General features: G+C 37.2%; 1 protein-coding gene across 1 annotated transcript; it reads right to left on the bottom strand.

The window, feature by feature from the left end:
- Positions 1-42153: 42153 nt before the first annotated feature.
- On the bottom strand, positions 42154-49495 carry LOC149219528 (bifunctional UDP-glucose 4-epimerase and UDP-xylose 4-epimerase 1-like). The gene is made up of 9 exons (XM_089384391.1): positions 48739-49495; positions 46526-46575; positions 45951-46086; positions 44982-45083; positions 44548-44775; positions 44013-44094; positions 43073-43155; positions 42786-42877; positions 42154-42530 (listed from the first exon to the last, which is right to left on the bottom strand). The coding sequence occupies exons 1-9, from the start codon at positions 48952-48954 to the stop codon at positions 42437-42439; spliced, it is 1083 nt and encodes a 360-aa protein (XP_089240517.1). The 5' UTR covers positions 48955-49495; the 3' UTR covers positions 42154-42436.
- Positions 49496-72089: the final 22594 nt, after the last annotated feature.

The following is a 72089-nucleotide window of genomic DNA, read 5'->3' as shown; positions in this document are numbered from 1 at the left end:
AGGCAGAGGAAGGTGGATGAAGATAAAAGGAGGTGAATGAAGGGCATGGGGGGCCCTTAACTAAGCCTAGTAACCCTCAGAGGTCTATCTTGCACCAAATTTGATGCCCACAATGTCCTTCATTTCCTGAACATAGTGAATTTGGAGACTGAATTTGGAAGCAAGGTGAGGTGCCTAGAGGGAAGATGGAGAGGTCCAGGTGGGATGTGAAAAGGTGTTCCCCCCTATAGATCAACATAGTTCTTACATCTAGCCAACTACATACACACAATGATCATTACTACAGTAAAGTAAATAATCATGGAAAAGATGAATTGAATTTTATTGAAGTCTACTCTAACCTACAAAACAACTTCAATTATCAAACCAACGTTGCTAAATCCTAAGTTTCAGAGATTAAATATACATAATAATTTCAATTTAGTACTTAACACTTTCCAATAAATCATAAACACATATTTTTGAGTTGTTATTGTGGATCTTTCCAATCACTCCTCCCATAAGAGAGGGGATAGGCAAGTGTGCAATCACAAGTTTTTATGATATACATCTACTGAAACAAAGAAAGAATTGCAATGCCTTGAAACAAGAACAAGAAATAAATACAAAAGAGGGACTAAATCCTATGGGTTGGGCCCAAACGCAAGGGTTTCAACCCTCCAAAACTAACTCAGAAGTAGATCAATGGTAAACTTCTCATTAACAGAAAATGATAGTCACATGCATCATATGCAAAATAAGAGTAACAATGTCAAGCACTAGGCTCTTAGTGGCTACCCCTAGTTGCAACAAAAATTTGAATCCTAATGAGCCTCTTGGCTGTTTTATTTATACAAAAGGGTAGTTGATGGAAACTCCCTTGAAAATAGGAGTGGTTCCAGTCCTCCTTGATCTTCACATGTACTTGGAGTTCCTCAGCTGCTTGTGAGTTTGAGCTATGAGTGAGGATCTTGTGATCTCAAGCCGAGTTAGAGAGTTAATGAGGTGGACAAGAAACCCTATATTCTCTCTTGGTTGTCTCCATCAAGCCCCTACATAGTAAATGCCTCTTTTCCTCCAAATTAATCACATTAGGCCATATAATATGATAAACACCCTTTAGTCTTCCTACTAAGAATATTATGGGTAAAAATGCGAATTAATGTAAGAAAAGGAGAGTTTCAAGGGCTATAGGATAGCACAATGAACTTCAAAATATACCTACTGATGGTAACCATCAATAAGAAGGAGTTATATATCAAACAAGCATAGGGCTTCAAGACACATGAGAGAAGCACACACGTGCAGGCTAAAGAGAGCATTATATAGGATCACACAAGTTCCCAGAACATGGTATGGTTAGATTGACAACTACATGCAGTAGATGGGCTTTGTGAAGAGTGAAGCAAGCTCTGATATCTATTATCTGATGGTTGGAGGTGAGCCACTCATCCTAGTTTTGTATGTGGATGATATCTTCTTGATAGGGTCATCAAGGTTCATAGAGGAATGCAATAGAAACCTGGCAGCAAAATTTCAGAGGAAGGATTTGGGGCTGATGCATTACTTCCTAGGCCTGGAGGTATGGAAAATGAACATGGAGATCTTCCTTGGGAAAGGGAGATACACTATGGAGATCCTGAAGAGGTTTAGGATGTAGGAATGTAGACCCATGACCATGCCTATGATTACTAACTAGAGGAAGATAGATGCTTTAGAGGACAGAGATGTGGACCCAACCTTGTATAGATAGCTCATCGTTTCACTCATGTATCTAGTCAACACCAAGCCAAACATCTGTTTCGCGGTCAACACTCTTAGTCAGTTTATGGTGGAACCTAAGAGGGTGAATTGGACATTAACGAGACACATTTTGAGGTACTTGAGCGAAACAATTGAGTATGGTTTTAAATATACTCAAGGTGATGGTTTAAGTTTATGCGGATATACATATGCAGACTGGGCAAGTAGTTCAATGGATTAGAAAAGCACTTCAGGGTGCTTCTTTAGTGTTGGATCATGGGTTGTCTCTTGGTGCAGCAAGAAACAAAAGTATGTGGCACTGACTTCCGTAGAGGCATAATACATGGAAGCAAGCATGGCTACATGCAAAGATATTTGGATTTGGGAAGCTGCTAGTGAGTTTGTTTGGTAAATGATTGGATTCTACCAGTATCTACTATGATAATCATAGTCGTATAAGGCTCTCTGAGAATCCAGTGTTCCATGATAGGTCGAAGAATATCAACATAAGCTACCACTTCATCAAAGATTGTGTGCAGCGTGGATCAGTTCGACTACAACATGCTCCCATAGATCAACAAGTTGCGGATATACTCACAAAGGCCTTGGGCAAGGAAAAGTTTGTATTGTTCAGGGATAAGATGGGAGTAGTGGAGAACACCTTCCTCGCTATGAGGGAGTGTTAGCTTTTAGTAGAAATGAACAAGTTTTCTAGTCTCGATGGTGCCTACTAGGTTAAGGGACACGAGATCTCCAAAACCCAGAAAAGGTTTCACAAGAAAATCTTTAGAAACACATCAATTAGATTAATTGACCAACAATTAATTATTTCCTAAGTTTAACTTAGGAAATTTGGTTAATTAAATCGTATTATTGAGGGAAATTGTTTTTTCTCTACACACTTCCAGAAAAGTCATTTGATAGAGTCAATATGATCTTAGCCATAAATTGAGATGTGATCATGGTTGTTGGTTGCTTAACAGATAATTATAAGAGCATGTTGATGGGGTTTGGAGAAGACGAGGAAAGTGAATCAAGCAGTTCAACTTACCCAGTTGTAGTGATTTAGTAAGGGCATAGTTGAAGTAGAGGGAGACATCGACAAAGGGGTTTCAATAGATATTTGGGAGGATAATTCCACAGAGTAATTTCCACAGCGATTTCTAGTTTCTAGACAGGAAGGAGGTCAATTTATTTGCAGAAGAGGAGGTCGTATTCAACTAGTGTGAGTAGCTAGCTTGACAGTGCAAGTGGCAAAGAGGAGCTTGTTTCAGAGTGCCAATGTTAGATATATCACCCAAATGCAGATTGAGTGGGCCAAGAGAAGTGATGGAGGAAAAACCACTTGCAGAGAAGGGTTCCTAGAGGCAATGTGAATTAGCCGAGAGCTGTAGTGCACATTTTTGATAGGCTGTGCTAGTGCTATGGAGAAGTGTGAGTTGATTAGGATAGGCCATATCGAGTTGCAGAGGAGGCTTTGAGTCTCTAGTTTTTTTTTTTTTTTTTTTTTTTGGACATCAATATTTGCCAGATATTTTCTAACGAGAGGTAAGAAAATCATTGTACTCTTAAATTGCTGAAGAAATTATAATAATAAAACCCTCATTTGTTGCATTGGTTTTCCCTTTGGGGCTTTGGACCAGGGACTATTGTCCAAAAATATTGGTGTCAAAATTATTGTGTGTATGTGCATTATTTTCTTAGTTATAGTATTTTATTTTCCGTAGCATATTTAATTCTGTAAAGAATTGTAGTTGTGAGTTATTCACTATTTTTCATGAAGTAATTTACAAAAGAGGAATAAACTGCATAAGTTAGGAGAATAATTTCCAATTGTTGCATTCATGCAAATTTCACATTTTATGCCTATATTTCATTTCCTATTTCAATTATTTCTTAAATTTAAGCTATAAGATTTAGATAACAAATTTGAGATGTAAGGAAATAAACCTGCATAATTTAGGGTTTCAAAATATTATAAGATATTTTGTGATGAATTTTTACAGTGGAATATCCATGATAATCTACAGATCATTTTGGTATCATAGTAGTTTTCTTTGGAATATTTATAAGAAATTTCAATATCTAGGAATCAACTTAAGACAAATATTATAGAACCCTAGCCATGGTAGATGAGTTTGTTCACAACAACCCTCAAGATCTAGTTGAAGAGATATTTGTGAAGCTAGAAGAGCAAGTCAATGACATCTCTCACAATATGGCCCTCCTCATGGCATCTTTAGCAAGTAAGCTTGGACCATTTGTGGAGTTTGTAGGATCTAATTCAAAGATTGAATATGAGGAGAAATTGATATAAAATGAAGATCCAAAAAGGGAGTCAAGGATAGAGCCACATACAGAGAAACTAAGTTCCAGTTCCATTACCCCTCCTTAGCCCTTATTTAAAATGGAAGAAAAAATTGATATCAAGACATAATAAGCTGAGATTGATGCAATGAAGTTAAAGCATTGGTTGAAATAGTTAAAGATCTATTTCAATGTCCACCATATCGAAGAAGAGAAAAATATTTCGTTTTCTAGATTGAAATTAGAGGGCCATGTATTGATATGGTGGGAAAGTAACTTAGAGACACTTAGGATGGAGGGTGATTTTCCAATATCTAAAGTGGGAGGATTTCAAAACCCTCAGCAAGTCCTAGTTTTACCCTATTGGGTATGTATATGAACACTATATTTGTTGGTATTACTTTAGGTAAAGGTAGGGGTAGAGTGTGCAAGAGTACACCATAAAATTTTGAAAGATGACTATTGTGTTAGGAACATCCCTTAAGAACTCAGATGTACTCTTCAAATATTAGGGGGGGATGTATTTTATTCACAAAATCAAGTGATGCTATTCAAGCACACAAGCACTGATGAGGCTTGCGTTCAAGCACAATAACTAGAAATTATAGGCCATAAAAAATGATAGTCAAGTGGTTCCAAATATAAAGGGTACCAAGATGTTTCCCAGGAGGGAAATAAGAATTGGAAAGGGAAAGATAAGAAGACAACAATGATTGAACATCAATTCAAGAATCCAAGTAACCACTATAGCCATTGCAATGTTGATGGTCACACTGAACAAAAATGTTGGAAACTACATTCGGTGTTGAACCCTAAGAAGGATGCCAAGAAGAAGAACCTTCTAGCCATAGATTTAAGCAATCAAGTAAAGAAAATTTCATATATGGATGAGAGTTTTCTTATAATGTAGAAGGAGGTGAATCTAATTAGCCTTCATTACAAAGAATAGAAGGACATGACAAAATTGTTCCATATCAAGATCCAAGTCAAGAAGACTAAGGTAGATGCTCTTGTAACAAACCCAACCCCTCTACCAACCTTAGGGAGGTAGGGTTTCCAAGTTTTTTTTATTCAATATGTTCTCAAAATAATTGCTTCTCAATATATTGGGGTGCTAGCAATATATCACTATCAAAGGAATGTTATTAGCTATATAAACAAAAAACAAAAAACAAAAACAAAAAACAAAAACAAAAAACAAAAACAAAAAACAAAAAACAAAAGCAAAAACAAAAACAAAAACAAAAACAAAAACAAAAAACAAAAACCAAAAAAAAAAAACCAAAAACCAAAAAACAAAAAAATTAGATGTTCTATAAAGATTATAACATACTTTGTCTTCTTATAAAATCTTACTATGGCACCAGTGAAGTCTACCATTGAAACTAGATTTTAACCTCTAAGTCAAAACCTAGTTCACTCAACTAGGCACAAAGTCATTAATATATAATTATACTCAAGATATATCGTAGCATGTAACATCAAAATAGACAAATATATTAGATACATTTACAGTTGAAAACCAACCAAATTAAAACAAATGAACAAACTTATTTGAAATAACTTGCATACAACTGAAGGAGGTTGTGCTCTTTTCCACCCTACCATAGGCTTAGTTGTGCTTGTTCTTTCCCAAAACCAGCCATCCCCTAGTCAAGTCGTGATACCATAAGTGGAGCAACTCAGGTTCTCAAGAATATTACTAGATATGAAAGCCACTCTCCTTCACAAGTAAATCATGGCAAAAATCATCTACCCACTAAGCCAAGGCTTTATTGAATTGTCCAGAAGCCTTCGTAATTGGCTGTAGTTTCACAAGGGAGTCCCTTCACTACATGTGCAGTCCCTCAACACCCTCCCCTCTTAATGCATGGTGAAACCAAACCAACATCAAATTTGTACTCACATTTTTCCTAGTTTGATTTTGGGTTTTCTTACCTAAAATCAACAACCAAATTCAAAATTTAATAGGTCCAATCACTCAAGAATGGACCTGTTGTGGCCGGCAACAACCCCCCCTTTGTTCATTTAAGTGTTGACCAAAATACTAAATGAATGGGGACCCTTAGTTAATTTTTAGGAAGAACAAGAGTTTCCTTTCCTCAAAATAAGGTTATCATCATAAGCTTAGGTAGGTCTTTTGAATATTTTAAACCTAAGTCTATGATAAGGAGAAAATCTTTAAAGTCGCGTTGCAAAAAAGATAGGAAATGCCTCCATTTCTCTTTAATATCAGTATGCGCAAGACCCTCGTGTTAAGTATAACATCGCGTTGCAACAAAGTAATACTCATAAGGAAAAACTTAAAGATTTACCGATCTGCGATAACACCGATCGCAAGATCGCATATCGCAGAAATGAGCCGGCAAGATTTGGCAAACATCAAACTTCTGCGATCTGCGATGTTGCGATCGCTGCGATATTGCTTTCTCGCAATCTGCGATGATGCGATTTGTGATGGCGCGATATGCGAAGTTACGTAAGCAAATCATAAATCACTTCATTATGAATCCTTCGGGCACGCCATTCAAAGAAAAGGCACTTACCATAATCTGACTCGAAATCATGCGCTTTTAATGATAGTAAATGAATTAGTTGTCAGTTATTAAATGAAGTAAAGACGCGTGCCTTTGTAGAGAATTACTTCACGTAAGGTGGCATATTTGATACATCTGTTGCATTTAAAACTCTCCCATCACCTTTCTGGATCAGTCATTTCCATTTCACTTGTAATCTGCAGGAACGAAGAGCTAAGACGATTCAAACCCAAACGCAGGAAGAAATGGGAAAGAAAAATAAAGCTCAAAGCTCTGAAGTGAAGGAAAAGACGAAGAAGATGGCGCCTTTGTATACAGACACAGCCTGTAACAGAGACGCAGGGATATCGACATGGGAAAGCATGTACAAGCTGCTTGAAGAGGAAAATCCTAGAATAATGAAGGTTGCTACTGTCGCGGGTGTTATCACTGAAAAGTCTGTTGTAAAAAATTTTAGCCTAGCTTAAAGACAGGGTGTTTTCGCAGCGCCATCTGTTTTAGTGATTTCGTAGCGAAATCACTAACCTTGCATTGGCTGCGCTGCGAAATTGGGAAATGACAAATATTTAAGGTGAATTGATGGAAACACTGCAGGAAACGAGGTTTATCAAACTGTTATATGTGGGCCTGTACTCCATTGAAGGAAGGGGATGATATGGTTCGTTTGCAATATGCATATTCTCATTGTTGTCACTTCATTGTTTCTGGCAAACGCTGGGGGCTATAGCTTATGAGATTTCTTATTATATTGTCACTTCATACTGAGGAGATCATGGGACCATGCTTTTCGGGAGCGCTTGCTAATTGACCCAAAGGAGCATCCTATATTGCTAGCTGAACCATCCTCCAATTCATGACAACAAAGGGAGAGAGCAGCAAAGCTTATGTTCGAAAGTCACAAGGTGCCAGCCCTATTTTAGCAAAGAATGCGGTATTAACTTCCTTTGTTTCAGGACATCCCACTTCTTCAGTTGTTGACTGTGGTGGTGGATCGACAACTGTTGCTGCAGTCCATGATGGTTATGTTGTTCAAAGGCTGTGGTGTCTTCTCCTATTGGCGGTGAGGTTATAACTGACTGCCTTATGAGGTTTTTGGAGAGTAAATGGATTTTGGTCAAGCCTCGATATTCATTCAAGAGAAAGGAGGCTCGACAGGGAGAATTTCAAAGTGTAGATATTGATTTTCCTAATACAACTATAAGCTACAAAAGATACGCACAGAGGTTTATTGTAAATGATTTCAAGGAAGCTGTCTGCCGTGTATCAGACACAGTCTTTGATGAATCTTCTTATTCTAACATTCCAACAACAATCTTATGAACTCCAAGATGGACAGGGCATTCACTTCGCGGGCTTCCCCAGATGGTTATCGAGAGTATAAACAAGTGTAATGTGGATAATTTAGTGCTTTGTTCAGATATGTGTCAATACGCGGGTTTATATGAGAGCACCGTTTTCATATCATGGCCGGTGGAGATTCCTTTCCGCTATGGGTGAAACCGATTATTGGCAGGTGGCAAATTCATGAAATAGTATTTATGTCTTGGGTGCAAGTGTTTGATGAAGTGCCAGAGAGAGAGATGTAATTCATTATCTTTGTAGCCTAGCTCCACAAGAGTTCTTTTTCCACGCAAACGGGTGGCAGAGAGGCAATGACTACGTCCCAAAGAATTCGAGATAAATCGGTGAATGAATGGTTGGAAGCTTTTTATGCTTCATGGCTGCGCTCAAAGAACTGGATTGACCTCTTCGATGCCATTTTTGTCAAGGTTCATTTCATTGGAAATGTTCGGTATCTTCCCATTTCTCGGATAAATTCAGTACATGTTTACCTGTTACAAGTGCCACGGTGTTAAGTTGCTAAAGAGTAAGCCCGAAGTCAGAGTGCAATCGGAGAAAAAGATTTTGTCAACTTGCAAACGGCGCAGAGGAAATTGGGAAGGTTTAGAAATCCCCAGAAGAAGTAGACAGTTTGCATGGCGAGCTTCTGTTGAAATGGCAAGGAACTGAAACAGAGAAGGCAGAGGGTTTTGAGATCGATTCACCTTACTTGCACTGCAAAAGTGATCAGGAAGACTATGAGGTTGTGCGAAAAGGGGGCAAGTACAGCGAGGTTTTGAAGGGTGTTAAAATATCATGAAACTTCACAAAACCAAAAAATGACGAGAAAAACCTCATGCTTTATGCATATTCATTCTCTCATTCTACCGTTCGCGCTACAAACTTTCGAAAGAGCCATCTAGCTCTATGATACTCCCGAGTCCCGACGGATTTGAACTTCGAAACTACTGCAGTGATGTAAGGCGAAAGCAAGCGGCAGGATGTGATTCTATAGACAGTATCTCAGGCTTTCGCTCATAGGCTTGTGCTCTATGCAACTTCTCCAACTCTGTTGGCTTTTCCTCGAGAGAATGGCTTCTGTGATAGTGCCGAGGAATTGGGCTCCGTGGAATCGGAATACAATGGGCCATGTTTGGTTCTGCTGCGGAATTGTAGAGTACCACCTCAAGAATTTGAACAACATATTTTATGTACTTTTCTTCGAGGGTATATTATGAGGATGTACTGGTGCCAATATGTTGTCTCTAGTAAAGTTCAGATGGTGTCACACATCAGGTCATTGATAGAACTTCTGAGTCCGAGTTCTAAACCTTGGCCATGCAATAAAAATGATGAAGAAATGCAGGAAAATGTCTTTTCTGGATCTGGTGGTGCATTTGATTCTCAGGATTCAACTTTATTGGATTGCAAAGCATTATGAAAACTAAAATTCAGATTACAGACCCATCCTAGAGCACTTGCAAAATCTTTATTGGACGAGCTGCCAGAACTTGAGTGCAGTCTTCATGGGTTTACACACACTATATATGTGGTTGAGATTGATGGAACCCTTCACTATGGATTAGGCATTGGCTCAAACATGTATCTACCAGGATCCAATAGGGAGGCTCTTTCAAAAGGCTGTGTATCCAGAGCTTCAACGAAAATAGAGGAGGCAATGCATGTTGCTGACTTGAAGTTACACCGAAGCATGCTTGTGCTTGATGTTGGGTTGCATCAGGGGTTTCACAGTCAATAAGATATGTATGCAGGGCCTCACGAAAGGGTAGGTGCAATTGGCATGAGTCAAGTACAGTGAGAAAATAGAAATAACAGCACTTTTGAGCCGAAAGAGTTCAAGGAATGATTCAGACTTGTGTGTATGGCAACAGAAGAAATTGATAAAGTCTTCTTGTTGATTGTATTGGATGGGCAGACCAGCATCATAACATACAACTTTTATGCCTTTGGATAAGACAGAAAATTACATTAACTGTAAGAAATAGCAGCAAAAGGAGATGTAGGGTCATGATGTTTCTGTGCATACATCGGTTTTGGGAAAACCACATATTCTATATGACTATAATGACAGATCTCAGAAGGTTGATTAAGACACTCAGGCTCTCAGAGCTATAGCCAAAGTTATATTGTACTGCCTTGTTTATATACCTTCAGAATTCCGCACCTTTACTGCAAATATATTTTGGTCAGGGTTGAATACTTTAACAGCAAATGCATCTCAAGTACTGTTACAGGAATGTGCTGGCTATCATGAATGTGTTATGCTGCATGAACTCGGTTTTTCCATGGGTACTATTAATTGGATAAAGGATTATCAACTTTGTTCACTTGATGCAGAACATTCTAGCATGTCTGAAGAATGTCGTGAACTAAACAGTACGCAAACAAAGGTGAAACTGAAGAATGGCAACACGAGGAGTTTAGAGGAAGACTGTGTTTTTTAAATCACACAGCAGTTTCGTAGCGCGCTACGAAACTGCTGTAGGTGATGTTTTCAATGCAGAATAAACAGTTTGACCGGGAATGTTAGAAGAGAGACACCTGTACATCAATACAGCCTACAGCTCATCTGGAGACATGGTATTTGGTAGCAGCGTTCAATACCTTGAGTTATTAAAGATTTGGGAACATGCTGCTACATTTTCGGAGAATGTTGGGAGACAGAGACCGTAAAAACAGAGCACATCTTTTGGTCAATTAATGAGCCATCAGCGCTTTCAAGCATCCAAGGTTAGCTGGTTTATTGCATCTTTAGCTCAGCCATCTCAGCCTAACTGAAGGAGGACAGCTATCAAGGATCCAAGAAGAATCATGTTACGAGGAGAATGGAATTAGTGTTTTAGTTTGATTAGGATTTTGTGTAATTAGAGCACAATACCTTGTGTATTTATTAAGTTTGTTTAGAAATAGATAAGGTTAATTAATGATAGACCATCGAGCTCTCCCCTCATGCTTGAGGAGGAGACTCGAAGTAGTGAAATATGTTTTCCTATATATAGTGAAAACTCTGATGTAATTGGGGTTGGGAGATTTATAAAAAAACAGAGCTTTCATATTGGCTTTTGGAAAAAAGACTTTGACAGTAATACAAGCAGTACTTTTTCTTCCCAAGATTCATCATGTGTTAAAATGCTCAGAGTATAGGTAGTTTGGTCTTTATTCTTCTTGTTTTACAGCTCACTAAATATGCAATCACTCTGAATTCACCTAGTGCTCAGACTTCCTGTGTATGTTTATGAGTTGAGTTCTTCTTGAGAAATGTTCTGAGGATTTAGACATAGTATGCCTTGGCTTCCATGAATGAGTAATTGATTATTTACTGCAGAAGTGTTTGACTCCATGAGCCCAATGGAAGAGGTCCTATTTTGTTGTTCCAACCAGCTTATTTTCAACATACTGTTTTGAGAGTTAGCCATCTTTTCTTGCCCTTAATGCATATCAAAAATCTGTGAGAGAGCCCTCTCTGACTAAGGAGGCTAAGCCTTAGTCTAAAGCCTGGTTTGAAATAGTTGCATGAGATCTTGCTAAGTAGCAGCCCTTAGTACACGATTTTGTGATAACATTTTGGTGCGTCTGCCGGGAGCCTGAAGTCTATTCATTCCCGAAATTTAGAGGCTAAACTTCTGAAGGTAGCAGGAGCTCAGACATCTTTTGAGGCTGCGAAACTACCTTGGCGACTCCACACAGCAAATAACAAATTAGAAGGTGACTCCACTGCTAGAAGATCAGTAGCTTGATGAAGTTACAAGATGAGTTCCACTGCAAGAATGAATGCCAGGTATGCTCCTATGAATCGGTCTCATATCCCTGGTTTTCCAAATCCTATGCCAAAGGTTGATTGGTTAGATGATCTTCCAATATTCAAAGATGAAAAGAAGGACAATGTTGCTCTTCATTTGGTTAGGTTTCATATGCATGTACGCAGTCTTAAGGTTCATTTCCCTGAGGATTGTCTCATGAGGATGTTTATGGCCACTTTAGAAGGAAAAGCATGGTCTTGGTATAAAAGTTTGGAGAATGGTTCATTATCTTCTCTTGTTGATTTCCATGATGTGTTCTGTGGAATGTATAAAGAAGGATATCCTTCCTTATTGCTGCTTAAAGATTGTTGTAGGCATTCTTTAAATCTTATTCAGTACTTGGAGGATTGTTATGGTGATGATGAGTTTATGGATGAAGAAATTTTAGAGGCTCTTCATAACAATGCATTCCAACACCAAGGAGAAGATATAACATCCCATGAAACACAGCATGAGGAGCAGCAGGAATTTACTTGTGAAAACCATGTTTTATCCTTAGATATTGATGTAGAGATGCAGCAGATTTGTCAGGTTTCAGATCATGATGGAGATGAAATTGATTGCACTCAGCAAGAAGAAATATTGGAGGAAATTTTCTATGACCCTCAGGCAGAGGAAAAGCTTGCTCAATTTTGTAATTCCTTGCAGCAGCTTACTTCAAATAATGATCATAGTAGTGAGGAAAATTACATTGTTTGTGAGCATCATTCAGAAAGGCAGTTGGATAGCATATCAAATAAATTTGGTGTGGCTGAAGATAAGTTGCCTAAAGATACAGAAAGTTTTGAGAATCAGCAAACTAACCATGTGTTTTTTGACCCTATAGCTGAATACATGGAAAGGATTTACTGTTCAGGCAGCTTCCAGTTATATTTTCATGTTGAAGAACAGTTACACCTCATGCTGCCTCGGTTACTTCAGTATCTGATTTATTTTTGTTTCAAGCACAGCCAAAGGACTCAAATGTCAGATAAGATAAATGATTGGCTACATTGGAAATATCATGTTGCTTGAGCTACAAGTGGAGCTTGCAGCTGATAGGGTAGGTAGGTATAGGTAAATGCAAATAAGCTCAAGGTCAACTGAGCATTTTTCAGTAGATGTAGCTTTCATTCTCCTACAGTCATGCTTGTCAAGCAAATTTCTGTTTGTTATAAATGGATAAGGCACTGGACCTGCGAGTTCTTAGTGTACCACAAGGGCACACTATCCCAAGTGGAGCCGCTGTTATCACTGAAAAGTCTGTTGTAAAAAATTTTAGCCTAGCTTAAAGACAGGGTGTTTTCGCAGCACCATCTGTTTTAGTGATTTCGTAGCGAAATCACTAACCTTGCATTGGCTGCGCTGCGAAATTGGGAAATGACAAATATTTAAGGTGAATTGATGGAAACACTGCAGGAAACGAGGTTTATCAAACTGTTATATGTGGGCCTGTACTCCATTGAAGGAAGGGGATGATATGGTTCGTTTGCAATATGCATATTCTCATTGTTGTCACTTCATTGTTTCTGGCAAACGCTGGGGCTATAGCTTATGAGATTTCTGATTATATTGTCACTTCATACTAAGGAGATCATGGGACCATGCTTTTCGGGAGCGCTTGCTAATTGACCCAAAGGAGCATCCTATATTGCTAGCTGAACCATCCTCCAATTCACGACAACAAAGGGAGAGAGCAGCAGAGCTTATGTTCGAAAGTCACAAGGTGCCAGCCCTATTTTAGCAAAGAATGCGGTATTAACTTCCTTTGTTTCAGGACATCCCACTTCTTTAGTTGTTGACTGTGGTGGTGGATCGACAACTGTTGCTGCAGTCCATGATGGTTATGTTGTTCAAAGGCTGTGGTGTCTTCTCCTATTGGCGGTGAGGTTTTAACTGACTGCCTTATGAGGTTTTTGGAGAGTAAAGGGATTTTGGTCAAGCCTCGATATTCATTCAAGAGAAAGGAGGCTCGACCGGGAGAATTTCAAAGTGTAGATATTGATTTTCCTAATACAACTGTAAGCTACAAAAGATACGCACAGAGGTTTATTGTAAATGATTTCAAGGAAGTTGTCTGCCGTGTATCAGACACAGTCTTTGATGAATCTTCTTATTCTAACATTCCAACAACAATCTTATGAACTCCAAGATGGACAGGGCATTCACTTCGCGGGCTTCCCCAGATGGTTATCGAGAGTATAAACAAGTGTAATGTGGATAATTTAGTGCTTTGTTCAGATATGTGTCAATACGCGGGTTTATATGAGAGCACCGTTTTCATATCATGGCCGGTGGAGATTCCTTTCCGCTATGGGTGAAACCGATTATTGGCAGGTGGCAAATTCATGAAATAGTATTTATGTCTTGGGCGCAAGTGTTTGATGAAGTGCCAGAGAGAGAGATGTAGTTCATTATCTTTGTAGCCTAGCTCCACAAGAGTTCTTTTTCCACGCAAACGGGTGGCAGAGAGGCAATGACTATGTCCCAAAGAATTCAAGATAAATCGGTGAATGAATGGTTGGAAGCTTTTTATGCTTCATGGCCGCGCTCAAAGAACTGGATTGACCTCTTCGATGCCATTTTTGTCAAGGTTCATTTCATTGGAAATGTTCAGTATCTTCCCATTTCTCGGATAAATTCAGTACATGTTTACCTGTTACAAGAGCCACGGTGTTAACTGCTAAAGAGTAAGCCCGAAGTCAGAGTGCAATCAAAGAAAACGATTTTGTCAACTTGCAAACGGCGCAGAGGAAATTGGGAAGGTTTAGAAATCCCCAGAAGAAGTAGATAGTTTGCATGACGAGCTTCTGTAGAAATGGCAAGGAACTGAAACAGAAAAGGCAGAGGGTTTTGAGATCGATTCACCTTACTTGCACTGCAAAAGTGATCAGGAAGACTATGAGGTTGTGCGAAAAGGGGGCAAGTACAGCGAGGTTTTGAAGGGTGTTAAAATATCATGAAACTTCACAAAACCAAAAAATGACGAGAAAAACCTCATGCTTTATGCATATTCATTCTCTCATTCTACCGTTCGCGCTACAAACTTTCGAAAGAGCCATCTAGCTCTATGATACTCCCGAGTCCCGACGGATTTGAACTTCGAAACTACTGCAGTGATGTAAGGCGAAAGCAAGCGGCATGATGTGATTCTATAGACAGTATCTCAGGCTTTCGCTCATAGGCTTGTGCTCTATGAAACTTCTCCAACTCTGTTGGCTTTTCCTCGAGAGAATGGCTTCTGTGATAGTGCCGAGGAATTGGGCTCCGTGGAATCGGAATACAATGGGCCATGTTTGGTTCTGCTGCGGAATTGTAGAGTACCACCTCAAGAATTTGAACAACATATTTTATGTACTTTTCTTCGAGGGTATATTATGAGGATGTACTGGTGCCAATATGTTGTCTCTAGTAAAGTTCAGATGGTGTCACACATCAGGTCATTGATAGAACTTCTGAGTCCGAGTTCTAAACCTTGGCCATGCAATAAAAATGATGAAGAAATGCAGGAAAATGTCTTTTCTGGATCTGGTGGTGCATTTGATTCTCAGGATTCAACTTTATTGGATTGCAAAGCATTATGAAAACTAAAATTCAGATTACAGACCCATCCTAGAGCACTTGCAGAATCTTTATTGGACGAGCTGCCAGAACTTGAGTGCAGTCTTCATGGGTTTACACACACTATATATGTGGTTGAGATTGATGGAACCCTTCACTATGGATTAGGCATTGGCTCAAACATGTATCTACCAGGATCCAATAGGGAGGCTCTTTCAAAAGGCTGTGTATCCAGAGCTTCAACGAAAATAGAGGAGGCAATGCATGTTGCTGACTTGAAGTTACACCAAAGCATGCTTGTGCTTGATGTCGGGTTGCATCAGGGGTTTCACAGTCAATAAGATATGTATGCAGGGCCTCACGAAAGGGTAGGTGCAATTGGCATGAGTCAAGTACAGGGAGAAAATAGAAATAACAGCACTTTTGAGCCGAAAGAGTTCAAGGAATGATTCAGACTTGTGTGTATGGCAACAGAAGAAATTGATAAAGTCTTCTTGTTGATTGTATTGGATGGGCAGACCAGCATCATAACATACAACTTTTATGCCTTTGGATAAGACAGAAAATTACATTAACTGTAAGAAATAGCAGCAAAAGGAGATGTAGGGTCATGATGTTTCTGTGCATACATCGGTTTTGGGAAAACCACATATTCTATATGACTATAATGACAGATCTCAGAAGGTTGATTAAGACACTCAGGCTCTCAGAGTTATAGCCAAAGTTATATTGGACTGCCTTGTTTATATACCTTCAGAATTCCGCACCTTTACTGCAAATATATTTTGGTCAGGGTTGAGTACTTTAACAGCAAATGCATCTCAAGTACTGTTACAGGAATGTGCTGGCTATCATGAATGTGTTATGCTGCATGAACTCGGTTTTTCCATGGGTACTATTAATTGGATAAAGGATTATCAACTTTGTTCACTTGATGCAGAACATTCTAGCATGTCTGAAGAATGCCGTGAACTAAACAGTACACAAACAAAGGTGAAACTGAAGAATGGCAACACGAGGAGTTTAGAGGAAGACTGTGTTTTTTAAATCACACAGCAGTTTCGTAGCGCGCTACGAAACTGCTGTAGGTGATGTTTTCAATGCAGAATAAACAGTTTGACCGGGAATGTTAGAAGAGAGACACCTGTACATCAATACAGCCTACAGCTCATCTGGAGACATGGTATTTGGTAGCAGCGTTCAATACCTTGAGTTATTAAAGATTTGGGAACATGCTGCTACATTTTCGGAGAATGTTGGGAGACAGAGACCGTAAAAACAGAGCACATCTTTTAGTCAATTAATGAGCCATCAGCGCTTTCAAGCATCCAAGGTTAGCTGGTTTATTGCATCTTTAGCTCAGCCATCTCAGCCTAACTGAAGGAGGACAGCTGTCAAGGATCCAAGAAGAATCATGTTACGAGGAGAATGGAATTAGTGTTTTAGTTTGATTAGGATTTTGTGTAATTACAGCACAATACCTTGTGTATTTATTAAGTTTGTTTAGAAATAGATAAGGTTAATTAATGATAGACCATCGAGCTCTCCCCTCATGCTTGAGGAGGAGACTCGAAGTAGTGAAATATGTTTTCCTATATATAGTGAAAACTCTGATGTAATTGGGGTTGGGAGATTTATAAAAAAACAGAGCTTTCATATTGGCTTTTGGAAAAAAGACTTTGACAGTAATACAAGCAGTACTTTTTCTTCCCAAGATTCATCATGTGTTAAAATGCTCAGAGTATAGGTAGTTTGGTCTTTATTCTTCTTGTTTTACAGCTCACTAAATATGCAATCACTCTGAATTCACCTAGTGCTCAGACTTCCTGTGTATGTTTATGAGTTGAGTTCTTCTTGAGAAATATTCTGAGGATTTAGACATAGTATGCCTTGGCTTCCATGAATGAGTAATTGATTATTTACTGCAGAAGTGTTTGACTCCATGAGCCCAATGGAAGAGGTCCTATTTTGTTGTTCCAACCAGCTTATTTTCAACATACTGTTTTGAGAGTTAGCCATCTTTTCTTGCCCTTAATGCATATCAAAAATCTGTGAGAGAGCCCTCTCTGACTAAGGAGGCTAAGCCTTAGTCTAAAGCCTGGTTTGAAATAGTTGCATGAGATCTTGCTAAGTAGCAGCCCTTAGTACATGATTTTGTGATAACAGCGGGCTCACAACGCTCTTCCGAGGCGTCCTTAGAGGAGCTAGCATGTTCATTTCTTCACAGGATAGGAGCAAGACCCAAAATTCTACCATATACGGATATGATCAAGTGGATACTTGACAATGCAGACATGAACAACAAACAATTCAAGGTTCAAGGACACGGGCTCATCGGATCTTTCGCTGCGCAAGATTTGTAGCTTATGTATCATCTTCCTGAACCGCAGGCGACTTACAATGCACAATTCGTTAAGAAATTTGTGGCAAAGAACCCAGACCTATCAAAGACCACCAAAGATTGGTCCAGAAAAGAGGAGTCCCTCAAAAAGGACAAAAACGGTATGTACAGCACTGGTTCCCTCACCTCTCCGTATTGTTTTGCTGCGGCCATGCTTTGTAGGTTATTTGGGATGCCGGATATCAATAAGTTTTCGTCTAAATGGCTACCATTAATTGATGCTGCCACAAACGCCGATATTATGGATTGGGCCAAGATCCTTTCTGATAATCTATACACAGCTGTTATCGATTACCGGTCTAAAAGATCCTTGTCTCAAAGGATCTATCCTCCTTTTTATCTGTCTGCATATGTTATGGATTCTATTTGTTATGTGTCTAAATTTCCCATTATGGGTTGGAAATGGACTACCCAGGACCCATTACCTATCCATGTTTATCATAAGGTGTTATGGGATTCTCAGTTCGTCCCTCACTTCTACCAGATTTGCCACGGGCTTATTTTGCCCTTGTATAGAATAATGTATGATGAAGACCCCCCAAGGTGCTCACCCGAGGCACAAATAGACATCATCCCCATCGCAAGATGGTTCGGGGAAGAATGGTTTACCTATATTAGAGTGTTTGGAAGCACTGTACCTCCACATGTCCTACCTCTATATATCCCTGATAAACTTTTGGCTCGGGAAATTGCTTATCAAACCTGTTCAGAAGGCGGCCTGACCAAAGACCTAAAGGACAAAAAGAAGGCCATCTGGCCTCAATTTCCTGTAGCTTGTGGGGCCTTCTCATTATTCGATGTAGGACACGCTTTCACCGAAGTGGAGAATGTGACGTGTCTACAATTATTTAAATTCCCAGCAAGGCCATTTGACCCAAATGATGTTGCCCAAGATTTCACAACGAACATCAAAATAAAAGTATTCGTTGGAAAGAAAGATTTGTTTGATGATTTGTTTCAGAGTAGAAGCTCACTCCAAGAAATTTTGTGGGAAGCTCGGTCGAGGTTGTCTCCAGATGACCTCCAAAGATTCATGTTATACAGGGAAAGAAGGCTGGCCAGTGTTCCTCTAGAGAAGCTGCGACTGCCTACCAGAGAACCAACTCCAAGCATTAGCCTCAGTGGAAACTCTAGCACTTCCAGATCTAAATCCAACGCTGCGCAAGGAGTACCTGAACATCCTAAAGAGTCTGGATGCGACCAAGGAAAAAACGAAGAAACAACTAAAGATACAACTCAGTCAAGTGCAATGTCGCAACAGCAAGTTATCGCCTCCCCGCCAAGAGATGTCCCCCCTCCTGTCATCGAAGCACCACTCGTCACAACAGAACTGGACAAAGAATGGGAAACCTTCAATGAACTGATCAATCTTGAAGGGCAAGCCCCAAAAACACCTGTGAACAATACACAGGTAGTGCAAGAAGTGGTTTCGACCATAGTCAGCAGTGTCACAGAAACGGAGCACATTCCTATCGCTCCACCTTCTGAGCTTCTACTTAATGTAGAAGAAATTCCCCCACTGGATGTATTTTATAGTCCCCAACACAAAGCAGTTGTAAGGAGACAGAGGAAGAAAAGAAAACTAGAAAATACACTGTCACAAAATGCTGAACATTTGGACATCTTATGGAAAGACCCCAACAATAACCCGACTGAAAATCTCACTAAGCTGTCTCATATCGCAGGAGCATATGCTTCTGCAACTATTGACAAGGCATCGGAAGTTCAGCAACTATTGAAAGAACAAGAAGATCAAATACAGCTACTACAATGACAGTTGCAACAAGCCAATGCTAATATTGAAGCTTCCAAACAGCTCGAGAAGCTGCAGGAAGACTTTCAACAGATGCAAATAGGCTATCAAAGAAGTCTAGACGAGAAAGGAAAACAATTGCAGACTTTACAGGAAATGCATAAAGATGAGCCTAAGCTGGCAGAATTTATTTCAGAATCTATTGGCTTAAATGAGCAACTACTGCAGCAACAGGAAGAGTTGGGACGTAAAATATCACAGTGGAGTCACTATTGCGAGCTTAGCGATAAAATCACCAATCAAGTGGTAGACTTACGGAGTGACTATGATCAGAGTGACAGACGGGTGACGGAATACTTAACTTGGCAGGATGAAGATGAAGGGAAAAGAGTAGGTGCACCCAGGATAAACGAAAATCATAAAGAATTGCTCTTTAATAAATGGGACGATCAAATCAGGCAGGCGGAGAGAGCAACGGAGACAGCGGCTACACAGGCAAGCATTCTTATCGACTGTGTAAATGAGAATTTACACAGGGCCAATTTAATAGCAGAGACCACCCCGGGGTACCTACCAAATAAGTTACAACTGGAAGCAGAATGGAAGCAGAAAGCTCAGGCAAAGGGAAAAGCGATCCAAGCATTAAACAGGTTGAATTGGGAATGTTACTGGACATACTTGGTCAAACCACACAGTCAATGGATGACGGTGAAATGCATCACAAACGCGGCCGAAAAAGTAGCGCCAGCTCTCGTAGATGTTGTTTTCGCAGCCCAGCTTAGCGCAGAAGTCAGTTAGCCGACTCTCCTCAAGCCCATGATGAACACTTGCAACTTTAAGGACCAAATTCAGAAGTAGCCTTATTTTAGAATGTTATTTTTTCTTTTTAATTAGATTAGAAAAAGGACGGTCATTTGAAAACCGCATCCTAAATTTTGTAAAAATACTATTATTAGAATTAGGAAGTAGTATTTTAACCCTTCTCATGCATTTAGAGAAGGGTCCAAAAATTTGTCAAAAACTTATCCTCGGAACATGCACTTCTGCACCCTCAGAGGAGGTTTTGATGAATGGATGGATCGAGATTTATTAATGTTTGCATTTGACGTCTGCTACTGATGTTGCACTTCTGTACTCTTAGTAGATGTTAGAACAAGTAGAGATAAATCATTTTTGCTTGAAGCTTGTGAGTAGGATTAGTCATAAATGGTACTTTTATCTCTTGACCATTTCTGCTTATATTCTTAAAGTGATATACAGTTTTCAGTTGTTTATATGTTAATGCATGAATGTGTGGGTTACCATTTGGCACTTATTTACGGTGGAGTCATCTATTTGTGTTTGATATATGAATAACTTATTATGCGATATGTTGTTCACAACTGTTTTGCTTAACCTTTTATTCAAAGTGGTTTATCTTAATTGATTTCTATTCTTATGATAGCTGAATGATCTTTATTACCAGTTATTGTTCGAAATCTTTTTAGATCGCATAATAGAAGAAATACACCCCGGGTTAGCGTAGATCAGATGTGTTGTTTCTCATTAGATTACAATAGCATAGAGTTAGTTTAGAAGTTTGACTTAAATTAGCTTTAAGTACTCTTAGATCAGCATCATCCAGCTCTACACACACACACCCCTTAGATTGGGAAACTGGTCCCATTATCCCCAGTCGGACCCGCTATACCAAACGGATAAGGAGCTGCCAACCAAGGTCCGGACCGGGTGGGTATCCCCCTTGTTGTCGACCCGATTTTCGGGGCTTCAACATACTTGGCGCTAGAAGGAGGGCCTGAACATAGTGTCTGTTGGAATGATTTTCAATTGTAAAATTTGAATCAGGATGGTTGCTCATAAAATTCCTATTTGGAGTTGCATCCATGTTCCTACCTCTTCCAACACTCCACCAGAAGTGGTAAGACTCTTGTCTCAGGTAAAATTCAATGGTAAGAATAATTCTTCTGCTTTTAATCATGCTCTTCAATTTATTCAAAAAGTTTCAAGTTCTGATATTCAGAGAATTGATGAAGGCATTTTATGCAGAATTTTTACTCTTACATTCACGGCGGAAGCTAGAAAATGGTGCAGAACCCTCCCAGTTGCATCAATTCACAGCTGGGACCAATTCGTCAAGACTTTCATTTTTGAATTTGATTGTTATGACTATGACCAGGTATATGATGAAATTGATTATCTACGGAAACAAGATGAATCTGTTAGGGATTTTAATATGTGATTTCATCTTAATTGTCTAAAGTATGATCTTGAAAGTGAACTCATGGATGAAGAATCTTCAGATTATGCTGAGTATTCCCTGCCTCCTATGTCTGATCAAGCAGAAATTAGTTCAAGCTTTGTCTCATTTTCTTCTAATGTGAATGAGGATTCCAAGTTGAATATACAAATCAGCCATGATGAAGAAATTCCCTAAAGCCTAGGAGTCATGCATGCTCTAATGCAAGAAGACAAAAGCGAGAATGCTGGAAAAAGGCCTACCTTGGAACCAGGAGATGACTTTGATACAAGGTCAGATAATATCATTGCAAATCAACTAATGCAGATGCCAAGGTTAGAACAGCAAACTATTTCTCTTTCAAAAAGTATCAGTACACAAAGGTATGATCTAAAGCCCGATGTCTATGATGAATCTGATGAACAAAGATTTTTCCATGATGAGATTTTCAAATGCATTGTTCCAGAATCGCATTTTTCTCTTTACCCTGATGTTTTTAGTGATGATAATTTTTCCCCTCTCAATATTAAAGATATCTCAAAAAACACAGAGGATTATTCAAATGAGTCATCATTAGGTTTTCAAGATAAAAAGACAGCTATAGAACATCCTTTGACCATTTTCAAACAAGAACCACTTGACCTTCCTTGTCTGAAAATATATGACGAAAAAGAGAAATCTAGGGAAACCTGTAAAATCATTTATGATAGTTACTTTGACAACGATGATGTTGTTGATCTATCCCAAGTAACTCAACTAAGCTTAGATAATGAGAGATATCCTAATTCAGAAATCATATCAGTCAATCCTCATTTCAAAGTAAAAGATCATTTGCATGATTTTACTATCCAAAACAATACCCCGATCTATGATTCATATCATGAGAAAACCCCCATGCATGTCCACAATCATAACTTGTCTTCTGATTCACAAGACGGAATTCGAAATTGCTCAGATCCCATAATTCTGGCCAGTTCTTGTGAGAAGCAAGATATTACAAGTAAATCCCAGTTGTGCTGTAACATTATTTGTACAGATAATCATTTCTTTCTTTCTCACTTGCACTCATTTTGTACAAAATCAGATTGTGTTTTAAATTTTCACACTTTTGATAGATTACTGTGGCATGTTGAGCATCTTATCAAGGAACATTCGAAAGACGTGATACCATTTTGGAGAGCCAAACTGTGTCAAGAAAGTATAGAACCTTTTCAATTTCAAGATCAATCAATATCAGACTTTCTTAAAAAACTTCTTTGGCATCCAAAACATCATCAACGAAAGAAAGTACCTTTCGAAACTTGTTGGCAATTCGCGCCAATTGATAAGAATATTTCCAAGAATTTCCATCTATTCTGCATTGATTTATTTAGTGATTTATATATGGAAACTTTCCTTTTATACGAAATCGCTAAAAGCTCAACTTTAACGAACAGTAGGTTACAAGCCATTGAAACTAAAAAATCATATTCACAACCTGGCTTGTCATCTTTCCTATTATGAGATCATCAATCCATAACAGAAATTCATCCTGATTTTTATGATCTAATAGGTTCCCAGTTGGAAAGAAGTTTTCATGAGAAAGAAATATCAGACAGAATTCCAACTGAGGTTACATATTCTTATTCCACATCCAACATTAACAGTTCAGGAAAAGTTTTGTTCTTAATGCTAATGTTTGGAAGTTACATACGGCTAGGAATAAAAATGAAGAGATGGTTCCACTGGAAATATCATTTCACCTAGTTAATTTTCTGTATATAGTTAGAATAGGAGTAGGAGTAATTTAGCTAGTTTATTAGGTTTTAGGTTCACTTTTAATAGTTGGTAGAAAAGAGATTATCCCTATTCTGTGCATAATCCTAAAGAATGTCTGCCTCTCATTTCGTTAAAATTTTTCCCCATAGTAAAATTTGCTATGGTTAACAGCATTTGACATTTACTAAAGACACCATTTCTCTGTCAGGTTTTGAACTTCTGCTTGTGTAAATAGCAAATCTTTCAGAAACTTGATCTTTATTATTAATAGATATAGTTAAAAACTTTAAACCAGATACGATACTAGTGTCAAATTCCAAAAAACTTGACAAAAGTAATCTTAGTAAAGAAATTGTTTTATATCAGTACGATGAAAAGTATCAATAACAAAATAAAGATTCCCTGTAGAAACAGCCATTTCCAAAAAAATTTATTATTGTCGTCCAGAGCTTTCTTAAGGAAAGCAATGATATCCTCCCTGTTAGAGAAAATCGCAACATTCAGAGAGACAATCCAAGAAACGCTATATCTCAAAGAATAAGAGGTCTCATCATGAGCCGGCTTATCATGATCACAGATATTATAACTTATTGACTTTGCCAAAACTGTCCACCAAAACAGGGCAACGACTCAAGATTGTTGAAATCAAAAGACAAGGGGTCTCATCACGAGCCAGCTTGTTCAGCAAAAGTGTAAATCAAGTGAATGACTGTGTCATAATTTGGCTACCAAACCAAGACATTGTTCTTTAGAGAGGAAAAAGTGTCAATCTAGGTTTTTCTCCGAAGGTTGTAGATCGCCTTAAGCAGGATAAAGGATCATTACTAGGTAATAGGTAACCTTGTCGAGGCTATGGACGCCTGCTGGCAGCAGAGGCTCTACCTGTGGTAAAAGAGCATATTTAAAAGACTGCTACACAGGGGAGACTTTATTTTATTTTTTACAAGACCAAGTAATGGCTAATGTAAATGCAAGGACAAGCTGAGGATACAAGTAATTAAAATAGAAAGAGGTTGAAACGAAATATCATTGACAGTTTGAAGTATGACATGCTTTATCTTTTTATAATAAAGTTTAAGTTTCCTGAAAAAAAAAAAAAATTGTTTCGGAAGTTTAAAAAAAATTCATTAGAAAATCAGAGATAACTGGTTCTCCCAAGTGAATCGCCAATTGTTGTGGCCGACAACAACCCCCCCCTTTGTTCATTTAAGTGTTGACCAAAATACTAAATGAATGGGGACCCTTAGTTAATTTTTAGGAAGAACAAGAGTTTTCTTTCCTCAAAATAAGGTTACCATCATAAGCTTAGGTAGGTCTTTTGAATATTTTAAACCTAAGTCTATGATAAGGAGAAAATCTTTAAAGTCGCGTTGCAAAAAAGATAGGAAATGCCTCCATTTCTCTTTAATATCAGTATGCGCAAGACCCTCGTGTTAAGTATAACATCGCGTCGCAACAAAGTAATACTCATAAGGAAAAACTTAAAGATTTACCGATCTGCGATAACACCGATCGCAAGATCGCATATCGCAGAAATGAGCCGGCAAGATTTGGCAAACATCAAACTTCTGCGATCTGCGATGTTGCGATCGCTGCGATATTGCGTTCTCGCGATCTGCGATGGTGCGATTTTCGATGGCGCGATATGTGAGGTTACGTAAGCAAATCATAAATCACTTCATTACGAATCCTTCGGGCACGCCATTCAAAGAAAAGGCACTTACCATAATCTGACTCGAAATCATGCGCTTTTAATGATAGTAAATGAATTAGTTGTTAGTTATTAAATGAAGTAAAGATGCGTGCCTTTGTAGAGAATTACTTCACGTAAGGTGGCATATTTGATACATCTGTTGCATTTAAAACTCTCCCATCACTTTTCTGGATCAGTCATTTCCATTTCACTCGTAATCTGCAGGAACGAAGAGCTAAGACGATTCAAACCCAAACGCAGGAAGAAATGGGAAAGAAAAATAAAGCTCAAAGCTCTGAAGCGAAGGAAAAGACGAAGGAGATGGCGCCTTTGTATACAAACACAGCCTGTAACAGAGACGCAGGGATATCGACATGGGAAAGCATGTACAGGCTGCTTGAAGAGGAAAATCCTAGAATAATGAAGGTTGCTGCTGTCGCGGGCTCACAACACTCTTCCGAGGCGTCCTTAGAGGAGCTAGCATGTTCATTTCTTCACAGGATAGGAGCAAGACCCAAAATTCTACCATATACGGATATGATCAAGTGGATACTTGACAATGCAGACATGAACAACAGACAATTCAAGGTTCAAGGACACGGGCTCATCAGATCATTCGCTACGCAAGATTTGAAGCTTATGTATCATCTCCCTGAACCGCAGGCGACTTACAATGCACAATTCGTTAAGAAATTTGTGGCAAAGAACCCAGACCTATCAGAGACCACCAAAGATTGGTCCAGAAAAGAGGAGCTGCTCAAAAAGGACAAAATCGGTATGTACAGCACTGGTTCCCTCACCTCTCCGTATTGTTTTGTTGCGGCCATGCTTTGTAGGTTATTTGGGATGTCGGATATCAATAAGTTTTCGTCTGAATGGCTACCATTAATTGATACTGCCACAAACGCCGATATTATGGATTGGGCCAAGATCCTTTCTGATAATCTATACACGGCTGTTATCAATTGCCGGTCTAAAAGATCCTTGTCTCAAAGGATCTATCCTCCTTTTTATCTGTCTGCATATGTTATGGATTCTATTTGTTATGTGTCTAAATTTCCCATTATGGGTTGGAAATGGACTACCCAGGACCCATTACCTATCCATGTTTATCATAAGGTGTTATGGGATTCTCAGTTCGTCCCTCACTTCTACCAGATTTGCCACAGGCTTATTTTTCCCTTGTATAGAATAATGTATGATGAAGACCCCCCGAAGTGCTCACCCGAGGCTCAAATAGACATCATCCCCATCGCAAGATGGTTCGGGGAAGAATTGTTTACCTATATTAGAGTGTTTGGAAGCACTATACCTCCACATGTCCTACCTCTATATATCCCTGATAAACTTTTGGCTCGGGAAATTGCTTATCAAACCTGTTCAGAAGGCGGCCTGACCAAAGACCTAAAGGACAAAAAGAAGGCCATATGGCCTCAATTTCCTGTAGCTTGTGGGGCCTTCTCATTGTTCGATGTAGGACATGCTTTCACCAAAGTGGAGAATGTGACGTGTCTACAATTATTTAAATTCCCAGCAAGGCCATTTGACCCAAATGATGTTGCCCAAGATTTCACAACGAACGTCAAAATAAAAGTATTCGTTGGAAAGAAAGATTTGTTTGATGATTTGTTTCAGAGTAGAAGCTCACTCCAAGAAATTTTGCGGGAAGCTCGGTCGAGGTTGTCTCCAGATGACCTCCAAAGATTCATATTATACAGGGAAAGAAGGCTGGCCAGTGTTCCTCTAGAGAAGTTGCGACTGCCTGCTAGAGAACCAACTCCAAGCATTATCCTCAGTGGAAACTCTAGCACTTCCAGATCTAAATCCAACGTTGCGCAAGGAGTACCTGAACATCCTAAAGAGTCTGGATGCGACCAAGGAAAAAATGAAGAAACAACTAAAGATATAGCTCAGTCAAGTGCAATGTCGCAACAGCAAGTTATCGCCTCCCCGCCAAGAGATGTCCCCCCTCCTGTCATCGAAGCACCACTCGTCACAACAGAACTGGACAAAGAATGGGAAACCTTCAATGAACTGATCAATCTTGAAGGGCAAGCCCCAAAAATACCTGTGAACAATACACAGGTAGTGCAAGAAGTGGTTTCGACCATAGTCAGCAGTGTCACAGAAACGGAGCACATTCCTATCGCTCCACCTTCTGAGCTTCTACTTAATGTAGAAGAAATTCCCCCACTGGATGTATTCTATAGTCCCCAACACAAAGCAGTTGTAAGGAGACAGAGGAAGAAAAGAAAACTAGAAAATACACTGTCACAAGATGCTGAACATTTGGACGTCTTATGGAAAGACCCCAACAATAACCCGACTGAAAATCTCACTAAGCTGTCTCAGATCGCAGGAGCATATGCTTCTGCAACTATTGACAAGGCATCGGAAGTTCAGCAACTATTGAAAGAACAAGAAGATCAAATACAGCTACTACAACGACAGTTGCAACAAGCCAATGCTAATATTGAAGCTTCCAAACAGCTCGAGAAGCTGCAGGAAGACTTTCTCCAGATAGGCTATCAAAGAAGTCTAGACGAGAAAGGAAAACAATTGCAGACTTTACAGGAAATGCATAAAGATGAGCCTAAGCTGGCAGAATTTATTTCAGAATCTATTGGCTTAAATGAGCAACTACTGCAGCAACAGGAAGAGTTGGGACATAAAATATCACAGTGGAGTCACTATTGCGAGCTGAGCGATAAAATCACCAATCAAGTGGTAGACTTACGGAGTGACTATGATCAGAGTGACAGACGGGTGACGGAATACTTAACTTGGCAGGATGAAGATGAAGGGAAAAGAGCAGGTGCACCCAGGATAAACGAAAATCATAAAGAATTGCTCTTTAATAAATGGGACGATCAAATCAGGCGGAGCGAGCAGCGGAGACAGCGTCTACACAGGCAAGCATTCTTATCGACTGTGTAAATGAGAATTTACACAGGGCCAATTTAATCGCAGAGACCACCCCGGGGTACCTACCAAATAAGTTACAACTGGAAGCAGAATGGAAGCAGAAAGCGCAGGCAAAGGGAAAAGTGATCCAAGCATTAAACAGGTTGAATTGGGAATGTTACTGGACATACTTGGTCAAACCACACAGTGAATGGATGATGGTGAAATGCATCACAAACGCGGCCGAAAAAGTAGCGCCAGCTCTCGTAGATGTTGTTTTCGCAGCCCAGCTCAGCGCAGAAGTCAGTCAGCTGACTCTCCTCAAGCCCATGATGAACACTTGCAACTTTAAGGACCAAATTCAGAAGTAGCCTTATTTTAGAATGTTGTTTTTTCTTTTTAATTAGATTAGAAAAAGGACAGTCATTTGAAAACCGCATCCTAAATTTTGTAAAAATACTATTATTAGAATTAGGAAGTAGTATTTTAACCCTTCTCATGCATTTAGAGAAGGGTCCAGAAATTTGTCAAAAACTTGTCCTCGGAACATGCACTTCTGCACCCTCAGAGGAGGTTTTGATGAATGGATGGATCGAGATTTATTAATGTTTGCATTTGATGTCTGCTACTGATGTTGCACTTCTGTACTCTTAGTAGATGTTAGAACAAGTAGAGATAAATCGTTTTTGCTTGAAGCTTGTGAGTAGGATTAGTCATAAATGGTACTTTTATCTCTTGATCATTTCTGCTTATATTCTTAAAGTGATATACAGTTTTCAGTTGTTTATATGTTAATGCATGAATGTGTGGGTTACCATTTGGCACTTCTGTACGGTGGAGTCATTTATTTGTGTTTGATATATGAATAACTTATTATGCGATATGTTGTTCACAACTGTTTTGCTTAACTTTTTATGCAGAGTGGTTTATCTTAATTGATTTCTATTCTTATGATAGCTGAATGATCTTTATTACCAGTTATTGTTCGAAATCTCTTTAGATCGCATAATAGAAGAAATACACCCCGGGTTAGCGTAGATCAGATGTGTTGTTTCTCATTAGATTACAATAGCATAGAGTTAGTTTAGAAGTTTGACTTAAATTAGCTTTAAGTACTCTTAGATCAGCATCATCCAGCTCTACACACACACACACACCCCTTGGATTGGGAAATTGGTCCCATTATCCCCAGTCGGACCCGCTATACCAAACGGATAAGGAGCTGCCAACCAAGGTCCGGACCGGGTGGGTATCCCCCTTCTTTTCGACCCGATTTTCGGGGCTTCAACAGGACCCCACTCAAATATTCTACCATTTGGGGATGCATTTTAGTTGCCTTAGGAAATTTTACCTACCTATAATTACCATTAGAAAACCCACTCGTGATTAAGTTAATTTTCCACTCGTGGGTGCTCTCAACTCTTTGAAAAATATTCCCCTATGCTCTTGGGGTTTTCAACTCTCCTCACTCTCCAAATAATGGCTAGATCAACTTTATGTACATTCCTCTCTTTTGGCCAAAGAGAACTTGGTATTTTCTAAGATTTTCTAAGAACTCATGTTGGATACTTGTTGTACCATCATCTAATAGTTTTCACTTGCCCAGTTAGTCTCTTCATACCTCCATAACTATTGGTTATTGGTTCCATAATCACCCAACTCTCTTAATAACCGATTTTTGGGAAAATTTGGAAAAAGGGACAATTTTGAGTTTGAATTATGGATACCTTGGCAATATTGGTTTTCTGGTCATGTTTGTTTACTTGGAAGGTGAGTTGATTTCCCCAACCCCCTCGTTGATTCATGCCTATGGTGTCATGGATAGTAACAATGATCCACCTTAAGTCAATAGGTCGACAAATTTTATTAATTAACGAAATAAATTTACATAATTTAAAATTAATTCATCATACTTCAAAAATCTCCAAAATATATATTCCATGATTTATAGTGACATTGAGTCATAAATGTGATTATAGATTCAATTATAGATTGGGGGAAAATGAGGTATTATAACTCTACTCAATTTCATCTCATAGGCCAAGCTCATAACAATTGATCTGGTTAGCAAGCTTGGGTTGGAGATATACGGCCACTGGGGTGGGTGAACAAGGAAGTAGAAATCTAGGTTGTGAAATGATGTAAGATCAAATTTGTTATAAGTGTTGAGTTTATTGATGAAGTGGAATTAGACATAGTATCCATTGATGTGTGTGGTGTAGTGTTTGGAAGTTATAACATGTATATGAGGGATACAATTTGCATAAAAAGAACCAACTAGTATTGCATGATTAGGGATAGGAATTACTACATCACCGAAACACACAAAGGAAAATCAAATATCTCATTGATAAGTGCTAACCAAGATACGAATTTGATTAGTTATAGTAAGAAAGACATGTTTCTTTTCTTAAAAGCAAATAAACCAAGTGATGGATTGGTAAGTGCTAAGGCATCCTTGGAGGGATGAACTATAGAGAAAAAAAAAGTTGGAGGAGTTGCTACAGACATATAGAAGAATGTTCTAGGAGAGTAAAGGCATACCATCTAAGAGGGAAGTGGAGCACAAGATATAACTATTGCCTGAATCCCCAATAGAAAGGATTGAGTTGTATAGATAGTCTATTTTAGAAGCAAATGAAGTGAAGAAGCAATTGCAACAACTATTGGAGTAGGGAATGATTTGACAAAGAACTTGACATTATGGATCACCTATCATCATTGTACCCAAGGAGGGGATTTTTCGAGTGTGTATTGACTATAGGGTGTTAAACAAGATTACGCTCAAGAATTAGTATCCTCTACCCAGGATTGATGATTTGTTAGACCAGTTGCAACATGCCAAGTACTTTTCTAAGCTAGATTTCAAATCGATATACCACTAGGTATGTGTCAAAGAAGAAGACACTTGGAAGGTTGCCTTCAAGGTAAGACACGATTTGTATGAATGGTTGGCTATGCCATTTATTTTATGTAATGCACCAACTACATTTATGAGACTAATGAATGATATATTACACCCATATTTAGTTTCATCAATTAAAGTATATTTGGATGACATATTAGTTTATAGCTCTACCTGGGAGGAGCACACCTTACATCTTGTACATGTATTAGAGACTTTGAAAAAACATTATTTGTTGGCTAATCTCAAGAAATTTTACTTTTCTCAGTGGTCATTGTTGTATTTTGGGTATGATAGTAGTGGAAGGGAACTCAGTATATATCACTCAAATATGGATGCCATCATGAAATGACCAATCCCTATTAATTTCATAGAAGTTATGAGCTTTGTTGGGGTGTAAGAGTACATCCAAAAGTTCATAACATCATTTTCAATGGTGACTGCACCACTCCATGCCATAACAATGTGTGGTAAGAGTTTCCAACGAGGAAAGAATCAACATAAGGATTTCAATGCATTGGAATGAAATATTAGTCAAGCACCATTTTCTTGCATTGCAAAACTTGCAGAAGCCTTTCAAAGTGGAGATAGATACAAGTGGGTGTGCCAAGGAGCATCATCTCGTTTAGGGATACTAGATTTCTCAATGCCTTTTGGACTACACTTTGGGAGAATATGTACACCAAGTTGACGAGATCTACAAAATTATCCATAGACATATGGACAAACAATAGTTAACATGACCATGGTGCGACTTTTGAGGTGTTACAATCAAAATCATTTGAGGACCTAAACTAAAAATCTAATATATATTCAACACTCTTATAATAGAGCAATCCACGCTTCTACTAGCAAGTCCAATTTTCAAACTTGTTTAGGGTATTTTCCACCTTCACCCTTGGATGTTGTATATGGAAAAAAGGGAGTGAGGAAAGAAGTCAAAGGAGAAGGATTTAGAGTAGAGAAGTTTTTTGAAAATATTAGGTAGATCTATTTGCAAGGATAACAGATTTTGAATAAGTCATAAAAAGAGTATAAGGATAGAAGTGATCAACATAGAGATGAGAAGTTATTCTAAGTGGAAGACAAAGTTTGGATACAATTGAACAAGGAAATACTATAGGATCTTGGTAAGAAGATCAAGGCTATATGGTATAACCATTTTGAGGCATTGGAGAATGTTGGAGATAATTCCTGAAGAGTCAGCGTACCCCCATACATGTGCATTTAGTTAGTAGTGAATGTGGAGAATCTAAAACGCTATGAGCCTTCCATGTTGGATTAAGAGGAAGTGCAAGTCGTACGTACCATAGAGGACTTAAAACGAAATGCTCAAGCCAAGTTTGTAGAAGACATAATTTTGTTGAAGAAGTCTAAAACTACAATATAGGGGAAACATGACCTTTGGTGGATTAGGATGAAAGGACAACTTCGAACAAAACAAAATGGTCCCCAGGGAGAAGGTAGATGACAAATTTTCTCACCTCACTCAATACAGTATTTTAGGGCAAAAAACCTCTCTAAATGGGGAGATATGATCCAGATTGTATCATACTATCATTTATCATCTATCTTGATACTTTCTAGGTGGAAACATTGAAGGAATAAACTTACAAGGCCATTTTAGTGACAAGTTCTAGTTTGGAAAATTGAGGTCATAAAACATCTGAAATATTCAGGGCCATTTTGAGGCATCAAATGACAATTTTTAAGGTTTGATCCTTTTATATAACCAATACATGATATTCGACAATTGAAACCTTTTCAACATAGTAAGAATCACCTTAATAGGAGATCGTATGCAAAAGTTATGCCTCCAATGAGTTGACCTACCTAGTTGACCATTGTGGTACAAGTGGATGCCACGTCAACCCCCCACTACTAACACATGTGGGGCTAGACACATGTGGAATTTTGAGAAGATTCAAAAGGTCCAAAACCGTATCAAAATTGAGCGTTGGGGAGGTCAAAACCCTACACCCTAGATGGATTTTATGTTAGATATCGAGTTGCTAGGAGGAGAAGGGGATTCCATTATTTAGCATTGTATCTTGTTCTATAGCTGAGAAAAAAAATGAGTAGTGTTTTGTAAGCATAGTAGAGGAGGAGGATGATTTTGTAGTAGCCATTTAAGAGGTAACTACATAGTGAGTGCCCATTCACTTGTATGTGCATTTTTATAATGAAAGAAAAGAGAGGAGAGCATAGGCCTCGCCTTCTATCTATGTTTTCTCCTATATATGGGTTTCCTAGGATAAATACTGTGTTTATTTGTGTAAATGGTGTGTATTTTGTGCTCGTTCTTTAATTTTCACATTTTAGCTATTTCTTAAAATTTAAGCTATAAGCTATAGATAAAAAGATGATATCTAAGGAATTAAACTTGCATAATCTAATGTTTCAGAATAATATAAGATCTGTTATGATGAATTTATTCCAATGGATTGTCCATGATAGTTTTAAGATCAAGTAGCTTAGCTCCATTACTTATCAACAATATGGCCTTGTGCTTTTCTTGAGTCTTATGGAAAGTGTTTTGAAATTTACCATTAATATTTTGGATATGGTTAATAAATATTATAACTTGTTAGCATCAATATGGGTCCAAGAATTGTTAATGATCCTTTCAACAAATGCAAGGCACTCTTTAAAAGGTGAAGTGGTTATTTTTCTATGCACTATGAAATTTTAAATTTGCCACACATGTATGATGTTGGCATTGAATCTCTTTGGATGTGTGTTTAAACAATTGTAACATTTAAATTGTGGTGTGATTTATGCCCTTAAATTGTCCATTGCTTGAGTATGTAAGTATTCATATTTAGTTGGGTGTCTATCAATCCCCACAACACCTACCAAAAATAACTAAGAAATCTATTGTCATGGTAAAATATGATAGATGATAGTAACTAAAGTGCACCTATACTTGTTAAAAATTATTGCATGATCTACTACATTGAAACTATCTTCATGCAAGGTATCATCATGATCATTTAGCTAATGTAGTTCACATCTACCATCATATGGTTATTTCCCCACTAGTGTTGGTAAAATTTGAAGGGGAACCATTAATGCAAATTCCCATGGTTTGTCAAGAACTAGAAGTGAAGTAGACTTGGTTAACTTTTGATTTTTTGGTTTTGATATATTATAGAGGGCACAACCTTATCTTGAACTTTTGTACCATCTACGCCATCTTTATCCATAATAAATACCTAAGGTAGGGTTAGGAGAAACCAAAATTCGATGTTTTATGTGTTTCAAGACTTCTTGTCATGCAAATTCCTAATTGAAAGAGACTCCATTATAGTGATGCACATTAGGAGGGTGTATGACATGGAAAAATTGTGGGCCACAAACTTCTTAAGATAGTTATTCATTCCCATGAAACTTCATAAGTCATAAATGTTCTTGAGTGGCATTGAATTAGGTGTCACTGAAATACTTATCAAAACAATGCTTAATCCCATCTTGATTCATGCAACATCCAAGGTATAAAGATTGGTTACAAATACACCCAAACACACACATAGCCCCAATAAGGGGTATCTCAATGGGTTAATTAAGAATCATGTTGTCCCACTACCAAAGTAAGTTTGATTCTTTTGATAAGGGTTGATGAGTTCAATGGTAGCAATGGCAGGGATTAAAATCCATGGATTAGTTTTGAAGGCTGAGGTGTCACTAGTTTATGCCAACAAATTTTCTACACACACCATCCAATAAATATGTGGAAGCATCTTGGGTTTCCCTAGGGAATTGTTTCATATATATATCTATATATATATATTATATTATTGAACTGTCACATCTTAATATTGAATAATTGAGGATAAATTATTGTTTATACCAACTTATTTGAATGAAACATTTATTAGAAAATTGAATGAAATAGAGGAAAACTACTAATGGAAGTGACATGCTACTTTCCCCCAGCCCCACACACATCCAAAGGTGTTGGACCCAACGAGAGTAAGGATTTTTTCACCATTGGGCAATGCTCAATCCTTATGAGGGATTTCCTTGGATCCATGAGACTCACTTAAGGTACTAGTCAAACTTACAGTGTACCTAGAGCGATTATAATAATTAATCTTGTGATTCATGCCCATGCAAGTGGATCAAAAGCCACCCCTATGTTTATCCATAGGTTTGTAGTCTAGTCACAACTTGGAGCAGTTGTCATGACAATGACCTATGTTCAAATCTTAGGGGCCATTCCCCCCCTTGCATAACGTTTGTCAAATATGATTGTTACTAAAAGTTGTCATAATGCTTTCTTAGGCCTTGTGCTATTTATTATTATTACCATGTGGTAATTTGGGTTTCAATCCACCCTTGTTAAAAGGGTCAATTATGTTGCTTGCATACTTGTGAGTACCATTGATAAGGGTCAATTATGTTGTTTGCATACTTGTGAATACCATTGATATCCTCATCAGTACCATTGGTCGAAATTAATATAATTTGATTTGGTTTAGTACCAAAAACCTCATATTCATTAATAAAAATGATAAATGCTAGAGCCATATTGATTTTTAGTTTTAGTCAAACAAGATGTTTACCATTGAAATATATTTAAAGCTCTAAACTCATAACCATGATAAAAATCACAATGATTTATTAGATAATGACATATTAAATACAACCATAAAGCATTAACCAACATCACTAAATCATTATAAGTTCTATATAATATTAAATTGTATGTTAAATTCAATGCATTAAATATATTATCAACAACATATAAATGTATTTTAATTCCTTCATTAACTACTAATATTACCATTTTTAATGGCCTAACTCAACATTAATGTTAAAAAAATAACTCTTTAGATACAAATCCTTTAATTATTGTTATTATGGTAATCAAATATTTTAGTGCTATGCATAAATGACATGCTAAAGATGAAACAAGAAGAAACATCAAAGATTGCCAAGGTAGATATTAAAGATAATGACACTATTATCTATGTGGTTAAAACTCTCAACAAGGGAAAATCACGCATGACATTAAAAGACATATATTAACATATGAACAAAATTCACTTTAACATTTCTCACATACTTTAACATAAAAAAAGGAAGAATTTCTTTAGCATTTCTCACATGATGACCAATGAATAATCTTCCATGTTCTTGAAATAGAGATCATGACCTAAATTCATGGACTAATTTGGTGTTAAATGAAAATCAAGCTGCATGAATATTAAGAAGATGTTGCACTGTGAGATCAATCATGTGTAATACATGATTGTGACCTTGGATTACCGAGGTACAAAAGAACACTAGACTAAGTTAAACTTAACTACCCACTTGTGTTGTAATATCGTAAACCATGCATTGGAAAAGGTCACTTTGAATTCCTCTCCTTTATGCCAATAACCATAAATTTTGATTTCTAGTGTTGGATTATCATCTTTCATATAACTTGTGACCTGTAGAATTTATATGGAGAGACTTGTACATTTTCCTCAAATCTCTACGATTTTTCTATGCTATGTGAAGGCATTGAAAAGAAAGTCGGCACTTGTTATGTTGCTTTCTTTCTTGCTTAATAGTAAGCTTGAAATGTGAAAAAAATGTGTCACAAGTCCTATTCCTAATGACACTGTGTTTGTCCTTCATGTAGAGATCCTACATACTATTAGACTAATGAGTGACTTGAAATGGTAGTGAACCATCAAAGCAAGGAACATTAGGCTAATATATCCCATCATTCCTATTTGATGTTATTAATTTGGTAGCATCTCTACAACATGAATTTCCTCAAGTTGGGAGTTTATATCTTGAACCATTCAAATTTAAAAACTCTTGACATGAAATTTCCTTTATGTTGGGAGTTTGTACCTAAAACCATTGAAATTCATAAAATCCATGATTATCTACACAAGTGACCATAACTAGACCATATATTGTTGAAAGCAAAATCATAGAGACAAGCTTGGGACACGTTTATAAATTCCATGTGTGAGGGCATAGAAGTTGGGATACAAACTATCAAGTTCAAATTGAGTCCATGATTTGAATTTTGCATTCTCTCTTGTTAATGCTCTCCTCTACCATAATCTCAGGAGTCAAAATTTGACATTCCCATACATTAGATACCCTTAAATGCATGCATAATGTGTCATAGCAAATTGATGTTATTTCTATGACATATGTCTTCAATTTGACCATTGTCACAATACGAACTACTTTTTCCAAGTTCGTGGTGCCATTAGAAGTGTGTTTGAGTGTTCCATATCCTCCTCCATCATGATTGTAAGCCCATTTTTTCCAATAGGTTTAGTCTCTAATTATGCTAAAGGAATGTCAAGAAACAATTGTTTCTTATCTAGCACACAAACCCTTAAAAACACATATCACATACATATCATTGTTAGATGCACTCACCTTACAAACATGTAGTTTTCAAACACATGCCACAAACAAAATGTTTCTGAATCCATGTCTAATTTCTTTGGCAAATAATGTATGCCACATCTAATTTCTCCATAGTATAATTTATGTTGACAAAGATTTTATTATTTATGTTGATTATCTATTTATTTCATCAAATAAATTATGTAAATCATCCCTATTAACATTACATGTTATGTAAAGCAATAAATAATGACTATGAAAGAGGAGTAAAATATAATTACAAATGAGCTTCATTGATTTATTTCCAAAATTTCTCGAGTCTTTTTTTTCTTTTCTTTTCTTTTTTGCAGAAAAATATCGTAATTTTCATTAAAAGATGAAACATTACATTTGATGCACTTGGCGCATTCTAGACATACTAGCCAACGTTGTTTTGATCAAAATATGGCAATATATTGCCCATAAACTTAATGTCAGTCTGTTGTAACAACGTGCATAATATAAGAAAAAACATGATAATTGCTCAACTAATAAGAATTGTTCATCAATCATACATTTAACATAACATATCAAAATACATATGAAAACCCCATAGTATCAAGTCCTACAAACATATATAAAACATATTTCAAAGTATTACTGTTGCTATAGTATGCCTTCGTTGAAAGGCCTATGAAAGAAAATATGTGAACTTTCTTCTAGTTGTTCATCAATCCTCCAAAATCCTAGAAGGTGTGTGGCACCTTCCTTAGAGAGTTTGTCTGCTTTGATGTTTCACTCCTTGTATATGTGGCAACATGAAATATAGTCAAAAGTATGTTTGGTACACAAAACCTCATCAATAATAGGTTGTTGTGTGTGTTTATGGCATCTATGGACTTCATTGAGCTAATTCACAATTGTCATAGAATCCCCAAAAATATTTATTTCCTTCCACCCTTTTTCAGAAGCAAAAAGGAGGTATTCAAAGCCACGAGTTCAACATAATTATTAGTTCCTCTTCCCAGTGCAATTTGGGATTTAAAGGACTGAGAAGCATTTAGGAATAGAAAAGCTCCACCACCGCATGAGTCATTCTCAAGTGAGGCGCCATCAAAATAGGCCCATGAGATAGAGGGGTCAATTTCTTTTACACTTATTATTCAGGGAGCTCAGGTAGATTCTGATGATTGTAGAAGGGAGTAAATGGCCATAACCCAGGCAAACACCTTTTTAGGAGTAGATATCTTATCATAGAAAATGGTCTTGTTCCAGGGAAATTCTCAAGTTGTAGACACCCAAGACTAAATTTTAAGTTTTTAAATTCCCATTGCCATAAAATCTAGTAGGCCTAGTGTAAGGCCTCACTAGGCGAGGGACTAGACCTTTTAGCAAAATTGAAGAAGAATTTCTATTATCACCTCGACAACCTTCCTCCTGCTCTTTAGTGGGATTTCAACCATAAGTGAGGTTTCCCTAAAATCACATATAAGGTATTTGAATACTAAGGCTTAAGGTGACTTGTTTTTGAAGGTCTAAGGATGTATAGAGGGCTTGGAAAGGACAAATATGACCCATGTATTCAATGCTAGGTTTCAAGCACTCTAAAATTTCACCAATGAGAGGGCTGCTATAAGTTAGGGATTGAATAAAATTCGATAAGAGGGCATGCAATGACATATAACAACCTAAGAAAAACACTTCAATTGATGTTCAATAATAAAGGAGCAAGGGTTTCAAATAGAGACTAGGAATGACGAAAGAAAATAGCTTTAGGGCTATTAGTTATGCATAAACAACAAGAAAGGAGGATGGCATCAACCCTTCAAGGGTTTGTATGACTACTCATTATGTTAGCTTTTTCTTTTAAAATGGTTTATAGAGACTAACCTCATCAACCCTTCAAGGGTTTGTATGACTACTCACTATGTTAGATTTTGCTTTTAAAATGGCTTATAGAGACTAACCTACAATTTAGGGCCATTGTTAAGTAATAAAACAACACTTTTTACACATAAATAAGATCGCAAACCCTAGTGGTTACCCTAACTATATAGGAAAGAGAAGATTATAAAGGTTTTTATTTAATGTTGGGGTGACCAACACATTTTTAGACCAATGCCTTATCCTACAAGGGCTAATGGAGTCTTTATGGCACAAAATAACAAGGAAGGACAATGCATGAGTAAAGAGGGGATGCTTTAGGGTATCCACTTCTAAAACCATAACTATTATTCTTATGAGGGGAGAAATTAATTATAAGGTATGCACATAAAGAGTTTCCGTATAGGCTTTGATGAAGACAATTTTGCATGCAATTATGAAGCAAAATTTCAACACTGATAAGCACTGGTCATGCAACAAGAGAAACCCTACTTTAAACATGAAAACATGCAAACTAACGATGATCAACAATAAACTTACAAGATCTTCCACAAGAGCACTTACTCCAATCCTAGAATAATGTCTCCAAGAAGAAACCTCTTCCAATAAAAAGTCACATCCAAAAGGTCCCATTATGCCCAATGTAACAAAAAAGAAACAACTATGCAATCATTCTAGAAGAAGCTGAATTACATGTAAGTGATGATGAAAAGAAAAATGAGGGGGGTGCTCTATTTATATGAGTCTTCTCCCACTCATTTTAGAAGTAAAACAACTAAGAATCCCTATTGACAAGTTTAAGTGTTCCACAAGAAAGAGGTTATAAGCCAACCTCATAGCTCAAAAACATAACAATGACATAAAAGTCCACACATGAGAATAAATGCTCCTAAAGCATGACACCATCCTCCAAATTAGCCCAATAAGCCAACAAAAGGTGAGATGAGGGCTAATGGGTGCTCCATACTCCAAGATGCATCTCAAGGATCGTGTGCAAGCCATCAAAGTCACTCCATGCCAATACGTCATGTCCAAGGTACTCTACATCACCCTTAAAAGAAGGAAATTGATGAGGTGGCACTAAGTAGCTCAAGCATTGGGGCTCCAAGGTGAGGTACAAGCCCTCCCTTGTCATATCAAGGATGTACAAGCCCACCCTTGTCATATCAAGGATGAACATCATCATTTGGGCACTGGAGCAATTGATGCCCATCAAATGGTGTCAAGGCTAGCCCAGGGGATTCCTGGGTCCACTCAGTGCATCATCAATATCTCTAACACCAAGTTTCATGGGCTCAATGTTTCAACATATTGGGGTCCCTCGAGGTGTAAAACATCACATGAAGTCATTAAATGGCCCAATGCTCTACTTTGGGTAGGCAATGATGTATCATCTAAGTCAAATTTATCTCTCTGCACTAGATAGTATGGCCTTTGCTACTCTGCTAAGGAGGTGGGGCAATCACCTCAAGAAGCCTCTACTGCTAAGATGAGAACCACCCAACAAAACCTCCTCAAGGTCAATTGCAAATCAACAATCATCGAGTAAAGAAAACCATGGATGCATCATAATAGACCATACTTGACGTTAGGGGCACAACCAATAAAGATCACCTTCAAATATCTAACTAGACCAAGTCCCATATAAGTGTTCTCTTTCTTATGCCAGATGGATAACCCTATTAAGTGTTTCCAACCCCCAAGGAGAAGTGATAGGCCCTGGGTTAACCCTTCAATCCACATGTGCCTATAAAACAAACTCATGGAAATACCTATCTTAGAAAACACCTAGTCAATCTTAGTCAATCTTAAACACTAAAGTTGTGCAAGAATTCCAACTAATAGCATGTTCAAAATTACTAGGACGCTCGTGAAGCCATTTGTAAATATTGGAAATGGTCTTATGAGAGGTTGAAAATTAATATAAATCTTAGGAGAAATTGAAAGATTGAAATTTACCTCTTGGGCAGTTATTTCTCAATAAATCATACATTGTTTGCTATTTACTAACTCCACTAACCAGATAAGGGGAAACAAGTTATGTAAATTTGTCCATAAATACACTAATCTTTGGAAATGCCTCATTTTGAAGATAGATGGATGACTCAATAAGAGAAGAAACCATTTCAAGCAACCTTCAAATATCGACTGCAATGGAAATAGAAACATAGAATCTCACCCAAGCCAAGCGTTTATATTTCTTTTCAAAAGAACGTGGATTCTCACCATAGCCAAAATAAACATGTTTGACATCCTCACGCTTATATAAAGAGGGGGGTACTTTATTTCACATATAATAATCTTCTTCCTTCGCCAAGGAAAACCATCTAAGGGTTGAGCATCTCCAGTTTTTTTCCTTAGTTCCCCGAATTAATCAATTCTTATAAGCAAGCAAGAAATAGTTGTAGGTGGACTATTTAGGTTTCATTCCTTTGTTTCATCTTCTTCTAATCTTGTTCATATCAAAGATGCATATAACAGCCTGAATTCTAGTTTTATTAATCACAAAATTATCATCTTCTCATCTTGTTCGTATCATATAAAAATGCAGGACATCCAAGTGAATTCAAGTCCGCAGAATGTTAATCTTGCAAATTTCTTTTTAAAGAAAAAAATCAACTCAAACTGTCTGAAGGAAGGATGTGTGTCAGCTTACTTATGACATCATGACGTTTTGAATCACACGCCACAAGTTATGGAGCAACCTATTTTATAGTGATATGTCTTGTAGATTTAAATTTTTATTTTCTACACACGCGATACTATTGCATGTGAGTTTTCAAGATACCAAAAAGAATTTTCCTGGCAAGTGGTGTTGTGTATTTCTTATCAACAAGATACATTGCCTTCACAACTAATTCTTTTTGTGATTGGTTAAGAGCTCCATTACGTTCTAATAGTAAATGAATTGTATGAAAAAACTCACAAAATGGTGAAACGTAGAATGCTGTAACATGAAAGATAAAGAGGGCAGATATGCTGGCATGATGGAGCCAGCCACTTTAAAATATGTATTTGGATGCTATAGGAGAAAAGTGGAGGGAAACTTTTGTTCCAATCCAAACTGAGACATTTTATTAAAGGATCATGACCAGCTGAGACAGAGTAATGTCCATTGGCTAGAATAATTAGATTATACATGCATTCCATTTACATATTGGATATAATCTTGGCTATAACCACCAAGCAGTAGTTATTTTTACTCCAAATATATTTCATTTCTCTTTAATCTAGCATGAACAGATAAACTAAAGGCCTAATATGTGAATATAACAAATTCTATTTTGATTTAGCAGAACTCATGTACATATCAATCTGCACTCTCGGGGAGAATGTAACCCCATGGGTTTTGTCTTGCCCAATTCCACTGATCTCTACACATTTCTTCTATCCCATATTTAGCCCTGCAATAATACAGATTAATTTGGGTTTAAAGCTCAAAAAATGTCATATGCCAAAAATATATTGTGCAATTGTTCCACAACAAAATGAGGTCAGTTCATAGGGTTGGGTTTATAAGTAGTTGCAACATGCATTTTTCCACTTCGGAATTGATTCAGAAATAGCTGAGTGACCTGTGAACCACTGGGAAACTCGAATACATATATATTGACCTTAAATGTTTGCACTGAAAGAGACATAGATAACGGTAAACTTACTTCCAATCCAATTCACGTTCAGCCTTCTCTGTAGAGGCATAAACAGCTGTAGCATCTCCTGGCCGCCTTGGACAGAATTTGAGAGGAATGCTCTGTCATTGAAAACAGATTGTATGTCACACACAACAATCTTGAACTTAGGCAGTCAAAAGATAATTACATTGTATCACAATGAATGCCTCTGTGGTTTATCAAAACCCTAAAGACTGTCAGACAGACAGAAGAAGGAACCACAGCTACAAATTAGTTTGAGAGGAAGCAACTTTACGGGTAGAATGTAGAGTTACCTTTCCTGATGCCTTCTCAAATGCAGCCACCATTTCAAGAACAGAGGTACCACGTCCAGTGCCTAAATTATAAGCTGTACAACCTGAAACAACACAAGAATCTGTTAGACATGCTCTTCAAATTTGTGAAAAATAAAAATAACGGAAATATTGGAAGCCATCTCTCTACATGATTGATCTGTTTTCTTAGACAATACGCATCACAGTAGAGCATAAGAAATAATATGATTAGATTGAACGCAGTATAGCAACTATCAAACAATCTGAAATGGCTAGACAATTCCAATTGGTCTCATAATTGAGAAGATAAGTTGAGGTCAAATACATCCATTTCTGTATGGCAAAATTCATTCCTACTATATACTTCAAGAAGAATGGACCCAGCAAAACTATACTATGCAATGGTCCCAACAGTACCAAAGGTGAGGCTCACATAGACTAAAATATAGTCGTTTATGGATCATCTTAACATTATCATAAGCATTGGATTTCTTTTCATACCCTCTAGCATATCAAAAAATGTAAAAATACATCAGCTATATATTACATAACTGAATATCAGGACTGTCCAAGAAAAACATTGTCTGGAACATATTTCATCCTACAAAGACAACTGCAAAAGTGCAAACTTTAAGGATAAGAAGAAAATTCGTATCTAATACCTGAAAAAACTATTTAAATTTTCCCATATATTCCTTGATCACTGACAATACTAATATGTACATATTGGAATGTTAGAATATCAATAAATTCTTCATATCGGACAGCTAAAATAACTATAATAATAAAAAAAAAGGAATCATTACACAAAAGCTATACAAGCCCTTTTTTTACGGCATAGAAAAGATACATTGTCACTCAAAACAATTTTGAAATCTCCCTATCATGTGATCGAAATTTATGGCAGGAATATCAATCATGATACTTGAGAGAAACTTACCTATGTCACTTGTTTTAAATAGCTTCTGAAGCGCAGAAATGTGACCATCAGCCAAGTCTACCACATGAATGTAATCTCGAACCTAATAACATTGCAAGTGCAGTAGAAACAAAATAAATGACTGCAAATAGACAATCTAAAATGCTTAAACAGATAAATGAGTGAGAAGTCAAAGTAGCATAATAAAGAAGGCTGACAAGAGTCAGAAGCATATGCAAGCTTCAAAAGCAATAGGTTCAAAGATCTATGACCTATAAAATGGTCTCTTAAAGCTATCCAGGTATCAATGTTCAGTAAGTAGGAAGTACTGAGTTTCAAAATCAATATGTGCTAATCTATAATATTCTCATAAATTCTCCTAAGAGATTGACTCTTGCACATGCTAACATGAAAATTCTGGGAAAGGTCATATGCTCCTAGTAAGTTCGTGTGTGTAGATCCAAAACCACAAATTTTTATGTTATCTAAAAAAAAACTAGCATCTCTATAAAAATTTACAATAGCATCGGATATTGAAGATAGTATTCTATCATACCGCTGTGCCATCCTTTGTTTGGTAATCATTACCATATACGTTCAGCACTGGTTGCCTACCCACAGCCACTTGTTGGATGAAAGGCATGAGGTTATTTGGAATTCCCTTTGGATCTTCACCAATCTGGCCACTTGGGTGAGCTCCAACTGGGTTGAAGTACCTCAGCAAAATTATTCTCCAATCTGGATCTGCCTTATAAATATCACGGGCTATCTCTTCAAGGAAGAGCTGAAGAAACAGATGGAAAAGGTATTAATGTCTGTAGCTACATGGTCCATCTGACCACTAAAAACGGAATTATTTTTAACAGAAAAAGATGCAAGAATCTACTCAGAAAAGATTAATAGTTATTAAAATAGCAATGGCACTCAGCAACTGAAAAACACGATATGGAGATATAACTATTGATGTGCACATCAAGTTGAACAGCAGACCTTGGTGCGTCCATATGGATTCATTGCAGAAAGTTGAAAGTCTTCTACACAAGGAATCACCTTGGGTTGGCCATAAACTGTAGCTGATGATGAAAAAACCATCTGATGAACATATTTAAGTAAAACGTGATTACGCTTCAAGTTAAATTACTAAATAATTTATGAAATTAACATCTAGTAGTGTCCATAACTTAACAGCACACAACATAAATACCCATATCCTTGTATGCATACCAAAATTGATCACAATAATACATAACTGAGCAGCAGACAACACCGATACCCATATCTTTGTATGCATACTAAAATGGATCACAATAATCCCCAACTATCTTACTCAGTTACATCAGCTTCAATGAAAACATTTTATATATTGATCTCAGAGCAACACTGAACAAAGATGTTATTCTTCCTTATTTTCATTTTTTCTATTGACCCAATTATTATGCCACTAGGGAAGAATTGGAAGATGCTACACATCTTAATTAGCAGAAATAACAGAATATATTAAGCTTCTACATCAAATTAAACATGCAACTTTCACACAATCAAAACAGATGACAAATTTGCTTAAAATCAGGAATTTCTGTGCTTGTCTGCCATGAAACACAAGTATTTTGAAAACCCATACCATTGCATATTTCATATAGTGAATCAGGTATCACAAAAAAATCATGCCATTTTAACCATATAGATGACTTATTTAGATCTAGGCCAAACAATGTAGATTTTTGAGAAATATTCTCTAGTCAAATTGGTTTTATAATACCCTCTTTGAAAAATAATTGCAAAGTGATTCATGTACTTGTACCAAATCAGATAGAATATCACAATGATGATTTTATCAATTAAAAAACCTCAAATGCTGCCTTGATATTTGATAACTCTACTATCATGCCTCTACATTGACACAGTTCTATGATATACATAATTATAAAATTCATTATCAGTTGCAAGGTTTATAATTACCTTTTTGCAACCATGTTTGGCCATAATCTCATATAGGTTCAGAGTGCCAACTAGATTGTTCTTGTAATAACGTAATGGAATTGCTACACTTTCTCCAACAGCCTTCAATCCAGCAAAATGTATCACAGCATCGAATCTGCATCATGATAAAGAAACTTCTAATAAGATAAAATAATTTACTGCTTGTAAAGGTTCTGGTGCAAGAAATGGAAGGATAATACACAAAAGCAAGAACAGAGAACCAATCATCAACAAGTCAACCATCATAGTAAGTAGCCTAAAGCTGGAAAAGCTTCGAAAGTCTGCAACTAACTCTAATTTATATCTGGTGCTGATCAACATACTGAATTGTTGATGATGAAACAGAAATTATGACCTAAGCAATCTTGAAAGAAAAGAAAGCTACAGATGGCAAAAAAGAGGGCATACAAATGACATATGTAAAGGAATGATTCAGAACATTTTGTACCCAAGAAACAAATATAGAACATTAAAATAACAACAATAAACATATAACATTTGATTCAGTATCTAGAATGCAGAATGTAACATGCATAACCAAACAATCTACTTACTTGGCCAATGAAAAAACCTTCTCTACATCCTCTTTGTTGCAAAGATCTCCCTGCAATCATAAGCACAGTTCAGTTTGATTATTCCTGTCATTTTAAGTACCAATTTTCTATCATTACACCCTAACCAGAATTTAATATATATTCAAATATATAAGTGATTCTTCTTAAAAATAAATACAACTAATTTACAGACATTTCACAAAACTTACACACAGTTCAATCTCCAGAATTCAAGCATCATGACTTTTTGTTGAAATCAATGCAATCCAAAGGAGGTGAAAGGTACAACTAGTTAAAATAATCTATATAAAAAGTGAATCTTCCCAGAAACCACAGCAAGACAAGCCTTAAGAATTTATGAATAAGGATATATTTTAAGAAAATACGAAAGATAAGTCAGATCATCTAAGGACTTGCGCTCTGTCACCGTGCTTACCAAGTTGTTCTGTTGAAGTTAAAAATTCGTCAAATTTCAAAACCTCCAACTGAAATCATAGTGTTTTATAGGAATTCATTTTTTAAACATGACTTCTTTGGGTTATATAAAAGTAAATTAACGTAAAATAAAAAAGTGATATCTTCAAATGTCATACATTCTTGTCAATGCTCCCAATACAATCTCCCTTGTTTTTGCTGCTAAAGCGACTGTCGTCTCTGTGCCTAAACACGCCTAAACACCAAAGGAAGCTGAAAAAGCATACAGTCTGTGCCTTTGCCTGAAGCAATGCAGTCTATGCCTGTGCCTGAAATACAAGCCACTGCCGAAAACCTGAAGACTGAAATAATTCTCCATGGATGTGCTTAAACCTGAATCAACCTGTCTGAAGACTGATCTGAGTGGCGTACGAAGTTGAAGCGATTGATTTCTTAGCTCAACCATGAATAATTATGTATATTAATGTTATATTATTATATTCATATTCAGGTTCTATCTCTCTCTCTCTCTATATATATATAAGTTAGGACTATAAATTAACATAATAATGGAAACATAGGTGAAACCAGTGTTGAACAGATAACAGGTGTAAGGAAAATAATTTATTTTGCACCAACTCTGCTGAACCTTGAATACGGTCAGGTCAAGGCCATTGCATCCATGGGTGGTCATGTCTCTGCAGTAGTAGGAAGATAGGGCTTACCTACCACCAGAAATCCATTCATCATTAAGGAACATCGAATACTGTCTGGCCAAGGCATTGCATTTGTGGCTGCCCTGCCTCTATATTTTCAGCAGGGAGGGAGAGCTTGCCTGCCACCAAAAAATCTATTTAAGGAGCCATGAAATTAGATGTTTGTTCAACCAAACATAATTTCACCTAAGCTTATATCATTATGGAATTGTCTGGATGCCACAACCCATTATGATTTTAAGGGAAAATATTGCAATATCAATTGGAAAAGGGATTATTACATTTCTATCTGCTTGATTTATCAATGCGGGAGCATACTTAAATGAGGTACAGCATGACGAATATCTATCTGCCTGAATCTTAAAACATCTAATGTCTCTTCAATTGAGGATAACTATACAAAAGCTACAATGTCATACTTACTCCTGTGCACCTTCGAGAGATCACTAATGGTATAATTAGTACTCAAAATAAACTGCCTAGTATGGCGTGCAGAAAATATTTCGGAATACAAAGAATGTCATTTCATGACATCAATGAAATTAGCGAACAAACTTTAGCTCCTATACTTTTGCCAGCCTATTAGAAACCCTTAGATCCTTATTCAGATTCAGAAGAACAGTTGGAAAAGGAGACTAAACCACCACATTCTTTTCAAAGAGATCTACCAATTCACAAATTTAGCTTCTAGTCGGTGCAGCCTTCCAGAAATTTTATTAAACAGTTCATATACATCCCATTCAGAAATGTTATCAAACATTAGACATGCATCCTATTCAGAGAGTTTATCGAACAGTTCCCCTGCATCCCAGGTTTTCCAAACAGTTCTTATGCATCCCAGGTTTTTCAAATAGATCCCATGCATATCAATTCCATCAAATTGAACCCGGGCGGGTACCCTGATACTATAATTTAACAACCCTATCCACCAATGCAAGAATGCCAGAGAGATGTTCTGGACCATTTGAAACCAACCAACAAAAAATATAAACGAATGGCAAAACATCAACAATTAATTGAAAATACATGCGAAATGCAACTCGCAAGCTGAGCTAAATTTTGGCACAGGATGAAATTGCATACCAGAAAAAAGTGAAGATTTTGGCGGAAGCGCTGATCAACTAAATCCCTCACTCTGTTCACTGCTTCTTCAACAGAGTTATCTAAATTGTCGATGATATAAACCTCGTAGCCATCCTCGAGGAGCTGCAGGGCGGTGTGGCTTCCGATGAAACCAGCGCCTCCAGTCACCAGAACGCACTTGTTGAAGCCTTCCTCTGGTTGCCCTTGTGACCCCATCGCCAATTTTGGTTTTGGTTTCTGCAATAGCGAAATTCTCCGAATGCTTCGATTAATATTCCTCCAATTATGATGAGTTTGTATTTATAGAGAGAAAATGGGGACAATTCTGCTAAAAACGGAACGCGGGAGGAGATGATGATGAAGCCGAGTAGGACAGACCGGCAGTTGCTTGAATTGACCATTCACCATGCATGCGTTCGAACTGATTCTCATCACAAAACTTTCATTCCATTCACGGTGATCTTGACTAGAATTGGGAATTTGGGATTGGGAAGGGGAAGTAGCTGCAACATAGTTAGTGTGGAATTAGATGTTCCAAACCCAATTACACGCGGATCACATGGAGGACAGCTGGAAGGAATTAACTGAAATGGACATTGTTGCGTCCATAAAAACTGTGACTGTGATTAGACATTTCTATCCAAATTAAATTTCACATGCAGGAAGTACGGCTACGACGAAATCATTGGGTGGACATTGCATTAATAAAAACAACCTATGAGATCCGGATGGTATGAGAGGACCACTGTGTATGATTATCGATGACAGAGCCCAAACTATAAATGGGATCCAGATGGGAACAGAGGACCCACGTGTATGATGATAGATAACAACTACAAGTCAGACAGAGCCCATACGTTATGATAGGAGATAAGAATTCCAATGGAGAAGGATTTCCACTTCAAGTCATATTATTGGAAAATTGGAGGATAATTATGGGAGATAACATTTACAAGTCATACAGAGCCCATACGTTATGATAGGAGATAAGAATTCCAACGGAAGGATTTCCACTGCAAGTCATATTATTGGAAAATTGGAGGATAATTATGGGAGATAACATCTACAAGTCATACATGGGGTTGGCAATTCCAAAACGATAAGATTATAAATGTTGATTAAGCATAGTAACCTTGTAATTAGTTATTCATAGTATTAATGGAAAATTATTATTTTATAATATATATATATATATAGTGTTAGTGTAAACTCATTTTTAATTTATGGAGAAAAAAAGTTAAAATATGATCATTTTATAATTATTGTATTAATATAAATTATTATTTTTATAAATATTTTATTGAGTTAAGAATCATGATATATGATTATGTTGATATGAAATAATATGTAAATGTTTTTCACTATATTTTAATATAAAAATTATAATATATTAAAATATTATAATAATTTTGAGATTTGCATGTTATTGTTAACTATGAAAAAGGAAAAAAAAAATTATTATATTAAAAAACTTTATATTCATTTAATTATGAGAAAGTGAATTTTAAAAAATGTTAAAATAAAATAAAAATATTATAAAAAACATAATAGGTATTATTATAAATTTTGTATAAATAACTAATCACAAATTTATTGTACAATATAGCATAGAAACTTTAATTATCAATTATGTTATTATAAATATAATAAAAACACAATAGACATGACACTTTAACTAAGAAAAAGTACATCACAATTTAATGCATAGAGCATTAGACATGACACTCAACAATAAAAGAGTACATCACATTTTAATAAATAGAGGATTGTGCATGTAAGTTTAGAGAGTTTTATGTGAATTTTGTTTCTTTTGGAAAGAGATATATATGGGATGAAGTCTTAATATAGAAATGTGGCATTGTAGCAAGATAATATATGACATCACATAAATAATAATGATAAGATAGTTATAAATGACATAGATATCAACAATAAATTATTATGATTTAGTAGTTATTGTGAAAATGACCAAGGACCAAATCTAGTAGGCATGCTCTATACTCTCATGTGTGGGTGATTATGTAGAAAGATAGTTTGTAATATTGCATAGGTAACAACAAGAAGTTGAAGTCATTTTATAAGGTATGTTATTGAAACCATTACAATAAAAATATGAGAATGAATAAGGATGCGATCATAACAACATATGGACTTACACTCCAAAGCTTCTTCACAATTGATAAAGCTATAAGTATGGGCAAGGCCTTATAAACCACTTCCATTTCTCAAATGTTATGCATGTAAAATTATTGACAATGCACACATACAACTAGAAGGAGTGTATTGATGTGGAATGAAGGCCCAACAAAATTCATTCTTAGACAATATTAACACCTTTTCCATTCTTGGATGTGATTCCATGCCACATAAGAATTGTGAGATGGAGATGGTTTATAAGGAATTACTTGCACCAAAAGCTTTTTAATAAAAAAATTGCTTTAGAATGGAAGTCCTTAGATTAATGTAAGAACATCCTCCCCTCACTCATGTACTAACATTGTCTAGTGCCATGTTTTGTACCACATATTCATCTTGTCACCTCTTGTGGTTGTTATCCATAGAATGTTACAATCTACCTTGTTATAATGACATACCCATTATCATTTGGTTCAACAGTAATATTTTCCTTCTAAATTGTGTGTGTGTGTGTTGACATCATCATTGAGTACATGTGGCTTGTGGTAATTATTATGTGATGTTGCATGCTACCTTGTTATAATGGAATATCCCTATATTTTGTTTTTTGTTAACAGTAATACTTTTCTTCTAAATTGTGTGTGTGTGTGTGTTAACATCATCTTTGAGTATATGTGTTTTGAATAATTTCACATACTTAATAATTGTCAGATAAAGATGATTTATAAGGCATTAGCAGACCCAAAATTTTTGACAATCTAAAAGCTAAGATTAAGTCCCCAAGTTGAGGTGATATCCTCCATGTGTTGTACTTGGGGAGGGTAATTATTATAGTGTGGCCACACTCATTGGATAAGGCCCATGAGGTAGTTGGTGTGTAAACTCATTAATTAATGTAGTGTGGCTATATCAATTAAATAAGGCCCACTAGGTAGTTGGAGAGTAATAATGAGCACTAGTAGGTTAAGCCCCTAAGAATACTTTTGAGAGAATATTCATACACATATATACCATTGTATTAGCGTGTTGGGTTTATATTATAACAAGCATGGTTTCTGGAGTGATTCCTTCCTTAAGCCTATTCGCTATATTCTTGTGTTCATTAATTATCTTGAGTCATTAGTCATTCTACATTGTATATCTCATCCATAAAGGATTGTAGCAAGTGGTTGGAAAAGCACTTTCTTGGGTAAAGGGGGAAGACATTTTTTGGTTTTGATGGAAAGTTCTGATCTTGGCTTATTAATTAAGTTGCGATCACACTAGTGCCATTGAATGCAGAGTGGTGGCGTCATTTTCAAACTATGTTTATAATATTATTTTGAAAAATATCACAAGATTTATAATGCATTTTCTTCACGATCTTAAAATCTTAATTTTGTTGATGTCAAGGAATTGAATTTCAGCCACACAAGTGGCATCAAAAGGAGAATGGTTATGCAATTCTGAATTGGGATCATAATAAGGCTTTTGAGAACTATCATGGAAGTGCCCACCTTTTCAAGTTGTGACTTTAAAACCCCTGTGCAAAATTTATTGTGCCACAATATTTTCTCATTATATGAATTGGATTGTAATCACACCAACACCAACATAAATAGAGTTGGGTAGCACTTTCCAAAGTGGGGTCAGATAACAATTTTGATCAATATTGAGGAAGTTATTGTCATTTTAAAATTGTAACCCCAAAATGCTACCTACATGAAAGAGCTCCATTAAAAACTAAGCTATTTCTTCAAAATCCTAATTCAATTTTGGGTTTTCACAAGGAAGATGTGTATTATGGGAAAATTTAATGGTCCTACTATCAAAGAATATATACAAGGTATTAATTATGAATTTCCAAAGTCTTGGAAACACATCCTATACCTTAATTTAAGGGATGACGCTATCATATGGAGCGTATCACTTCTTTTTTTTAACACAGTCGGGTATTGGTTATATTGCAAAAAAAAGGAGGAGTAAACTCCTGTTACATTCGAAGGGAAGTGGATTCAAGTATAGAGCTGAAAATGGGAACGCAATCCCTATTTCTATACTTGAAACCATTTTTCTATGGATTCCTTTGACTAACTTGGCATATTGCCGAACATACTGTCCTAGAAGTAAAATAAACTTGCAGTACATATAAAATTAAAAGATTTCACCAAAACTGGTTGACTGATTCCTCCTGTTGAGGATGACGCTTCTTGCTTTGCTTAGTGGAGGTTTCACCTTGCTGGCTCTGGTTGATTGACTTGATATAGTCAACAGCTTCCTCAAGGTGCTTGCATTTATCTTTGAGTTCTATTATTTCAGCTTTCTGCTTGTCTATATCTCTCTGTTTGTACATGTTCTCAGTTTTCATTTCCGCCCTGAGATCCTTGAGTGCTTGGTTGAACCTTCCTATCATGAACCTGTTTGCCCTGCATGTTGGGCAACTTTCATTTTTTGCGACTCTTTCCATGGGATTACATGCCATTTTGGTCCTCTGAGTAGCTGTGTTTTTTGTAGCTTTTTTGTTCCTTTTGAGTGTGCTCTTGCTGAGCTTCTTTTGCTCTGCTTCTCTGTTCTTGAGGTGAAAGTTCGAAATAATGTAGTCTGTTGCCTTACACAAACACAACTGCGCCCCTGTTAACCAAGAGAAACACTGGGCTAGCTTTGAAGTGCTATAGTGCCTGCTTGATGAGATATCCACCGAGACTTTTCCAGAAGATGAATGGCTGATGGAGTGGGCTCTGTGATGAGGCAGATGAAGGATTTGAAAAAAGGAAGACACCCTGTTTAAATGACTGACACAGGTGTTAATACTCTGTTGATTCAAGGGAGGGATACACAGAGAGTTGTTGGAAATGGAGAGTTGATTATATGATACTGAGGCGTTCTTGCTGTTGCGATTTTGGGAGTAGCTGAGGGACTGTCGATGGGCTCACAGCAGAATGACCAATGACCCAAATGGATGAGAGAGCCTGGCTGAGGAGTTGCTTCATTGATGGCTTGACACAAAGAACTGAATACTTCTACTTGCGGATTTTTACAACTCGCTGTGTTGCTATTTAAGCTTGCCTTGGGATTACTAGGCCTGTTGGTGGACGCTGATATGCGTGTCCTGTTGCAATGGACGAGTATTATCATTCGATTGCAATTTTTGATCACATTCGTTTCATGTAACTTGACCCTGATATGACATATATCAGCTCGACTCAAGCAGAGGGGATATCTGTGATCCTTGGCTTGCGAGCTTTGGATATTTTTGGATTTTGTTTGGATTTTTTGCTTATATTCCTGAAGATACCAATTGAGTGTCTCTGTTAACAAATCTTCCTTTTGATCTACTGGTGTACTCTCCCTGATTTTTTGATTTTGTTCATGCTTTTTCCCATTTTTTTTCCTTCTTTCATCATGATGGGTGTTTGTGAATTATGGGATGGAGATACAATAAATTTCGTTGTTTTCCTTTACACTTCCTGTTGTTCTTTCTATAGCCTTATTGGCGAGAATATCAGCCTCTTTATTATGTTCTCTAAGAACATGTTTGAAGTTGACCCTCCCCAATCCTTTTAAGTTCAGTCTTATCCTCTGATATATTCTGTTGATAGCCATGTTACTGGGATTTTTTCCATTAACCATTGCTTCAATAACAATTGCAGAGTCACCTATTATAATAGGATCTCGGATTACTTGTTTTTTTAATATCCTTGTGCCTAATAAAAGACTGTATGCTTCTTCTTTGTTATTTGTGGTTTCTCCTAAGCCCCATTCGTATGTGACGATCTCTTTCCCATCCGGATCTCTAATCACTCCACCTGCTCCTGCTTTTCCTGGATTGTTTTTCGATGCCCCATCGAAAAAAGACTGAAACTATTTTGATTTTTCCTCCACTTTCCAAGTTCTTTTTTCGCTCGTTCTAAGTTTCCAATTTCTTGTTGTAGGGGATTTCTTTGGTCCTGCTTTCCCATTATTTTCCAATATTGCTTTACCAATCCAATCTCTCTCCTCTTGCTGAAGGTTGTTGTGGTCCACGGCTGACATTCCTTTGGAATTTATAATTTCTGAGACTAAACTCCATGTTTTTGATAAGATTTTTCTTGTTCTTGGCTTTTGATCTTTGAAGATACTTTTGTTTCTAGTTAGCCAAATCTGCCAACACAATACTACTGGGAGGCATTTCCAAATCCTGATTATTGTAACCTTGTTTTTTTTAGAGTAAGGGTAGTTCTTCTCCCATGTTTTATGAAATTCTGGGAGAGTGTTTGTGAAGTTTAAATTAACTTCCAGTGGGCTTGTGATCTGCTTCCAACATTCTCGGGCTATCCTGCAATCCAAGAAGAGATGTTGAATTGACTCTTCCTTTGTCAAGCACATGATGCACCTAGATGGACCTTGAATTCCTTTTTTTTTTAAGTTATCAGTAGTTAGAGTTTTCCCTTTGAGAAGAGTCCATATAAATGCTTTGATTTTAGGGAGGCATTCAGTTTTCCAAACCACTTTCCATAGGCTCCACTCCTGCTGATTTTGTTGTTCTTGAAGTGTTTTATACCCTGTTTTGACCGTGTATGCTCCTCCATTTGGATCCCAAACATAATCATCCTCTTCCTCAATGCTTATGGGCGCTGCCCCTTTGAGATGGAACTTTAATTTCTCCCATTGTCCTTTTAAGTTTTTTGGTATTGATGGGATTTGCCACTCATGCCAGTTTTGTTGATCCCATGCTGAGATTGAATGAAGGGTGTTTAACCTTCTTTCAGCCATCCAATTTTGTATGCCCAGGAGGTCCCATTGAAGATTTAGAGGCTCTTTTCCCATTATTTGATCATCCCAGATTGCCACTGATTTCCCATTCCCGGAGTTTTAGATATATGATTCCTGATTGAGGGAATTATTTTCTTTACAAGTTTCCAAACTTGTGTGCAAGGCCTCACGGGAATGATGTCTATTAGTAGCTTTTTTCTGGAATGATTACGATATTTTGTGATGAGGGCTTTTTTCCACCAAATTTCCCTTCCTGCTATCATTCTCCATATTATTTTCATCCCTAAAGCAGCATTCATTAGGCCTGGTAAGCATATAGAGAGACATCCCTACTCATATGGAAGTGTGACTTGGTCCCACTTTACCAGACTGAATTTTTTATTCTCTTGCTTTCCTCCCTGCCAAAGAAAGCTTCTTATAATTAGTTCCATTTTCTTGTGTGTGCTTGCCGGAGCCAAAATAATCACATACTGATATATTGGGAGAGCTGATAGTAATGCCTTAATCATAATCACCCTGCCTGCCATATTGAGCCACATCATACCCCATTTTTGGATTTTGTCCTTCATTTTTTCCACTTGTTTGCTCCATACTTCAGCTTTCACATTCTCCTTGGCTATTGGAAGTCCAAGGTAGGTAAAGTGCGTCCATCTTGCTTGTGTTGGGATTTCAAGAATTTGTGAGATGTTCTGCATTATTCTTGGAGGAGTATTCCAGCCATATATTCTACATTTTGAGTTATTTAGCAGGCCTCCAGAAACCTGAAGAAAGTCATCCAAAACTTTTTAAAATCTTCTAGCTATTATACTTGAAGCCCCTCCTAGTAAAAGAGTGTCATCAACAAATAGTGAATGATTGATATTTTTGACACCTTTTTCTATTTGAATACCTGTAAAAATTTTTCTTTCCTTTGATTTTCCAATGCTGCACTTAGAGTTTTAGCCATTATGATATATAGGAAAGGGGATAGGGGACATCCTTGTCTCAACCCTCTTGAACTCTGGAAGAATTTGCTGGGTCTTCCATTTATTAGTGGCACTATCCAAGGAGTTGAGATGCAAGCCTGTATGGTCTCGATTATGTCTTGAGAGAATCAAAACTTTTTAAGAACTGTTGCTAGATATGGGTGACTGACTCTATCAAAGGTGTTAGCCATGTATAGCTTTAGAATAATTCCTTTCTCTTTCCTTTGAACGTTGTTATGTATTCTTTCTTGAACAATAATCACATTGTCAATTGTTTGCTGGTTAGGAACAAAGCCGCCCTGGTTTTCCGAGATTAGTTCAGGAAGAACTCTCTTGATTCTATTTGCAATAATTTTTGTAAGAATTTTGTAGGAGGAATTGCAGAGAGATATTGGTCTAAATCTGTTGAAAGTTGTTGGGTTGGATTCCTTAGGGATGAGAGCCAGATATGAAGATTTTGTATTTCCTCCCATTTTTTTTTTGAATACATTTTTTGTCATTCTCATGAAGTCTTTTTTAATGATATTCCAGTGCTGCCTATAGAAGGAGATTGTGAACCCGTCTGGCCCCAGAGCTTTGTTTGGATGAAGGCTCCATATTGCTGCCAACACTTCTTCTTCAGAAATTTCTTTGTTTATTTCTGCATTTTGTTCATCACTTATTTTTTTTTGGATATGTTGTAGAAAATCCTCATTGTCTGTTGGTTGTTCATTTGTTGTTAATAGCTCTTTGAAGTGATTATGTGTTGCTTTTTTTAATTCCTCTACTCCCTTAATTTCTTGTCCATCCACTTTAATTTGGTCTATCTAGTTTTGGCTCATCTGATTTTCATTGAATTATGAAAGAAGGCAATATTTTTATCCCCTGCTTTCAACCATAGACATCTTGATTTCAATCTGAGCTCTTCTTCTTCCTTTCTGTTCTGCCTATATATTTCCCAAAATAATTCATTTTCTTTCAAATAATCCTGTTTGTCCTCCTCCTTGTTTTCCTTTTCTTCTTGTATGCTATCCATTTATTTTTGCAGCTCTATTTTCCTTTTTTTTTAATATCATTCTCTCTTGCCCATATTTTTAGTTTTACCCTTAGATTTTTCAATTTTGTTTCCCATACATAATGGGGGGATCCTGTAATGCTTTGTGCCCATCCCTCTTTGATTTGATTTCTAAATTATTCATTGCTGTCCCAGCTCGAATTGTATCTAAACAGAAGAGGATGCCCAGAATAATTGCTACTGGCTTATGATCCGAAGCTATTGTATGAATGATTTTGGATTTTACAAAGGTGAAATCAGCTGCTATATTTTCTTGAACTAAAATTTTGTCTAACCTCTCCTTTATATTGCTCTTACCCACTCTCTTGTTGCTCCATGTGTATTTCCCATTACTTGGCGGGATATCGATTAGATTGTGTTGCTCCATTATTTCTTCCAGAGCTTCTCTTGATGGATCTGCATGATAAGTCCCTCCAAATTTTTCTTCTGTGTTTCTTACCAAGTTTAGATCACCTCCCAAAATTATTTTCCCATTTTGTCTTTCTGTTAATACTTCTTTTACCGAGTTCCAACATTGTTCTTTTTCTTTATAATGGTTTGGAGCATATATATTTATGATGTTGTACTTTTCCTTTGTGTTGAGATCCTTTAATTCTGTTTTAATCCAGTGCTTGCCGATTTTTTGGCTTGTCATTTCCCATTTTCTTTTTTCCCATAGGGTGCAGATTCCTCCTGATGCTCCTGTTGCCTCAAGCACTATTCCTTCATAATTTTTTAACTTTTGTATCATTTTTCCAGTTTCTTGACTGTTTGTTTTGGTCTCCTGGATCATGAAAATGTTTGGCACTTATTTCGTTAGGATGTCTCTTGTTGCATTTTCTTTGTAGGGTGTGCCCAGACCACGACAATTCCAAGAGACCACTATCATTATTTATTGGTTTGTTGGTGTGTGATGCCCTTCCCTCTTTGCTGATTTTTCTCATTGTTTCCTGTATTTTTCCCAAGGAAGGAGTCCATTGGTTGCTGAGTACCTAAGGCCATCTCTTTGGCCGCTGCCTCATCCCTTATTTCCTTGTTGGATTTTCTGCCCGCTTTTTTTTTTATGTTCATTGATTTGAATGGTCTCTTTGGATTGGTTTCTAGTTAAGATACGATCCACCGATGTGGTGGGGGGGGAGTGGGGAATGAGGGATTGAAGGGATGGAGGAGAGAGTGAGGGGGTTGGGAGAATGCGTTGGGGATCTGGGTGAGGGTGGATCTATGGAATTTTCCAGAGGCCTAAAGGGGTTCATGTTTGTGAGGTGTGGGGGGATGATAGTGGAGGGAGATGGAGAGGAGGTTTCGGTTGGTTCCTGAGACTACGAGGGTAGAGGGAGGGTTTCTTGTTGGTGGGTTTTTTTCTTTTTACTTGTGCTCATTTATTTTCTTGTTCCTCAACATTTTCACTTTCTTTTTTTTAGAACATCTATTTGCAAAATGACCATATTTGTGACATACCTTGCATTTGAATGGGATCTGCTCATAGTCCAACTGTTGTATGTGCGTCCATTGGTCGACTTTAATCTTTATCGCTTATGGAAGTCCTTTTCCTAGATCCACTTCCACACATATTTTGGCACAAGCATGCATGTTGTCCTTCGGTTCACATCTATCTATATATTTTCCTACTACATTTCCTATGGCCTTTACTAACTCATCTCCCCAACAGTGTAAAGGGAGGTGGGGTAATCTGACCCAAATTGGAACTGCACTTGGCACGTCCATTTTAGGATCGAAATCTGGGGTCCATCGGTTTAGATATAGTCCTCTAGTGTCCATGAAATATGGGCCATTTCTAAAGATCAAATCTCTGTCTTCCTTAGATTCAAAATGAAAGGTATAGTATCCCCTTCCACAGAACCGTATTGTGATTTTCCCATTGATAGTTGAGCTCCAGTTTCTTTCAACCCATCTTTGAACAGATTTGGGGGACGGCCATAGCCCAGTGAACTGACCCACTAGACCACGTTCAGCGAGTGACAAAGCTACTCTGCGAGGGAGAGCAGGAGGGAGAGATATTTCTGGAATATCCTCGAGCTTTTTAACAAACTTATTTATTGTTGGCCTGATCCTTGGAGTTCCTATAGCTGTTATAAGGGAGGAAAATGCTTTTGCAGATTCGTCATTCCATTGGAGTCGGTCTGAAAGAGGATCGCCCTCCTTTGAGGGATCCATAGGCTCGTAGAGCCCAACAGCAGGAGGCTGCTGAGCAGTGACTGCGTTACAAGGGAACCTAATAGGTCAAGGAGTAGGCTCGCATGCATAGCCCAGGCAACAAAAATTTTCAACTATCTTACCTAAATCATTGGAGGGTATCACTTAACATAAGGAGATATTAATACTTTTATATGAACAATATGTGAAGGAAATTTTAGATAAAGGTAGTCTCGTACTATGAAGAATGTAAAGAGAGCAGTAGGGGTTTATTTTGATTTGTAAAATTCCTACTATAGCCTCATGGATATCTTCGACGAGACAAGGTCATTATTTCTATCAAGCCTAGCAACAAATATATTTTATAAATGTTGGCTTGGCTAAAAGCTACAACTCCCCACAAAACTTATCTAAAGCACACTGGTTTAGGGTGAGAATGCTTAGATTTTTAAAGCTATGAAGATAAATGTAGATATATATGTTTATCTTCCATATTCTCATGCTATAGATATGGGTGACGTGGATATTATTTTTGGATATACTTGGATGACACTATTAGGTACAATTAAATATTAATGCACAAAATAAATTTATGAAGCTTTGGTACAAGAAAAAGAAAATCACATTGTAAGATATTTCTCTTATTAAACCACCAATTCCCAAACAAAACATGAGAAGTCATTCAATGGACAATAATTTTACAATCTACATATAAATTATACAAATATCTCTTCAATGAATCCACTATTCGCATGCTATAAAGGGCTAGATAGGCAATCCCAATAGTGAGTGATTGGTTTGTAGAATAGGATGATGTATTTATCACTATATTTAGAGAAACTAAACATCCATACCTACTATGTAGATTTGTAACCAATCACATGTTGCTACAGGAAATAAAATAACATACTTATACAGGAGTAAGAGGTGCCTCTCAAGAACCAAGAAGCCTCCTTGGACACATTTTCCATTCCATCTGGGAGCATATCAGTTTAAGGACATGAAGACAACCAAGGAATATTTATATGCACTAACATTTTCTTTGTTTTGGAGATCTAACATTCCACAAATATGACACTAGATCAACAATTGAGAATCATTGCAAATTGAAATTCATATTGGAATATCTGTCACAGACCTAGCCATAGGAGGAAATGAAAAAGAATTGCATGGAACTATGCAGAGGTTATTTCAAGAATTGATTATTACCCATTCCAAAGAAAAGTGGAAGAGGATAAGGTTAGTTCACATGCATTGGCCCGAGTGTAAGCAACACAAAAAGAATATGAAGCAACACAAATAGCATAAGAAGTTGCCCAAGCACCCCTAAAAATAGAGCTTAAAAAAGAAGAAGATGGAAAAATGAGAAGGGATAGGGAACAAAATAAAATAATGGAAGAGTAAAGAGAAGTAGAAGAAGAAAGAAAAAGGTTGTAGGATGAAAAAAAAAAAAAAATAATAATAATAATAATAATAATAATAATAATAATAATAATGCAAGATGAAGTAGAGGTAAATCTTAAAGAAAAAGCTCTTCAAGTCTAGCTCGTGGAAGTAGAGTAATCAGTTCAACTAGACTTAGTCGACATGGATATAGACTCAACAACCTTAATTGTCCTAGATATTACAAGAGAATATCCATATATAATAGAATTGGACATAGTACAAGCAAAGAGGAAAAATGTTGTGAACCTGAATTAATTCAGATTTGATCACACGACTAATAAGATTGTGGAGCACACCAACAACACACATATCACTCCACATTCTCCACCAATATGTATCATGATTGAGGGAACCACTGTGTCAGATACCAGGAAGGATCCTCTCATAGTTTCCTCCACCAACACGACATTTTCCCAAGCTACTAAACGAAACCCACATGTTCTCTTATAACATGTCCAAGAGAAGGATGCCCGTATTGTAGATATAGAAGAACATGTGAGAATGTTGAGGATCAAAACAAAGACCATGAAGTAGAAAAATGTCAAAGTATATGATTATAATACCTGCACCACAAATGTACATGAGCATTATAAAGCATTGGTTCAACAAGTTTACTCACCTTCATAGGTCATGCAAGGGTCTGCAACAAAATTGTTACCACTCTAGTAGAAGGTCAATGAATAAGGCCCACAACTACATGGAGTTGCAAATAAAATCCATTAGTTATAGGAGTGGGAAGAATAGTATCCACATGCCCTATCAAGCCTCCCAAGGATTATAAGTACGAAATTGATATATGACTTACTTGTTGTCAACTGAGCCATAAGGATACAAGAAAAGTTAGAAAAATATATTCCTATATTAGTGACCATGCACTATTAGAATTACTCTCTAGTTGAGAGGATCATCAAAGTAAATACGATACCATCCATTGGAGCTCAAGGAGAGGCAACAACTATCAAAGAGTTAACCATAGAACTAGATGAATTGCTTAATGAAAAATAATCATTCTTCAGTACTTTTGCTAGAAATCTGCTAAGGATAATCTCAAGCATCATCTAGCAGATCCAACACAACAAAATATAGTGCTCAACTCCTTCTTAGTCTCACTACATAGATAATTACCCATATTCTCCCATAACACTAAAGAAAGTCATGATGTGATGTAGAGCTTGCTCCAAATAGGATCAAATGATTGGATCACATTATGGAGTGTAGGTGTGTATCTTAAAGGGATTGAGAATATTATGTTAGAGAAGTTGGTTGTTGTGTATGACATGAAAATTTTGACAAATTATATTTGTAATTATAATAAAAAATAGGGGAAACTGAAAATTTGTAAATACTCTTGATAAGTTCAAAAGTCTCAAGCAAAAATTACTATTCAATCCTATAAATAATGTACAATTCAATGTAATAAAGACTTTTAAACCTTTTTGAAATTCTCGTAAACCAGAGATTGGAAGCGGGTAACACTGTATCCTTTTGGGCATTGAGAATACATGAAGGCCATTGCTGAAGTTTCACTCCACATGTGTGGTGTCTTTGTTTTTTACTATTCCTAAACAATTCATTTATGTGTGTATTTGGGGGATTTATTACTACTAATTCTTAGACTAATATGTGAATTGGATTGTAATTTCTCTCTTATGGTTTTAGTTTGGTTGCTTTCTACATTAGGTACTCATTGGTTTAGGTAGTAACTAATAAATGTTTATTCTAATAAATTAAGTGTGCAGTGCCATCTAGGATTACAACTAACTATTCCTTGATTTCACATCTATGTAGTTTTCTTCTCATCACTTCTAATTTTCTCAACAATCTTCTCCTTTAAATTGGTTCAAAATTATTGCATTCAAGATAACTGCTATCTTAATAGGTACGCCCATCATTGTGACGATCATGCACATGCCAAAACACTTGCACACACCAAGTGTTGGGCATTGGATAATCCAACACTCCCAGTGTGTTTCGTGACATGTGCTTAACCGCCTCTTGAGGATCCATTAACTTTGGTGATGTATCTGTTTACTAACACTTGCGGGTTTTGGTGTAACAACAATCATGATTTCAACAAGTGGTATCAAAGCCAAAGGTATCAAGTTTGAAACACCCCTGAATTATGCTTAGGGGAAGGGGGGGAGATTGTTGGGCATTGAATAATCCAATTCTCCCTGTGTGTTTCAAGACATGTGCTTAACAACCTCTCAAGGATCCATTAAACAATGTGTCTATTTACTAACATATATAGGTTTTGGTGTAACGACAATCGTGATTCCAACACCAAGCATGGTAGCTGAGCCAAAATACAGATGGGTTTCTCACACCAAATTGTGTGATTTCTAATTGGGACCTCCTACAAGAGCAAACCCCTAAGTGTTGCCTCAAAATTTTCCCCTATCAACATGAGAATAGATCGAGGGAAACATTTGGTTAAAATCTTGATATACTTTTGAAGATATGCAATGTGGAAGTTAGGGTTTGTGATTGGTCCTGAAATATGATTCAAAAGAGTCATCTTGAGGTTTTCACTATAACTTATTTTGGGTACATTTTAGACTGTGAAATTTTGAGGAGACAAAGGTGAGAGCTATGGGTAGATGTGATCAAAATTTTAGACGTTATTTCATTATAGTTTCTGAGATATTTCATGTGTAAGTTAGGGTTCTTGAATGCTCCTAAAATCAATTTCAAACATGTTAGTTTGGACTTTTTTCTATAACTTATTTTTTTGGATGGTTTAGACCATGAATTTTTCATAGATCTATGAAAAACATAACAATACCTCAAGTAAAAAATTTAGGCTTTGGTTTGATTATCAGGCTAGGAGGTAAATCCTCAAATGAATTGTGATTTTGCATTAAGGTTGATCATAGATATATACATGGAGGGAGAGACTCTTGGGCTTCATCTCCCAGTGTCTCTTCATATTCCAACTCTCCTTATTTTCTATTTACATTATTTTACACATATTCACCCAATCCCAAGGATTAGGTGTCAACATTCCCCCCTTAATCTGAAGGGATGTTGGTGAGTCCAAGCATTGTTCTGAATCTTTTGAACTTTTTTCTTCCAAGCACTTTGGTGAAGATGTCTAAAATTTTCTCAGTTGTGGAACAATGACATAGATGGATTGCCTTGGCCTCAACATGATGTTGAATCAAATGGTATTTTGTATTGATGTGCTTTGTTTGATCATGGAACTTTGGGTTCTTGGCCAACTTTATTGCAGAAGTGTTGTCAATCATGAGTGGAGTTGAATGCACTTGTTTCACCTGCAAATCTTCTAGAATTTTCCTGAGCCACACAATTTCCTTTGTTGCTTCAAATTCTTCCACATATTCTTCCTCTATTATGGAATCTGCTAGAACTGATTGTTTGCATGACCTCCAGGAGACAATTCCTGATACAAGACTCATATCATAACATGAAGTATATACCCCAGTTTCTTTATCTCCATCGAAGTATGAATTAAGCTGAAGCCACTCACCTCTGTATACTTAAGTCTAGAGTATTGAATTCCCTTCATGTACTTTAGAACTCTTTTCGCAAAAAACCAATGTCCCTCACAAGGCTTTTGCATAAACTTGGAGAGGATTCCAACAACAAATGAAATGTTTGGTTTGGTAGTAGTCAGGTAGTTGAGACTTCATACAAGCTCTCTATACTTTTTTGCATCCTCAAATTCTTTCCTTTAGTGGATGTGAGATTTAAGTTCTGTTCCATTGGAGTAGTCAAAGGATTGCACTCAGCCATGCCAAACTTATTCAACATATCTCCAATGCACTTCTTTTGAGAGAGGAATATAAACTTGAGATGTTGAGTTACTTCAATACCAAGATAGTAGTGAACATACCCCAAGTCTGTCATTTCAAAACCATTCCTCAATTCTTTCTTTATGGATGCAATATAGCTCTCATTGTCCCGTGTCATCATCTACATACATCTCAAGTTACACAACTGTTTTGCTAACTTTCTTAATAAACAAAGTTGCTTCATCAAGATCATAATGTTTGAAGTTGAGTTTTAGAAGATGCTCATTTAACTTCTCGTACCAAGCTCGTAGTGCTTGCTTGAGGCCATACAAGGATTTTACAAGCTTGCATACTTTATGTTCCCGACTCTTCACAAAAAATCCTTCTGGCTAGGACATAAAAACATTCTCTTTCAGATCTCCATTCAAGAAATAAATTTTTACATCTATTTGATAGAATTTTCATCTATTCTGAGCTGCCAAGGCTAAGAGTGTCTGGATGGTAGCCCATTTTTTTATGGGGAAAAGGTCTCCTCATAGTCGACCCGTTCCTTCTGTGAAAAAACTTTTGCCACAAGCTTGGCTTTGTGCTTGTCAAGTGAGGCATCAACTTTATACTTTTTCTTGTAGACCCACTTGCAGCCTATTGGTTTGGTTCCCAATGGAGGATTAACCAGCTTCCAAGTGCCATTCTTTATCAAGGTATCATACTCCTTTTGCACTGATTCTTTCCATTCATCATGAGAAGCAACTTCTTTGAACGAAGTTGGTTTAAAATATGAAGACAAATTCTGTTCACAATCATAAGTAACATCCATATTAACAGGTGAATCAAAATAGTATACATCACCTCCATTTTGTCTGGTTGAATTTCTTGTTCTTGTCTTTCCAACCTCATAAAGATGAAAAATTTCAAATGTCTTTGTCATCCATTCTGGAGGACCTTTCTGAGATGGCCCAGGCTACTTAGTTGACTGAGTTGGGGCTGAATCAAGATTGAGTCTCCCAATTCTGTCAATCATATCACTCAAAGTGTCATCAGTGGCTGGAGCTTCATGTGGGGGAGAGAGTGCTTTAGAAGAAGATTCCATAGATTGATCCAGTATAGGAATCCCCCCTTCAAGATGTGGAATCTCATTATCAAATTATTGAAAGGACTTGGCATGTTTGAATCTATCCAAGCGATCAAGATGCCACTCAACACCATTGTCAGGCTTGGGAGATTAAAGAAAGATCACAACTCTAGACACTAATTATTTTTATTAACTTCATCATAGAGATGGTATGCTTTGGAGGTATTTGAATACCCCAAGAAGATACACTTATGACTCCTTGCTCCAAGTTTGTTTCTTTGTTCCTTATTTATCAAGGCATAACAAGTGGAACCAACAACCCTAAGATGCTTTACTGAAGGAATGTCGCCATACCACATTTCATAAGGAGTCTTGTTTCTAATAGCATTAGATGGACACCTATTATTTGCATACACAACATATAGAATTGCATCAGCCCAAAACATCAATTTCACATTCTTGAAAAACATCATGGAACGTACCATATTTAATATTGTCTTATTCATTCTTTCGGCTACTCCATTATGTTGGGGATTATAAGGCACAATTGTTTGATGTTTGATCCCATGATGGCGAAGATAGTTTTCAAATTCATTTGAAGTGTATTATTTTCCATTATTAGTGCAAATAGAGCCAATATGAGTTTGTGCATCATTTTTAATCCATGCATGAAAGTTCTTAAATATTTGAAAAGAATAAGATTTGTTCTTCAATAAATAAACTGATCCAGGTGGCTCCAGAGACACACACAAGACAAAGAGGGCTTATGGAAGCTCAAAAATCAAAGTGATCAGAATGCTTTTGAACTAGGACTAGAGCGTAGATCTCATCGTCATGGTCGCAGCGATGTGAACGGTTCGTCAATCCGAGCTCGTATGAGGGAGAACGATCTAGTCAAAGTTATGGTCAAAGTTGGACTTTGGGCTAGGTTTAAGTGTCCTACAATTTGACCGACTCCGAGGCATGAAACCTAGCTCCCGAAAGAGGGTGAATAGTTGCCTCTTTAATTTGTCTAATAACCCTTATGTTAGACAAAATTAAGAAATGGCCTTATTATATTATATATATATATCTATATATATATATATATATATATATATATATATATAAATATGAGGTGGTGGGCCATGACCCCCACCACCTCCCTTCCCAACCGCAACATCATATAACAAATGTATATTAAAATAATGACTGATGGGCAACGACCCCCGTCGGTCCAACCATATACACATTAAACATTTAATTATGGGGTGGGCGGGCCACCTCCGGTGGACCCGGCCCACACCCCCAAACTCCAACACACCACCATACAAAAATGCCATCACTTAAAATGAGGTTGGTCGGAGTGGAACCCATGGCCGACCCGGCCCACGTAGCAGTCCCATGGTACAACCTATTTAATACACCATGTACCAACGCCCCAACAAACAACAAACTTTAATACAAAAAAAACAACGTCATTCAAAATTGTTGCGGAGGTTATGGGGGTTGGTCGCCCAATGCGAACTCGACCCCCCAAAATAAAAAGTTTACGGGTTTTTTAAAAATGAAGGTTGTCTTAATATGGAGGAGTTGGGGTTTGACCACCTGACCTCCTTCACCAAATTTGGATTTTTAACCATTACATCAAATGACCCTTTTGTGGAAAAATCCACCCATGAAGTTTTATAAACCCATCTTTTTGTCAGTGTCCCCAAGGCATGGAGGAACCAGGAGTGCACACGGAAACTGAGGCATGAATTTTTATTTAATTTTTGCAGGTGGAACCATGATCTTGAAAAAGCACGGGCGGAACCACGATTGAGCAAAATTCTCAAGAGGGTGAAATTTTTGTAGTGTCCAAATTGGACAAATTTTATGTCGATCTTACACCTCTTAGCGACACAAACCCGATGGCACAGTCAATTTCCTGATCTGAGCAATAGATTTTCAGAGGACCCGGAAGAGGGAATCTTTAAGGAATCTAGGGGGAATCTAAAAGATTCCTTGAGCCCCAGATTTTCATTTTCTCAGAATTCAGAAATTTGACAGTCGATTTTGCACTATTCGACACCAAAAATCTGATGGTGCATTCAAATTTTCCATTTTCTCATTTCATTTTTCGGCCACTTTTCAAAGTGGAGTGCAGGTGTCAGCATTCATGTGCGAGCAACCATTTCCATGAAATTCGATGCCACGAGATTGAGGGTACGGCCAGCTGCAGCAATTTGACATCATTTTCTTTAGATGGCCCCTGGATGTGAGGTATATGCAGTGTTTTCATGTACTTCTTTTTGCTATGCATTGTGCTGCACAGATCCCTGTTTGATGTTTGATGAGGGATCTTGTTTCTTACTTGTTTTCATGATTCCTGCTTGATGTGATGCGGAATCATTTGTGGGATGTACTTGTTGTCATGATTCATCATGTTTTGTTTGAGATCCCTTTGTCGTTATGTTGATGGGATACTCATGTGTCACCATGTATGTTTGCATTGAGATCCCTTTTATGCCATGTCAGCGGGATGCTCATTATCATCATGCATGAGTTTTATGTCATATTGATAGGAGTCCTTTTTTGACTGAGAGTTCCTGTAGCAGAACATCTCTTGGCGCCACTCCTGCGTGAGGGCATTTTCCTTGTATGATAGCGACATCACCTCTTATGTACATCATCACTATTGACAACACTTAATGCAGCGACCTACACCATCTTAACACTGGGGCCCGAAGACGTAGTCCCTCCTAGACGAACTCCGTTATCAACGGCTTATGTTTTCATGTGTTGATGAATGTCATGTTCCTCTTCTTTACAATATGCATATGTATTCATTTATGTTCTTTTAAAAATGCAATTTAACACATCACAAAAGTAAAAGGTCTTGGAAGGGTCCTTTGTCACACCCGGACCTGGATCAAGTGGTATCAGAGCGGTCTTTGCATGGATGTGAATTGCAAGCGTGAACAATGGAATGTGCAGTGACAGAGGATGAAAAAGCGATGTACGAGACCATGATCAAAATTTCCCAAAGGGTGGAAATAATGTATGAAGCTCTACAAAAAGAGACAGAGGAAAAGGAGTGATTGCAGCTTCAGTTGCGAGCCATGGAAGAGGCCTTGGAAGAACTGAAGCATAGCAAACAAAATCTTCAAACAGAGAACGTTGAATTAAAGATGCGTCTGCAAGAAGAGAAAGAGGAGAAACATAGTTTGCTACGATAGCTGCAAACTAAGGACGAGGCCTTGGAAAAGCTACAGTGTGACCCATGTGAGGTAAAAAGTAATTCTCTGAATTCATGTATATGTCCTGATGATGATTTCGCTGTTTTTGAAAATCATACCACAGGAATTGGCTCCAAACTATTGAAGAGAATGGGGTATGAAGGAAAAGGCTTAGGTGTTAATGGCCAAGGTATTGTCAACCCCGTAAAAGTAGAAGAATTACCCCATCAGACAGGACTTTGGTATGTCAGAAAGGAAGTTGGGGAATGAGCCGAGACAACGAGTGAACCACCAACAACAGATGATGAGAAGCCCTCATTAGTTCTTTCCAAATCGACAGAGGAGGTAAAAGATGTTGATTTCCTTTTTTTTATGGATCACAGAAGCCTGAAGTCTATTAATGTTGATTTCCTTTCGGTTTCGTCTTCACATAGTATGATTTCTATTGGAGATGTGGAGATACCAATTACAGGGACAAACATGAGGCTCCTCACCAGGACGAGGCATGAGGAGGAAAAATAACTTGGTGTTAATAACCAAGGCATAGCTCAACCATTGGAGGTTGTGCAGAGACCTCAATTTGCAGGCTTGAGATACACCAAGGGAGAATGATCGAATGTGTCAGATTCTTCTGAGACATCATCGAAATCGTCGAGGAAAGAGAATGATGGGAAAACATCCCCATCATCCCATGGCAGTGCCCATGGAAGGGAAAGAGTTAAGACAAGATCTCATCGCCATAATTACACCAGAGACAACAAGGAAATGTATAACCAGTTTCAATATTCGAATGTTTCATTTTGATTATAATCATGCTTTTAATGATGAATGTAAATCAAGGCATCGAAAAACATTACCTCTTGCGGATTACATAACCATACATTTTCTAAGTGTTGGAAAAGAATAGCAGCACACAAAAGGATGAGGCATGAAAGACCCTCTCAGCAGCAGGTAAAGCATATCTGGAGGAAGAAGACCTATTGCAGTCATTGCGACAGGTGGCCATCAAAGAGCCGCATGTTGGAGGCTCCATCCAAAGCAACGCCCTAGAGACAAAGTGTCGATGCATGAACCACGTGAAACAATTGTTCGACAAGAAAAACCACCACAGGGAGGTGACCCATTCACATTGATAAGTGAAAAATGGTTTCTAGATATGTTAACTTGTCATGGTCATACTTTTGTGAATCATTTGTTGCATTTTAAAAAGTAAAAGTGATGATGTGTTTTCCATCACTTGTTAAGCAACAATGATTTCTGGTCTTATTTTGAGTTGCATGATAAAGTGATGTTGTGGTTCCATCACTTGTCAAAGAAACAATAGTGTTTGGCCTTATTTTTGTAAATCATGTGTTGCAGTGATGATGTGTAAATTTCAATCTCTTGTTGGAACAACAATGATATGTTGGCCTTGTTTTCGTAGCTAGGGTATTGTTTCCATTTTGATGTAAACTTGACCATCGATTATGTGTTATAAACTTGTGGCAAGTGTGGGATGCTTGGGTCATTAGTTGGTCATGAAAGCAAAGCATGTAATTTGTAAAACAATGTACTAGAGGTTGCAGGTGTCGGCTCATCGCTTAAGGCTATGAAGAACAAAGGTGAAGGAGATGGAAGCGATACCTGTTCAGGATGCTTGTGATGCAGACAAGGTACATAGAAGTTGCAAATTATTTTTCATGCTTTTGGAGGACCAAAAGCTCCTCAGTGGGGAGGATTGATCCAGGTGGCTCCAGAGACACACACAGGACAAAGAGGGCTTATGGAAGCTCGAAAATCAAAGTGATCAAAATTCTTTCAAACCAGGACCAGAGCATAGATCTTGTTGTCCTGATCATAGTGGTGCGAATGGTTTGTCAATCCGAGCTCGTATGAGGGAGAACGAGCCAATGAAAGTTCTAGTCAAAGTTAGACTGTGGGCTAGGTTTAAGTGTCCTACAATTTGACCGACCCTGAGCATGAAACCTAGCTCGCGAAAGCAGGCGAAATTTTTTCCTCTTTAATTTGTCTAATAACCCTTATGTTAGACAAAATTAAAAAATGGCCTTATTATATATATATATATATATATATATATATATATATATATATATATATATATATATTATGTTAGACAAAATTAAAAAATGGCCTTATTATTAATATGTATATATATATATATATATATATATATAATATGAGGTGGCGGGGCATGACCCTCGCCACCTCCCTTCCCAACCGCAACATCATATAACAAAGTTATATTAAAATAAGGATCGACGGGCCATGATCCCCGCCGGTCCAACCATATACACATTACACATTTAATTATGGGGTGGGCAGGCCACCTCCGGTGGACCCGACCCACACCCCCAAAACCCCAACACACCACCATACAAAAATGCCATCGCTTAAAACGAGGCTGGTGGGAGTTGAACCCACAGCCGGCGGGAGGGAAGGCCCCGTCCACGTGGCGGCCCCACGGTACAACCTATTTAATACACCATGTACCAATGACCCAACAAACAACAAACTTTAATACAAAAAAACAACACCATTCAAAATTGCTGCAAAGGTTATGGGGGCGAGCCGCCCAATGCAGACCCAACCCCCCAAAACAAAAAGTTTACGGGTTTTTTAAAAATGAAGGTTTTCTTAATATGGAGAAGTTGGGGCTTGACCACCCGACCTCCTCCACCAAATTCAGATTTTTAACCATTACACCAAATGATCCTTTTGTGGACAAATCTACCCATGAAGTTTTATAAACCTGTCTTTTTGTCAATGCGCCCAACGCATGGAGGAATTAGGAGCACGCAAGGAAACCAAAGCATGAATTTTTAATTAAGTTTTGCAGGTGGAACCATGATCCTGAAAAAG

The sequence above is a fragment of the Pinus tabuliformis genome, chromosome Q (genome assembly GCF_031772625.1).
Source record: "Pinus tabuliformis cultivar Carrire ecotype Pingquan chromosome Q, CPIR1, whole genome shotgun sequence".
NCBI classification, from domain to species: Eukaryota; Viridiplantae; Streptophyta; class Pinopsida; order Pinales; family Pinaceae; genus Pinus; species Pinus tabuliformis.
The sequence above is the reverse complement of the archived record's forward strand: the minus strand, read 5'-3'. Positions and strand labels throughout refer to the sequence as shown.

Coding starts and splice junctions, on each gene's coding strand:
- LOC149219528 (XM_089384391.1), bottom strand. CDS start 48,954: ATGGGGTCACAAGGGCAACCAGAGGAAGGCTTCAACAAGTGCGTTCTG. Junction 46,576..48,738: donor AAAATCTTCACTTTTTTCTG/GTATGCAATTTC, acceptor TTATGATTGCAG/GGAGATCTTTGCAACAAAGA. Junction 42,531..42,785: donor GAACGTGAATTGGATTGGAA/GTAAGTTTACCG, acceptor GTATTATTGCAG/GGCTAAATATGGGATAGAAG.